This window comes from Curcuma longa, chromosome 20, assembly GCF_044706935.1.
Source record: "Curcuma longa cultivar G26 ecotype Majalengka, Jawa Barat chromosome 20, ITB_CL_G26_1.1, whole genome shotgun sequence".
NCBI classification, from domain to species: domain Eukaryota; kingdom Viridiplantae; phylum Streptophyta; class Magnoliopsida; order Zingiberales; family Zingiberaceae; genus Curcuma; species Curcuma longa.
The window spans coordinates 11,459,936-11,532,024 of record NC_133880.1 but is presented as its reverse complement, the minus strand read 5'-3'; the positions used below and the strand labels follow the sequence as shown (position 1 = coordinate 11,532,024).

Genomic DNA, 72,089 nt, shown 5'->3' with positions numbered 1-72,089 from the left:
TCAGCAAGGAATTGAGCATGGAATAGAGCTGTCCACTCGGGTCAGACTCGAGTCAGATCCCCTATATTTTGTATATTATCTCCATAACACAAGCCTCCCCGCTAGTCTAGTCGAAGGGAACGTGAGTCGAACTAACTAAAACCGCTTAGTTCCGAGTTTAAGCCGGATCGAAATCAGAAGTGTCTGTATCGCACGCTCTTCGATCAAATCAACATTGGACAGATTGTGCACGTGGCGAAAGGGCATTGGCGTGTCAGAGGCGCAGTATGGCAGCGCGCACGCGCAAGGCATGACCGAGGTCTTTTTCGAAGAACTCATTTAATGAAGTGCGACGTTTGATGGGATTCGTGGATCATCATTATGACGACAGAAGATTTGCTTGGGAAAACGTGTGCATTGCCCGGTAGAGATTGAATCCCGCCTTTTCATATCCGTTTAATCGGACGGTTGAAGACCGCTTAGGGTTGAGAATAAAAGGGGGCTGAGGGAGCAGGCGCAGAGCGCCTATACCATTGACTGCGTGACTCCTGCATTTCGTCTTCCTCCTCCCAGCCTTTGTCTTCTTCTCCGGTGAACCAATCTCCGCATCGAGTAAGCCTCAATTCTCTTCTTTCTTCCTTTTTCATCTTACCTCCTGTCCGTAGCAACCAAATGTAGAGTTAGTGGGAATGAAGTCTGAGTCAAAAACTCCTTTGTATGAGTCTAAATTGTTGGAGTTCACTAGCGAGTCTAGGTCGGACATCAGATTGAAATACTAGATCCCTAGTCAATACAAGATTAAAGTTCTGAAGCGGCATCATTGTCCGAGTCGACCTCCGTCCGGTTACCTTATGTTCTTTCAAGGTCAATTAGAGGGCGGGCTTAGATTCCCGATTTCCGAGTTTTTCCAGGACATTTCTTTGTACTTTTCCATTCCCCTTAACCAACTAGTCCCGAATTCCTTCCGACTCCTCTGTGGAGTTAGTTTGGTTTTCTGGATGTACAGTATCCCTTTGAGTCCAACCGTTTTTCACTTCTTCTTTTACCCAAAGAAGAAAGAAGATGAAGTCTTCTTTTTCAATGCCCGATCAGGGTGTAACTTTTTAGATAAATACCCGACTTCTCACAAGGGCTGGAAGGATAAGTTCTTCTTTGTTTGCCCCCAAGTCCTCTCTGCTTCCATTCTGAATGGTAGCGTGAGCTCCCGAGTATGCCACCTTTGAAGGCGTCCGAGCTGCTGCAAGGGCTCAAGTTCGACGTCGGCCAGCTTGTGGGCGAGGAGGGGTTGCTGTATCGGGGGCTACTATATCAGGCATGATAGCGGCAGAGCTATCCCAGCCACTCGGTAAGGAGTTAATCATTTATCGGGTTTTTGTAAGGACTAATTTAATGTTTTTCTATTGCTTTAATTCAGACGACCTCTGGATGGTCGCATCAACAAACAAGCACTTAAAGTGGGACAAGGGGTTGTTCCAGACGATGGTGACTCCCACTGCTTCCCACGAGGAGCATGCAATCGATGTCGTCGAGGGCACTGAAGTGGTGACAACCCTGACCGAGACCCTCGATCGGGAAACACCATCCTCCCGAGAGGAGGGGTCTGGTGAACCATAGCCTCCTACCAAGGAGGCGAGCCAAGTCAAGAAGCCTTCATCTTCCCGCCTCTCCAAGAGGCCTTCTTCTCGCTCAGCAAGCAAGGAGGAGAAGCAACTGAAGAAATCCAAAAAGTCGCTTAAGGCTAACGCTCGCCAACCCAAGCCGAGTGTAACGAGGGAAGAGATCCCGGAGTCTCCTGCCGAGTCATCTCACCCAACGATGTCGGGGAGTGACTTAGTAGTCCGCTTGGACTCGGACGTGGAGATGGCAGGACCAACCATCGAGTCGGGTGAGAGGGCCGCGGAGCCGAGAGAAACAACAGCTGCTCTAAATGAAGCTCCGACAGAGCCAAGAGAGAAAACTCCGGCTCCACAAGAAGGAACCGCAGAGCCGAGAGAGGCGGAGTCAGCTCCCGTTCCGGAGAGGACGAGTGAGGCGTCTGCAGCTGTCCCGTCTCCCTAAGCCCTTCCTTGTTTGGCCCAACGGGGACAGCTGGAGTTCCTCCGCCCTCTCCCTCCACGCGTGGGTTTAGTTCGGAAACCTTGAGGGCCATACCTTATGCCGCCGTAGACGCTCCCCTCCGCAGCGAGGATGCCCTGGGGATCATGGCGCAAATTCAGGCCTTGCGCGGCCCCGACAGCTTCTCCACACTGTCGACGTCAGATCTAGCTAGCCGCAACAATTACAACATATTGAGGGTAAGACTCGGGTTATATAATATTTTCATGACGTAGCAAAGGACCCATTATTGTCGCGTGATGCAGGTCTGGTCACATGAGCTCCATCATCGAGTGCCTGAACTCTACCGACATATTCACTTCTTGGAGCATCAGAAAATAAGTTTGAGAGCTTAGGATTCGACACTAGCCCGAGAGCTCGGCGATGCCCGCGCCGAAGTGGCCCGAAGCATTCGAGAGGCCAACCACTGCCGAGTCCAACTGTTCTCGGCCCAAGATAAGGCCGAGGGAGTGGAGCAGGAGTTGGCAGCAACAAAGGCCCAGGAGGAGGAGCTGCAACAAGCTCGAGTCCAGCTGACTCAGCGAGACGAAGAGCTAGCTCAGGTTCTTGAGGACTCGGCCAAGCTGAAAGATCAAATCAAGGACCTGACCGAAAGGCAGAAGGTCGTCGAGAATCTCTTGGCCAAGGCCCATAACGAGCTGGCGGCTTACAAGGTTGGGGAGTAAGACCGAGTCCAAGAAGCCAAAGAAGCCTGGCTGCAATCGGATGAATACACCGACCAATTTCAAGAGAAGACCACCAAGATGATGCAGTGTGGCTTTGAAGGGGTGGTGAAGCAGGTGTGTCAAGCAGGACTGCTTCCTCCCGGCACCTCTTAAGATTTTTTAGACATAGATAAGGTATGGTCTGAGTTGCCTGAGTCAAAGAGAACAGGAAAATGATGTAGCTGACTCGGCAACTAGTGTAATCTTTTTAATCTTGTACTCCAATGAAAATCCAATGAAAATCAAAGAAGGTTTATGTTTTTTGCTATGTCGTATGTTCCCCACTTTACTCGGTGAGACAGCTCCGGTATGCCTCTTCTATAAGCAGTACTTGGTCCGCGAAGTCGAGGAAATAGTGTAAGTTTGATGAACCCCCGAACTTAGAGCCCTTCACGGTGATGCCAGCAGAGTTGGTAGAGTTTAGGGGCCAATACGGATTAAGGTCGAACCGAAAGAGGTCGGTCTTCGAACTAGGATGCCCATGAAGGGGGTAAGTCCGGGGCCGTGGAACTCGATTCCGATCACATCCGAATCGGGTGGGGCAGATCCCTCAGAAGTGTAGTTGTTCATGGAGCCGGTTCGAGACCTGGAGTAAAGCTTAATCCCGACTATGTCCGAGTCGGGAGAGGTTAAACCCTGAGAAGGGCAATTGCCGATGGAGCAAGTCCGAGACCTGAATTAAAGCTCAATCCCGACTATGTCCGAGTCGGGAGAGGTTGAATCCTGAGAAGGGCAATTACTGATGGAGTAGGTCCAAGAACTAAATTAGAGCTCAATCCCGACTATGTCCGAGTCGGGAGAGGTTAAACCTTGAGAAGGGCAATTACCAATGGAGCAGGTCCGAGACCTAAATTAGAGCTCAATCTCGACTATGTCCGAGTCGGGAGAGGTTGAACCCTGAGAAGGACAATTGCCGATGGAGCAGGCCCGAGACCTGAATTAGAGCTCAATCCCGACTATGTCCGAGTCGGGAGAGGTTGAACCCTGAGAAGGGCAATTACCAATGGAGCAGGTTCGAGACCTGAATTAGAGCTCAATCCCGACTATGTCCGAGTTGGGAGCGGTTGAACCCTGAGAAGGGGAATTATTGATGGAGCAGGTCCGAGACTTGAATTAGAGCTCAATCTCGACTATGTCCGAGTCGGGAGAGGTTCAAATAGGACTTGAGGGATGCATAATTGTGCTGACTCGGATGACAACTGACCTATAAAAGAGTCTTTGCCGTTAGAAAATTTTACAAGGACAAGTACAAGGAGAATACAAAGAGGAGTTGAGTTCCACAAGAACTCTATATCCAGTAGGGCCTCAAATGAGTGGCATTCCAAGGCCGCGCCAAGTCCTTGCCCATGGAGTCGGTCAGATAGTAAGCCCCGGAACTTGTCTTCTTGATGACCCGATAAGGGCCTTCCCAAAGTGGTTCGAGCTTGCCAACATCATCGACTGGCTTGACCTTCTTCCATACCTAGTCGCCAACTTGGAATGTGCGCGGTATGACTCATTTGATGTAAGTATGACACATTCGTTGTCGATAAGTAGCCAGTCGAGCTGTTGCATCTCGAGTTTCCGAGACGAGCTCCAGCTCCATCAGCCTTCGGCCCTCGTTGTCGCTATCATAGAAATGTCGCCGATCCGACTCGACCCCAACCTCCAATGGGACTACTACCTCCCCACCATACACAAAGTGGAATGGTGTCATACCGATGCTCTCCCTCAGTATAGTTCGGTAAAACCATAGCACGCAAGGAAGCTCCTCTACCCAGCTGCCTCCTTCATGATCCAGCTTGGTTCTGAGGCCTCATACTATCTCCCGGTTGACCACTTCGGCTTGTCCGTTAGACTGCGGATATGCCACGGAAGTGAAAATCTGCTGAATGTCGAGCCCTTTGCACCACTCTTGAAGTCTTTTGCCTTGAAATTGTCGCCCGTTGTCTGAGACGAGTCGGTGCGGTATGTCATACCGACACACAATATTTTTCCATAGAAACCTAAGGACCGCATCTTCTATGATTCAAGCAAGGGCTTCTGCTTCAACCCATTTGGAGAAATAATCCATCGTGACCAACAGGAATTTCTTTTGTTGCAGTCCGATCAGGAACAAATCGATTATATCCATTCCCCATTGGTCGAACAGACATGAGATTGTGGCGGCCTTCAGATGCTCAGTCGGATGTCTAGAGAAAGGTTGGTACTTCTGATAGTGAAGACAGGTTGCCACCAGTTTGGCCGAATCCGTTTGGAGGGTGGGCCAGAAGTATCCGACCAGGAGAACTTTCTGAGATGGAGTGCAGCCGCCTAGGTGATTGTCGCAACATCCTTGATGGACTTCTTTCATCACATAATCGACGTCTTCAGGCCCCAGGTACTTGAGCAAAGGCCTAGAAAATGCTCGGCGATATAGCTGGTCGCCGATTAGGATGAATCGGGCGGCTCTCCTTCTGAGAAGTCGGGCTTGTTCTGGGTCCGCAGATGTCTCGCCTTTCTGCAGGAAAGCAAGTATTGGAGTGCGCAAGTCGGCCGGTTCGGTCGGGCAAGCCGACTGGTCTATCTGTGCTATCAAAGCTACTTGAGTAATCGGCTCGGTTTCCGCCCACTCGGTAAGAGAGCTCGCCATTCGAGCGAGTTCGTCAGCTTTGATGTTCTCAACTCGGGGGATCTTCCAGAGGCAAACTTCTTTAAACTCAGCCTTTAGCTTCATGAAAGTTTCGGCATATTTTCGTAGCCTATCATTCCTGACTTCATAATTTTCTTTCACTAGTTGTGAGACGAGTTGGGAGTCAGAATGAAGTTGCACTTGAGTTGCTCCCACTCGCTTGGCTGCCTAAAGTCCAGCGAGTATGGCTTCATACTCTGCCTCATTGTTAGAAGCACGAAAACTTAGTCGAATAGAGAGCTGAATCTCTTCACCTTTGGGGGAGATCAAGAGAATTCTGATTCCACTTCCCTGTCTGGTGGACGATCCATCCACATAGACCTTCCAGTCTTCCTCTGGCTCACCACTGGGCACTTCAACAAGGAAATCAGTGAGAACTTGAGCTTTGATGGCAGTTCAGGGTTGATAACAAATATCATACTCGCCGAGCTCCACTGTCCATTTGATGAGCCGCCCCGAGGTTTTGGGCTGCGTGAGCACTCACCCCAAGTTGCTGTTAGTCAACACGGTAACAAGATGCACCAGAAAATATGGTCGAAGTCGCCGAGCCAACAAGACTAACATCAAGGCTAGTTTCTCTAGGCTGGTGTATCGGATCTCGGCATCTTTGAATAAATGGCTGAAGAAGTAAATAGGATGTTGAATCTAACTTTCTTGCTTGACCAAGACCGAGCTGGCAGCTGAGTCGGCGACCGAGAGGTATATCCAGAGCGGCTCCCCAGGTAGAGGATTCGCCAGACTGGGCAACTGGGATAGATACACTTTAAGATCCTCGAAAGCCTTGTCGCAGTCGGCGTCCCATTCGAACTTCTGAGCCTTCTTTAGCACATTGAAGAAGGGCAAACTACGCTCCTCCAATCTGGAGATAAACCGGGACAGGGCGGTTATGTGACCCACCAACTGTTGTGCTTCTCGGAGGTTTCGAGGCGGAGCCATCTGCGTGAGTGCTTGTATCTTTTCTGGGTTAGCCACGATTCCTTTCTCAGTCACAACATAGCCAAGAAAACGTCCGACTCGAACGCCAAACAAACACTTGGCCGGATTCAGCTTAAGGTCGCTCGACGCATGGTGTTGCAAGTTTAGTCGATATCAGCTATGAAAGATCCGCCCTGAGCCGACTTCACCAGTATGTCTTCGACATATACTTCAATATTTCGCCCTTGCTGCTGCTTGAAGATTCGGTCCATCAGATGCTGATAAGTAGCTCTTGCATTCATGAGTCCAAATGACATAATGGTGTAGCAAAAGGTGCCATCGATTGTTATAAAACTGACCTTATCTTGGTCATCTACAGCAAGAGGGATCTGATGGTATCCCTGATACGCATCTAGCATACAGATATACTCACAACCGACGATCGAGTCTACAAGCTGATCGATCCACGGCAAAGGATAGCAATCCTTAGGGCAGACCTTGTTGAGGTCTCTGAAATCCATGCAGACCCGCTACTTGTTGCCCGACTTCGGCAATAGCACCATGTTGGAGAGCCAAGTCGGGAAGTGTACTTCTCTGATGTGTCCGACCTTCAAAATCTTCTGTATCTCTTCTCGAATAACCTTGTTCTGATCAGGGCCGAAGTGTCTTCTCTTTTGTTTGACTAGCTGGACTTCCGGAAGAACGTTGAGCTGGTGTACTGTGATGGAAGGGGAAACACCGGTGAGATCGGTCGGTGTCCAAGCAAACACGTCTTGGTTCTAGAGGAGACAGGAACCAAGTTCTTGCTTCAGTTCTGGAGGCAAGTCGGTTGCTACCAGAACTACGGTCTCAGCTCGGTCCGGACAGACTTGGAGGAGCTCCTTGTCTTGCAAGGCCCGCGGATTCGACACTTCTTGAACCAAGTGCACGCCCACCTCTCAAGTTCGTTGCGTCTTTCGGGCCTCGGTACGGACCATGTCGATGTAACATCGTTGAGAAGTCAATTGGTTGCCCCGAGCTTCCCTGACTTGATCTCCGACAGGGAACATCATCTTCTAGTGGTAGGTGGAAACTACTGTCAAGAAGGCACTCAATGTTGGCCTTCCCAAGATCACGTTGTAAGCCGAAGGGGCGCTAACGATGGTGAAGAAGGTGTGCCAAGTCCTTCTTAAGGGTTCCTCGCCGAGTGATATGGCGAGGTGAATCTGACCTAGCGGGCATACTTCATTCCCTGTAAATCTGAACAAAGAAGTCATCATGGGTTCAAGATCAGCTTCATCTATCTGTATCTGATTGAACGTCTTCTTGAAAATGATGTTGACGGAACTGCCCGTGTCTTCAAAGACTCGGGCTATGTTGTAGTTGGCGATGGTGGCTTGTATGACCAGAGCATCATCGTGTATGTTGGGTTGCAAGGGTGCAAACATAGTCCCACATCTAAAGCACATGGAAAAGATCATGGGTTTAAAAGGATGGAAGATATCTCCATTGGTATAATGCCTTTTGGGGAGAGCCCAAGAACAAAGTCATGAGGGTTTAGGCCCAAAGTGGACAATATCATACCATTGTGGAGATGCGGACATCCTTGGGGACCCAACGAGTGGTATCAGAGCGAGACCACTTTTCACCAGACTAACCGCCAAAAGAGCCATGATCCAGATCTAACCATGTGGGTTGAACCTTAAACAAAAGAAGTGGGTGCTCCCGTGTCTAAATCAAAAAGACCAAACACCAGGCAGGAAGTCCTAATTGCGACTAGGCAGGAAGTCCTAGTAGGTCGGATAGACCGAGGGGCAGGAAGTCCTAGTTGTGGCTAGGCAAGAAGTCCTAGTAGGTTGGGTGGACCGAGGGGTAGGAAGTCCTAATTGTGGCTAGGCAGGAAGTCCAAGTAGGTCGTGTGGACCGAGGGGTAGGAAGTCCTAGTGGGTTGAGGATTCGGACATCAAACAGAAGCTTTCCGTTTGAGGGGGGCCTGTGGTCCTTTGTTTGAGGGGGGATTGTTGGGTTGTAAGGGTGCAAACATAGTCTCACATCTAAAGCACATGGAAAAGATCATAAGTTTAAAAGGATGGAAGATATCTCCATTGGTATAAGACATTTTGGGGAGAGCCCAAGAACAAAGCCATGAGGGCTTAGGCCCAAAGTGGACAATATCATACCATTGTGAAGATGCGGACATCTTTGGGGACCCAACACTCTACTCCCTCCAAATCTTGCAGTCCGAATCCCATGGTCGGACTGTCTCCCGGCCTACTTTCGCCGACTCCGTAGACTTCAAGCTGTCGGCTACGAGCCTTGCGGGCTCAGTGGGAGTCTCCGTTTGTTGCTCCTCCTGTAATCATATGAATACTACCACAAGGAGCATTGTTGAGATTACCTCCTTGTATATCTTCGGGGTTAGTTGTTCGGCGCCCCCGTGTGTCCTCCGCCTGAGTGGGCGGGATAGATCGCCGTGGAGAACGATACCGCTTGTGAGCGGTACGCGAGGAATGAGGTGGTGAATCTTGGGCTATCCGTCTTCCCGAAGGACATGTTTGGTAAGGGGTAACCAGGCTTGTAATGTAATCAGGATTATATTACAAGATAATTTATTTTATTTGGTAATATTTTAAAGATGTAATGTAATGTAATCATATTACAAAAAAAGAGCTCAGATTTGTAATCTCGATTACAAAAGAAATAGTATTGAATCTAATTACATTACGGATTCTATTTTTATCCTACCAAATCTACCCTTCCGCTCCTCACCACCTCATTCCACACGATTTCTCTCTTCCTCGCATCCCGCACGTCGCGACACAACCTTCTCTTCACTGCTTGCGCGACCTGTCTCAGATTTCGCCAGAACGCCGTGACACAACCCTTCTCTTCACCACTCGCGCGACGACACAACCCTTCTCTTCACCGCTTGCGCAACCTATCTCAGATTTCGTCGACCGTGGCACAACCCTAAAACCCTAAGCGAGGCTGTCAGATTTCACCAGTCTGCCAACATAGGAGACAAGGTTTCGTCGACCTGCCAACGGACAAGACAACCCTAAAACCATTCTCTTCTTTTTCCTTGTCGATAGCAGCCCTAGTTGCTGCTCTTTTTCTATGGCAACTGAAATCCCTTTGCTACAGTTTACAGGGTGAGCTTCTCCTCCTTTCCTCCTTTCCTTGCCGATCATATTAGCAAGGATTCTAGTGATCTTACATGCCTTTAAATTTTCATTGCTGCTAATATTGGAAATCTCATGAAGATGGTTATTTTCTTCTTGTTTGCAGCCATGACTCGGCTTAGTTTAAAGGCAAGTAATATAATGAGAAAAAGAAAACTAGTTGTCGTGCTAATGCATTGATTGGAGATCTTGAATATAGTGAATTGGTTTTTTCAAATGTATTGTATTTTAGTGGAATGGTGGAATGGATCGAATTACTTGAAAAGGTGATATGTGAATGACATTTTTGCTAGGAGAGAGATGATATATAATTTAGCATACGAGAGCGACACTACTTGCATAGCACAACTAAGAATGAATAGAAGTAGTTTTATAAAGTTGTGTTGTATGCTAGAAAATGAAGGGGGTCTAAAAGGAACAAGATATATGGAGGTAGATGAACAAGTAGCAATATCACTACATTTGATAGCTCATCATGTCAAGAATAGAACTATACAATTTCGATTCAAAAGGTCTGGCGAAACAATTAGTAGGCAGTTTTCTCTATTTTTAAATGTTGTTATTCGTCTACAAAATGTGCTTTTCGAAAATCCAAAGACGATTGCAGCAAACTCAATAGATTGGAGATGGAAATGGTTTAAGGTAATTTTTACATTTATTTTTAAAGTTTTGATTTAAGATATCTATTTTTATTTTCTTTTGGTTGTCCTTTTTAGAATTGTTTGGGAGCTTTGGATGGGACACACATTAAAGTTAGAGTACCATCAGAGGATAGACCTAGATATTGGACAAGAAAAGGTGAAATTGCTACTAATGCGCTCGCTGCTTGTTCCCAAGATATGCAATTTACATATGTGTTGGCTGGATGGGAAGGTTCAGTAGCAGATTGTAAAGTACTACGGGATGCAATCACTAGGACTAACGGATTAAAAGTCCCACATGGTGTGTTAATCAAATTTTCAAACTATGCTAATTAAATACCTTACTGTGTTTTGAGTTTGTGATCTATTTTAATTTAATACATTTATTCAATTTATAGGACACTATTACCTTGTCAATGCTGGTTACACAAACTGTGAAGGCTTTTTAGCACCATATAGGGGTCAAAGATATCATTTAAATGAATGGAGAGACGAGCGAGTACCTAGAAGTCCTCGAGAGTTTTTCAATATGAAGCATTCGGCTGCTAGAAATGTGATAGAGAGATGTTTTGGCTTACTTAAAATGCGTTGGGCAATCCTTAGAAGTCTAGCTTATTATCCGATCCATACTCAAAATCGAATTATTTTGGCATGTTGCCTTCTTCAAAATTTTTTAAGGAGAGAAATGTCTGGGGATCTTGCAGAAAGAAGGTTGGAGAGAAGATTGGATAATCAACAAGATGAAGTTGATAAAATATCTGAAAATTTGGTGGAGACCATTGAGACTTCGAGTGAATTTAGCAATTGGCGAGATAATTTGGCCAATAACATGTTTAATGAATGGAATAGATCTACATGAGATCAGTTTTGTAATTCTTATTGACTTATTACTTTTTGATAAATGGACAAAGACCATTATCTTTATTCTGTTTCTTTGTAATTTCCATGTGACATGTCTTGTGATTTTTAATTTTGTGTTTTAGCTTCTTGTAATTATGTTGAATTGCAATGCTTTTTGTATGGATTGAAAAGTTTGTGGAATTTAATCTGCCAACCTTTGATAGATAGCTTGCTTGTTAATAGATATATTAATCTGCCAAACTTTGTGGATTTTTCCTTTCAATTGCATTTCCAAATACAATATGTTAATAGATAGTTTGCTTGTTTTGGCAATTGCGACAATTACTTGTTATTGTCATCTTACAATCACATTCGGTTCAACTATTGAAAACATACCATCTTAAATTTTTGAATTGGGAAAATATGATTTCAAATGAGGGACTGATCACATGCGGCCTATCTATGTAAGTATGAGAAGTTTCACTTTTATTTCTGTAACTTATGCCATCTTTTGGAACTTTTGGCGTTTGTCTATTTCTCTTTTTTTGAGCTGTTAATCATTTGTGTTATAGGTGGACATGGCTTCTAAACCTTCAGAAGAATCTTGCAACTCAAGAAGACCAGGAAAAAACAAACACCAATGGTCTAATAAAGAAGATGTTGCACTTATCGAAGCATTGATGCAATTAAACAATGTCGGAGGGCTTAGGAAAAAGAATGAGAAAGGTTTTAGGCCAAGGCATGGACAAAAACTACAACAAATGCTTGATGTTATCTTGCCTGGACATGGAATTAAGGCAAAACGACACATTGAATCAAGGTTAAGAACTTTCCAAAAGCTCCACAATGTTGTGCATGACATGTTGTATGGAGTTGGTAGTAGTGGTTTTGGTTGGGAGTCAGAAAAAAAATATGTTACAGCTGAAAACGATGTGTGGGTTGAATATCTTAAGGTAATTTAATTTATTATTAAATTTTGTTATTTTTTTCCTTTTGTTTAGTTGTTAATATAATTTTTTTATTATAGACTCATCCAGATGCAGAACAGTTTAGATACAAGTCATTGCCTTACTATGAGGAGCTTTCTATCATCTTGGGTGGAGATCGTGCATCTGAAAAAGATGCTCAAGTTCCTGCTGATATTGTGGAAGAATTAGAGAAAGTTTCAAATGAAAATGATGATGAAAACTGCTCCATATGACCAAGATTTCATGTTTGGATCAAAGGAAGAGAGTTCTAAGCAAAAAAAGAGAAAGAGCGAGAGCATTAAAGATTTGTCTCAAGTTATTAAAGAGACGACAGCTATTTTTGGAGAAGAACTTAACAAGGCAAGTGACCGATTGAGTAAAGCATTGGAATATGATGAAGGCGCTGGAAAAAAAATGAAAGTCAATGAGGTTTTAACAAACTTACATGGCCTTAGCATGTTGGAGCGACATAAAACGACAAGAAAAATTGGTTGTGACCGTGAGACTATAGATATTTTCTTCACTATACCAGATGATGAGAAAGAAGTTTGGGTGAAAGCATTATTGAATGGACAGATTTGAGGGGTACAACTTGTGGATTTTGTGGACATTGCTTTGGACAATATTTCAATGAAAGTTCTAGAACATGTTTTTCACGTGGTGAAAAAGATATCTTAGCAACAAATTTTTCACTTCCACAAGTAAAATCTTGTTGATCCACATGTTGTGTGGGGATTCTCATTGATTTAAAATCATCTGTGGCAATACTTTGTCATCCATAAGAGCTAACAAAATATGTGCACTATAACAAATTTGACTTTCCGCAGCGCGCAATTAAGCTATCCACAACGCACATTACATGCTGCATAACTCCAAACTGTTGAAAGTTATAATTCATCCACAGCGCGCGAGGCGCGCGCTGCGAAAAGTTGCATCCACAGCACGCGAGCGCGCTCTGCAGAAAGTTGCATCCGCAACACGCGAGCGCACGCTGCGGAAAGTTGCATCCGCAGCACGCGGACACACGCTGCGGATGTAATTTTCCACAGCGCACGGGACGTGCGCTGCGAATAATTATATTTTTAAGATATAATATACCTATATATCTATATACACAAATATAATATAAATACAAATAATTATAAAATCAAAACTCTAACATTTATAATCCAACACACAAATACCACATACAAATATCATATAAAATTATAATATCACATTCACAATTATAATGTCACATTCACAAATATCAATCCAAACTTTCCAATAAGAGGAACGTGATGTGCTTTTGCTTAGGAAGGTACAGAATAGAGAATAGTAGCACTTGAGAATAAGCAAAAATCACTCGAGAAGCTTGTTACATGTACTGACACCGATTGCTGCGACAAGATGCCAAGCTGCATAAAGATAGGGGAATTCAGGGAAGCAATCATCAGCAACAAAAAATGCCCCTCCTAATAGAGAAGACATTTTATGTAGGTTGTGTGCCATCTTTAGATCTGGTCTTGATAATGCTTCTTTGGCAATGCTACCTAACAAAAAGCAACGAGATTCAATCAATTCGAGCTGACTATAGCCGCCTATTAGCATCGTGTAGCAAAGAAATAATTAATAGCTCTCTTCAAAATGGAAAAAATTGGAGCTATACCACAATAAACATGCACTCATGGAATAATATAAGAGCATAATCACCATTCACAATATAACCAATCTAAATTAGTGTAAAATATGATTAGTGAATCAACATAAAAAGGGGATTTTGAGTTAAGTGTAAAATATGATTAGGGAGTTCTCCATATAAATTAAGTCAGGATGTTTTTTGTTAATGATTGGTTCATGTTTAGTCAATAAGTCTCTAATTGTTAACAAATTAAAGCATAAATTTTGTGACTAATGTTATTATTATTTTTATCTCTTTTGCTATTAGCCCCAGAGAAAAGGCAACGTCTTCCGTTTGCATACAACAGGTTTATCAAGTGAGAATTAATGTAATGATAGGAATGGTCATTAATTTGTTGTGTAGATTAATTAGTTAATGTGTATTATTTTTATCAATAGAATTTAGTTTTAATCAGTGCTACAATTAAAGATTTATTTGTGATAAAGCCTTCAATTTTACTACTGCTGCAAGTCTTTTACATGGCATCGATTTTTTTTCAATTATAAAATGAGTTTACTATTAATTTCCATATTTTTATCATCCACCTTTAATTGGTTCGATATTATGAGGTTTCTTTTAAGCATATGTATACAACTGATTAATAATATGATCAGTTCATACTACTACTAGATCTAATTTCATACTGTAGTTTGATTATCCATTATGCCTTTTTATTATTGTCGAAAAGAAGATACATATTTATATATGAATGCATGTCATTTCATGATTTTACTGTCTACTGAACATGTTTGATGGATCGAGGGGGGTACTTAGATTTAACATTTCATTTGTGATACTGTTAGTTGTTGTTCTACTCAGCATATGTTTCAATAAGGGACAGGAACTGTTTAGGCAAACAACACTTGTTCCATAATAACAGTAATACATAAAGAGAGGTTGTGCGTAATCCTTTGAACACTCTATTCCATTCAGCAGAATTATGCTCAATTGTTTGCTAGCTATACAGAAACAAGAAATTCCTCCTTTGAAACAATGCTCTGAATAAATTTAGAGCAAGCATGCTCTATGACAAAAACAACAGAAAAGCAGCAACAAAAATTCATTGTTAAAAAAGATCAGGCTGAAAGACTAATTGATCACAAGATTTTCCTATATTTGCTCTCTCAGCACACAAAGTAATAAAAAATGTAAGCTCCCAGTTTAGTCAGAAGAGAAAATAGATGGATAAAAAGATTTCTATCCTGAGTTCCTTCTGACAATGGAAGAATTTATGAAAGCATTTGCACAATTTATTATTCACATTCTATTAGATTATCCATAGTTCCTAAGATAGCTCAAGATCTGAAAAAAAAAATCATGAATATAAATTTTCACTAGCATCATTTTTCATTTATCCAGAATGCAAACATGACATTAGAAACCCCTGAAACATGATAATCAGAACTGATCAAGTATCAAGTAAACCATGGCAAAATTTCAAACAATCCAAGAAACAGAAATTATCAAACACCAGTGGTGTAAAAATTGAGTGCAAAAGGACTTCCAGAAATGAACTGTTGCAACTGTGTCGTTAGCAGTTCCCTAATGTCAAAAAAGAAACAGATCACACACTTGGTCAGGAAAAAAAGCCATGCAATAGAACCTTTTGTGCAAAAATATTAGGCCCTACCTCGCCTTCCATTATTGCAAAAATCTCTTTTTTCAACCCATCCAATGTAAGAGAATGGAACTCATATTCAGATATGTATTTCTTGTGCTCCAGTAAAGTGGCACGCAGAGCAGAAGTATGATAAATGCCAGGTTGCAGCAATCTCCGCAAAAAAATTGATGAAACAAAATTAGCATCTTGATCCTGAAAATGAAAGTACGCTCAATGACACCTCTTATACAACAATCTGCATAGTCACCTGTGTGACTCTAGTATGTCTGTGACGAGAGAATGGTTATATCTAACATGTGAGCATGATGGCTACAAGCTGTCTATGAAGAATAATTCTTTACTCAACGTACTCGCAGATAGGAAAATCTAGATGACGCAGCTAACAAAAAAGGTTATGGAACGTCCAACCTTCTAGTTATCACCTGAAAATTTGATGTTAGCAAGATATTATTTTTCTTTTTGCTAGGCACTGAGTACACTTAAACCAAAACAAGCAATTCTTGATGATACCCAAAATACCTACACAAGTTTAAATAGTAAAGCAAAAGCAAATGACAACTGGTTTTATATTTGCAAATCTAAACTAACATCCTCTAGCGAGTCCCTTGACGGAGTGGCAAGTAAAAGTAAAGGGTATAACTAGTAGGAACGAAATAGGAGATACATCAATTAGGGAGAAAAAATTATATTAAATCATAAAAGAGAACAGGGTGGAGACAGTTGAGTGACGGGAAGGAAATGAAGTAACCAGATAAGATAGGTCTTGGTTTCGCCCTCTTCTACGTACCGCGTGGCATCCTGCGGCGTCCCTAGGAGCAAAGGCGGTGCCACTGACCGATTGAGATGGAACCTAAGGAGCCGACCGCCCGTGACACGGTTAGGCACACACCCAAAGCTGGGCGGCGTGAGGAGCATGGACTGAAGAGCTCGCGACGGACAGAGGAGCACGGACTGAGGAGGAACGGCGCGAGCACGGACTGAGGGGAATGACGCGAGCACGGACGGAGGAGGAGCTCACGATGGTGGAGAGGAACGGAGAGGCCGAGCTCGCGACGGTGGAGAGGAACGGAGCGGCGAATAGGCTGAGCGAGCGAAAACAGGGGGAAACCTAGCCGAGCGGGAGGAAACATGGGGAAAATAGAACTTTTTAAATACCTTTTATGAGCTTTTTTTACGGCATACATCTATATGCGCTATTAATAATATTTTTTTAATATCTTTTAACAACGTATAATTATGTACACTATAAATATCTATAAATATTATTTAATATTTATAACGTATAATTTTTACATGTTGTAAAAAATAATATTCATAACACATTGTTATTTATGTACTGTTAATAATTAAATATGAAATATTATTCGCAGTGCACTTTATTAGGCGCGCCGTAAAAACTATTATTAACAATATACTATAATTATGCGCTGTTGATAATATACTGCAGAAAGTTAAATTTATTGTAGTGATTCTAGCTCGGCAAATGCATGACCCAGCCCTTTTGCTTTTTCTTGTGCAAGAGTGATAATCTTAACTGCCTGCTCCGTTAAAAGCTCAAACACATTGACTTCCTGAGTAGCTTTTCCATGTGGGATAAAGCAGTATTCTGAAGCAGAAGAATGAAAACCCTGCACAGGTCTTGACAAAAAACTCAAGCCAGCTTCTTTTTGTAAGCTCCCAAATGAAAACCCTGCACAGGTCTTAATCATCAATAAATGTATGATTTGACGATTGAAAAATATAAATCAAAACAATTTATTGATTTGAATTGATCAAAGTGATAATATATGCCACAATATGGCTGGAAATTAAATAAAAAATGTTGAATCTCAAAGTAAGATAGTAGATTAATTAATTAATTTTAATTAAAATTTAATTTCAATAAAATTAATTAGTTTTTTTTAACAATGGGCGAGAAAAATATATATATATATATATATATATATATATATATATATATATATATATATTTGATATACTGTGCGACGAAAAAAACACGACCCTGTGCGCGATCGATCCATGCCGTCCACGCCCGATCGTGATCAACCGCAGCCGTTCAAAAATCGCGATTGCACAGTGTTTCTCCTCGGACGTTCGCCGCTTCCCGACGTCCGTTCATCGCCGTCCGACCACCGATTGGCACCGGACCGGACCCGTTGGAACCGCAACTCACCGGCGGTCCGGCGGGTGCCGGAGTCCGGCCCCGATTCGGCCGGAATCCGGCGGATTCCAGCGAAATCGGCCACCAGCGCGTCTGTTGTGTTTCGGCCGGATTCCGGCCCAATCCGGCCGGAATCCAGTGCCGATGTGTGCGCCGTCGAGTTACGCTTCCAACGAGTCCGGGATGGTGGCCGGCGGTGATCGGACGGCGAAGAACGGCGGCGATGAACCGCGGGGAGGTCGGGCGGTCGCGTACGGGAGTCGGGTTTTTTCGTCGCACGGGATATCAGACCTATATATATATATATATATATATATATATATATATATATATATATATATATATATATATATATATATATATATATATATATATATATATATATATAGGTCGGCGGGTATTTAGAAATATATATATATATATATTACCTATCATATCGATATATATCGAATATATATATCTATATCGGTATTGATATATTTGAATATATCTATAACAGTATGAGATTTGAACAATTAAATAAATATAATTTTTTAAATAATTTTTGAATATCAAACTATCTAAATATTGAATAATTTTAATAATAAAATTATTGGTATTATTTATATTTTATAATAATAAAAATTATGTTCCTTACTGAAAATAATGAAAGAGTATTGTTGGTATTTTATAATAATAAACATTATGTTCCTTACTGAAAATAATGGATACCAAACATTTTAACGTAATCATCATTGCAATTAAAGATTACATGCATTTCTTCAACCAAACATAGTAATGTAATCTTGATAATATTACATTACATTACAAACTTGATTATATTACAAGCATGATTACATTATGTACTACCAAACGTAGCCGAAGTGTCTTGAGATCTCGGCATCAGAGATGGCTTCGGCGTGTGCTGGTCAGCGGCTTGTCAGAGTGCTCGGGCATACTACTGGCAGTCTTGCGTGTCATGGCTCCGAGACCGATGGTAAGCACAAAACCGAGGCAACCACCGCGGAGCCCCAATGGCTTGGGCAGCTCGGGCATCCACCGCTTGTATGGCACGATGGCTTGTCTTAGGGGTTGCAGAGCCTTCGAGCTCGAGCCTCCGTAGATGTTGCGACAGAGGCCTCCGTTTGCTTCGGGGGGTCGGCAGAGGATTGCAACTGGGACCACTATGTTGATGGGATTCAGCGTCCTTGCGCTAAGCCGACTGTGCTTCTTCAACATGGATATACTTGACCACTCGGCTCAACAAGGTGTCGAAGTTTTCTGGAGGTTTTTTGATCAATGATCTGAAGAAATCCCCCTCTAGTAGTCCTTGGGTAAAGGCGCTCACCAGGACCTCAGAAGTAACCGCTAGCACTTCTTGCACTACTTGATTGAATCGGTGGACGAACTCCTTCAGAGATTCCTAGGGCTTCTATTTTATGGAAAAAAGATCCATAGAAGTCTTCCGATAGGTCTTTTTAGTGGCGAAGTGCTTCAAGAAGGAACTCTTGAAGTCGGCAAAGGAACGGATCGAAGAAAGGGGGAGTCGGTTGAACCACCACAGAGTCGAGCCGGCCAAAGTTGTTAAGAAGAATCGACACTTAATACCATCGGTATATTGATGCAGCAGGGCAGCATTCTCGAATCGCTCAAGGTGGTTTTCGGGATCGGTCGCTCCAGTGTAATCGGGAAATTGCGGGGGCGCGGAAGTGCCAAGGTAGCTCTTCCTTTAGGATTCGGCAGGTGAAAGGGGAGCTATCTAATCCGCTGCCTTCTCCCGGCCATGGACCCTTTCCTCTAGCGGGGTCCCTGAGAGGAGTTTGTTCTGCCGCCGACTCCATGGATATCCCATAGTAGTCAATGTCTTGGTAAGGTCTTGAGGGAGCTGGTTGGGGTTCAGCGGGCACTTGTAGTCGTCGAGCCGGGATCGGAGGGACTTCGACGGATTGAGTGAGGATCCGAGAGGGGGGAACAGCAGCCCCAAGCAGGTTCCAGGAGACTACTAGGACAGCAGCAGCCACAGCTTGATCGAAATCCTCTTGTGTCATGGTGAGGAGGGGAGGGCGATGAGGATCATCCATCGGCATGTCTCAAATCCGAACTTTGCAGCTTTCCCACAGACGGCGCCAAAATATATTCCAGTTGAAATCAGCTTTTAGACGTGTCACCGATCAGGTCCTCTCACCAGGATGGAGCGAAATCAAAAGGAAGGAGCGCGGAGATGTCTCTCAGACCTGAGAAAAGAGAAGTAGTGAGATGGAAGTCCAGAGGGTGTCCTAACGCGACTACTCCGATGCTTAAGTCAGCGAGGAAGAAGAAGGAAAATGAGAGTGTAGAGGAAACAATATTAGTGTGCGTGAATGCTTACCCCAAACAGAAGAGAGTGATCACTTATATAATTGAGAGGAATGTACCGTCGTGCCGTAATTAAGGAATATCTCATCATAGTTAATGATGTGTCAGGGATAATTAGGGTATCAGTCCCATCATGGTATGCGAGGGTCTTATCATTTCGCACGTGGGTGTCAGAACAGCGGGCGACGCTAATAAATGAAGGATATGGGACTGTTAGAAGGAATGATGGAAACATAATGAGGCAGGACATCGTGAGGACGGGCGATTCGGATCCCGAACCAATTGACCTCGAATGGAGGTGGTACCGCCGAGTCAGCTATAAGCCTTTGGGGTTACAAGAGATGTCAATAGAGAGAGGATTCGAATAGGGGGTTGGCTTGGGTGGCTATCTGATCCGAATGGGGATTCAGCTCGAGGTGATTGTCCGATTCGCCTGAGGATTCAGCTTGAGGTGATCGTTGATTCGCCTGAGGATTCGGCTCAAGGGAGTCGACTTGGATGAGTATCCGCTTCGAGTGAGGATTCAGCTCGAAGGAGTCGACTCGGATGAGTATCCGCTTCGAGTGAGGATTCGGCTCGAAGGAGTAGGTTGCGAGCCACGAGTGGGGAATAGAGTCGGGTGGATCCATTAGGGGAGCGGCTTCTGACCAGCCTTTAAACTCAGCAAGGAATTGAGCACGGAACAGAGCTATCCATTCGGGTCGGACTCGAGTCAGATCCCCTATCTTCTGTATATTATCCCCATAACAATCTAATCTCCTTGAAGAGCAAGAAATAAACAATTATAGTTAGACCAAGCACATAAGAAGAGTACCAATTCATTTCAGTCAAGATAAGGTACGCACCTACCTAACCAACAAAGATTTACTACCATAATTAAGTTGTTATACACCGTTTCAAACCCAATATTTTCTTGAGGATAAAATATATAAATTTTTTTTATCACTTCATTAACAGAAGTTGCAATCTTAGAAAATACTATATCCGTTAGCTATAGTGATCAACTTGCACATTTTCAAAGATTCCGAAGTTGCAAGCATTTACAACTATACATTAGGTCTATGAATCAATTTGTCATATAAAAGAAACTGATAGCCTATGCACCCCTCGATACACGACTACGTGCGCGACTGAAAGGCAAGGCCAGTGGCAGCAGGGGGTCAACCCCTGCCACATGGGCATGCACCCCTCAATTTCATATTTGGACACGCACTAGAAGGCGTGCAGACGAAACGATTTATATACAGAGAGGAGAATAATACGTTGCTCATATTGCACACTCCGTGAATACCTTCTATAATTTTTTTTAATTTCAAAATTTACTTTATTTGACTTCAATATTATATCCTAACCTTGAACCCTAAAAACATTAAAAAAAAGTTATATTAAATGGTCGATGTGTAACATAAAATGCATAACATATTAAATAAATAAATAAATAAATAAATATATATATATATATATATATATATATATATATATATATATATATATATATATATATATATATACCCTATACCCTATTGATTAGTAACAGATGTATAGCTACAGAAAGGTAAGTGACACGTTACTCTCGCAAATATCATTTATGGTGGTGAAACCCAAACAAAATCAAGCTTGAACTATTTCTACTAACCCAAGCTTTCTTCTTATAACAATTTAATATTTTCAATAATACTAAATGCAAATGTCATGCAACAAAGTAGACTTCTATACATCTTCAAGAGATACCATCAAGCACAGTGTATACTAATGACTATCATGATGCAGACTTCGATACATCTTAAAGAGATACCATCAAGCACAGTCTGAAATAACTACTACTATTAATAAAAAAAAGCAATATGATACACGAAACTTTCACCAATAGAATCTTGATGAAGAATTTATTATACATGATCTTATCATATTTTATAAAAAAATATTTTCAATACTCAATCCATGACTTTTAGATTACTGTAATAACTTTATCATTGCATTAAACCCCTTCAACTACTACATGAATAATAATAATAATAATAATAATAATAATAATAATAATAATAATAATAATAACTATTATATATATATATATTATTTATTTATTTATTTATATTTATAATTCAGTTGTCTGACCCAACGGCCTTCCCTGATTCTCATACATGATAAATTCAAAACGTAACTTTTCCCCACTTCTCCCCTCACGCGCCTGCACTGCTCGCTGCTCACCGCCGCCAACCTCTGCTCGCCGCCAACCTCTGCTCGTCGCCACTACTAGGGTATAATTTAGGGTTTAAATTCCATTTATTTTGGATTTATTTCACTGCATTTTTTTTAAACTGGTATGGTTTAGAATGAAGTCCAGTTAATAACTTCAATTTCCATAGATGATGATGCTGAATTGTTACTAATAATTGTAGTATGGATTTGTTGACATTTCCACGATCTCTTTTGCATTCTAACAGTGAGCATTATATTTGTTAATAACTTCATTTTCCAGTTTAGGATTGGATTTATTTTGCATTCTAACAGTGAACATTATATTTGTTTTTATTCTGGTAGGGTTCCCGGCTACTGAATGATTATTTTTTCGTCAAGTAGTTCCTGTCAAACTATTTAGTTCATAACATTTAACAAGCTGTTTTTATCCTATAATATCAACAACCATTGTTATGGTTAGTTTAATATAGTTCTTGTCCGTGGTACGGGCATCCTCCTCCTTATATAAGGCGAGCCCCTTCATAGGGGCCAGGTATGTTCTCACTGTTGTTCGTCATCTTCTTTCCATTATCTTCATCTCCAGACGCCTGACTTAAGCATCGGAGTGGTCGCGCCGGTCACACCGGCCTTCCTTCTCACGGTGTTTGTGCTTGCAGACTGCCGGTGCTCCCCGTCGTCCCCTTTTCGCCTCATCCGGGAGTGGTGCTGAGGACCAGCTGCGCATCCCTAAGCTGTTCTTGACGGGAACATATTTTGGCGCCGTCTGTGGGAAGATAACAAGTCCTGAATCGAGACGTGCTCATGGGTGAACCGCAACAGCCTCAGCTCATCACTTTGACGCAGGAAGAGTTAGATCGGAGGATAGCAACGGCGGTTCTCGCCGTCACTCGAAGCCAACACGAGGCCGCTGCGCAGCCTTCGCGAGTGCCCACTCGGGTCGAGGAGGCCCACCCAGCCGCCACTCGGCAACAGCGAGCTCCACCTGAAGCTCCGCGAGCTCCCTCCCTGAGACCCCTGGAGGAAGCCGATTACTATTATGCTTCCATGGAATCGGCCGCAGAACAGACGCCGATTAGAGAGCCCGCCCGCGGGAGAAGGCCCGAGATAGGAGAGGCAAGAGGGCTAGAAAGCTCTCCCTTCATACGCCGAATCCTAAATGAGGAAGTGCCTCGGCATTTCCGAATGCCTCAGTTCCCGGAGTACACTGGGAACACCGATCCGGAAGACCATTTGGGTCGGTTTGAAAACGCCGCCCTGCTGCACCAGTACACGGACGCCATCAAGTGTCGAGTCTTCTTGACCACCTTATCCGGATCGGCGCTCAGATGGTTCAATCGGTTGCAGCCCTCCTCCATCTGGTCCTTCGCCGAATTCAAAGGAGCTTTCCTGCGGCACTTCGCCACTAGCAAGACCTACCGCAAGACTATAATGGATCTTTTTGCCACCAAGCAGAAAACCAGAGAGTCTTTAAAGGACTTCGTGCGCCGATTCAACCAAGTAGCACAAGAGGTGTCCGCCGCCTCTTCGGATGTCCTTGTAAACGCTTTCTCCCAAGGCTTGACTGAAGGGGACTTCTTCCGGTCTATAATCAAGAGACCTCCCGAAAACTTCGATGTTCTGCTCAGCCGCGCCGACAAGTACATCCACGTGGAAGAAGCTCCCAATCCGCGCGGCGTCGGGATACTGAACCCGGCCATAGCAGTTCTACTCACCGGAATGCTCCACCCGCCCCCCGAGCCGACCGAAAACCGGCCCCACAACTACTGCCTAGGTCCGACTCGGACGCACCTCAACGCCGGTTAAGCAGAGCCAACGAACCATCCATGAGGTGAACAACCAGCCTGGCCCCCCTGCCGGGGCCTCCCGATGGGTTCCTCGATTTTGCGCATACCACCAGTCGAGGAGCCACGCCACTAATGAATGCAATCAGTATGCCCGAGAACTGCGCTTGGCCGCCGACCAGCGGGCGCAGAGGTCTCCCAACCCAAGGCAAAGAAGGCCCGCCGCCGAGCGGGCTGGTTCCAGATCACGGCCCCATTCTCCTCGGGACGCTCAGCGCAGAGATCGTTCGCCCAGACGAGGAGAACCTGCTCCCCGAGAGGAAGCTCCCCGAGAACTGAGGTCTCACCACCACGAAGACTCCCCCGGCCATAACCCGAACAACACCACCCGAGGTAACATTCTCATGATCACCGGGGGAGCAACTGATGGCGATTCTCACCGAGCCCGAAAGGCCCACAGCCGACAGCTGGAGGTCTGCGGTGTCGGTAAAGGGCCGCGAGAAGAAGGACCGATCCTCGGATTCGGCCCCCAGGACTTGGAAGGCGTGGAAGCCCCGCACGACGACGCTCTGGTCGTGCACGCCACCATCGCCAACTACAACATCGCCCGAGTCTTCGTCGATACGGGCAGTTCGGTAAATATAATCTTTCTGAAGGCTTTTGCGCAGATGCAGATTGACAAAGCCGATTTGTCGCCCATGACTACCTCCCTGTTCGGGTTCACGGGGAATGAAGTGCGGCCACTCGGACAGATTACCCTAGCCATCACGCTGGGAGAAGAACCGCTGAAAAGGACTCGGCGCGTCCCCTTCACCATTGTGGACACGCCATCCGCCTACAATGTTATCTTGGGAAGGCCGACTCTCAGCGCCTTCTCGGCGGTGGTCTCCCCCTATCACCAGAAAATGAAATTCCCGGTTGGTGATCAAGTCGGAGAAGCCCGAGGAGATCAGCTGGCCTCCCGGAAATGTTATGTGGACATGGTCCGAACTGAGGCCAGGAAGAACCGAAAGATGCAAGGCGACGGAATCCACTCGGTGCAGGAAGCCCCTTCCGGGACGCGCCTTGAAGATAAAGAGACCTTGCAGGTTTGCCCCGATCGTGCCGAGACCGTGGTCCATATCGCAGCTGACCTGCCGCCCGAACTGAAGGAGAGTCTCGGAGCCTGCCTTCTCCGGAACCAAGACGTTTTTGCCTGGAGTACTGAAGATCTCACGGGCGTCCCTCCCTCCGTCGCGGTTCATCGACTCAACGTCCTGCCCGACAGCCGGCCCGTGAAACAGAAGAGGAGACACTTTGGACCTGAGCAGAACAAGGTCATCCGAGAGGAAGTGCAGAAGCTCCTGAAGGCGGGACACATCAAGGAGGTGCACTTCCCGACATGGCTGTCCAATGTAGTGCTCGTTCCGAAGCCGAACAACAAATGGCGGGTGTGCGTGGACTTCCGAGACTTAAACAAGGCGTGCCCCAAGGACTGCTACCCTCTGCCCCGCATAGATCAGTTAGTGGATTCTACGGCCGGGTTTGAATACATATGTATGTTAGATGCCTATCAAGGCTATCATCAAATCCCACTCGATGTAACCGATCAGGACAAGGTTAGTTTTATAACAGCCGACGGCACTTTCTGTTACACTGTCATGTCATTCGGGTTAAAGAATGCGGGGGCCACTTACCAACGCCTGATGGATCGGGTGTTTCAACAACAGCAAGGAAGGAATATTGAAGTCTACGTCGATGACATCTTGATCAAGACGGCTCGGGCAGATTCTCTTATAGCCGATATTGACGAGACCTGCAGTACCTTGAGGCAATACGGGCTCAAGTTGAATCCGGCCAAGTGCCTCTTCGGTGTTCGAGCCGGGCGTTTTCTCAGGTACATAGTCACCGAAAGAGGAATCGAGGCCAACCCGGAAAAAATACAAGCCTTAGCTCAAATGGCCCCTCCCCGAAACTTAAGAGAAGCTCAGAAGCTGGTCGGTCGTATAATGGCTCTATCCCGATTCATTTCTCACTTGGCGGGACGAAGCCTTCCTTTCTTCAAAATCCTTAGAAAGGCTCAGAAGTTTCAGTGGAACGCCGACTGCGACCGAGCCCTGGAAGAGTTGAAGGCGTATCTGACTCAACTCCCCCGATTGGCGAAGGCGCTCTCGGGAGAGCCACTCTTAATGTATCTTTCCACCACCGAGTCGGCAGTCAGCTCGGTGTTAGTCAAGAGTGATGGACAGTGCCAGCAACCAGTCTACTTCTTCAGCCGCCTATTGAAGGATGCGGAAACCCGATACACCAGTTTGGAGAAACTGGCCTGGACGATAGTCTTGTCAACTCGACGACTTCGGCCATACTTCCTTTCTCATCCGGTAATGGTCTTGACGAACAGCAACTTGGGAAGAGTGCTCACTCAACCTGAGTTCTCGGGACGCATAGCGAAATGGACAATGGAGCTCAGTCAGTACGACATCCAGTACCAACCTCGCGTGGCCATCAAAGCTCAGGCGTTGGCGGATTTCCTCGCAGAGGCACACCAGGGCGAATCCGAGGAAGAATGGAAAGCATATGTCGACGGGGCCTCCAACAAACAAGGGAGCGGAGTCGGAGTGCTTTTGGTCTCTCCCCAGGGAGAAGAAATTCGGCTTGCGGTACGATTGGGTTTCAAGGCCTCAAACAACGAGGCCGAGTATGAGGCAGTTCTCATGGGCTTGCAGGCGGCTAGAAGGGTCGGAGCCACCCGGGTGCAGCTCCTTTCGGACTCCCAGCTGGTGTCCCAGCAAGTCGAAGGGAACTACGAGATCAAGAATGATCGGCTCCGTCGGTACGCTGAGGCCTTCTCAAAACTAAAGATGGAGTTCAAGGAGGTCACTCTCAACAAGATCCCTCGAGCCGAGAACAGCAAGGCCGATGAGCTGGCCAAGTTGGCGAGTTCGGTTACTGAGTGGACGGACGAGGGGCCGATCACACAAGTGGCTTGGATAGCACAGATAGATCAACCACCCGAGACCGCCGATCCGGGTGATTGGAGGAAGCCGATACTCACCTTCCTCCAAACCGGTGAAGTACCTGCAAATCCCGAGCAAGCCCGCCTCCTCAAAAGACGAGCTATCCGATTCACCTTGATCGGGGAACAATTGTACCGCCGAGCTTTCTCTCGGCCACTGCTCAAGTGTCTCGGCCCCGAAGACGCCGAATACGTGTTGAAGGAGGCCCACCAAGGATGTTGCGGTAATCACGCTGGAGGACGAGCCTTGGCCCGGAAGGTCCTCCTAGCCGGCTACTTTTGGCCGACTCTTCAAGCAGACGCGGCGAAACTGGTGTCTACCTGCCTCCACTGTCAAAAATATCAGCCGTTCCGAAGACACCCGACAGAGCAGCTGAAGACGGCTACCACTTCGTGCCCATTCGACCAATGGGGGATGGATATAGTCGGGCCCTTCCCGATGGGGCCTCAGCAGAAGAAGTTTCTACTGGTTGCAGTAGATTACTTCTCCAAGTGGGTGGAAGCCGAGGCCTTGGCCCGAATCACTGAAGACGTGGTGCTCAAGTTCCTGTGGAAGAACATCGTGTGTCGATACGGCATCCCATGTAGACTCGTCTCGGATAATGGGCGGCAGTTTCAAGGCAGAAAGATCCAAGAATGGTGTAAAGGACTCGGCATCCAGCAAGCCTTCACCTCGGTGGCTTACCCGCAGAGCAATGGGCAGACCGAAGTCATCAATCGGGAAATAGTGCGAGGACTGAAGACCAAGCTGGATCACGAAGGAGGAAGTTGGGTGGAAGAACTGCCCTGCGTCCTTTGGGCATACCGCACCACTCCAAAAGAAAGCACAGGCCTGACACCTTTTCACTTAGTGTATGGAGGGGAAGCTGTGGTTCCCATGGAGGTGGGCGTCGAGTCGGACCGAAGGCAACACTACGACGCCGACAACGACGGTCGGAGACTCATGGAGTTGGATCTCATATCCGAAACCCGAGACCGAGCAGCCGCTCGGTTGACCGCCTACCGGCAACGCATGTGCAGCACATATAATCGGCGAGTCATCCCCCGAACTTTTCAAGTGGGAGACTTAGTTTGGAAGAAGGTCAAACCGGTGGGAGACGTCGGCAAACTCGAGCCGCCCTGGGAAGGCCCATATCGGGTGGTCAAGAAGACGAGCTCGGGCGCATACTATCTAGCGGACGCGGCCGGAAAGGAATTGGTGCGACCTTGGAGTGCAACTCACCTTCAACCCTACCGGACTTAGCAACTGCTCGGAAGGCTTCTTCCCTATCGCCTGTATCTTTAGTTGTAAGCAAACCTGCTAATGAAACGGCTCTTTCAGACGTCACTCAACTCCTGTCGGCTCAGCTGCTAGTCCCTCTGTCAGGTCCCGGACCTGCTCCTTCGGCAATCGCCCTTCTCAGGGTCCAAACTCTCCCGACTCGGACATAGTCGGGATCGAGCAATCAGGTCTCGGACCTGCTCCTCCGGCAATCGCCCTTCTCAGGGTCCAAACTCTCCCGACTCGGACATAGTCGGGATCGAGCAATCAGGTCTCGGACCTGCTCCTTCGGCAATCGCCCTTCTCAGGGTCCAAACTCTCCCGACTCGGACATAGTCGGGATCGAGCAATCAGGTCTCGGACCTGCTCCTTCGGCAATCGCCCTTCTTAGGGTCCAAACTCTCCCGACTCGGACATAGTCGGGATCGAGCAATCAGGTCTCGGACCTGCTCCTTCGGCAACGTCGATTTCGAAGTCCGACACGGGTGACCGAGAGATTGGAAGGCAAAAGATTTTTCATTCAACTTCAAAAAGTAGCGGAGTACAAAAATGGAAGTTACATCGATCTACCGGCCCCTCCTCTCCTCTTCGGGCAGCGTCGACCAAATCTTGTCTATGTCCAAAAACTCCAAAGGGGTGCCGGGAGGAAATAAGCCCGCCTCATACACTTGCTTCAGCGCCCCGTCAAAGCCGTGCTCCAGCATCCGGGCAGTCTTCTCCTGGTACTGGTCGAAGTATTCTTGCGACGACAGCCAAGCTTCCTGGGCCGCCTTTACTCGCTCAGGTTCTTCCTCCTTATAGGCAGCAAATTCGCCTTCTAAGGCTTTCTTCTCTTCGGCCAAGTCCTCCGCCCGCTTCCTCCAAGTGGCTGATTCCTCAAGCACCTGAGACAGCTCCTTCCCTCTTTGATTCAGCTGGTCTCGGACTTGCTTTAGCTCCTCTTGGTCCTTGGCCCGAGCCGAAGCCGTTTGTTGCTCGAGGGTCTCCACCTTCTCTTGGGCTTTCATTAGTTCAGCCCGGTATTGAGCAGCCTCTTCGCCGCTCTTAGCCGTAGCCGCTTTGGCCTCCGCCAGCTCGCGCGCGCGCTCGACGTCCTGAGCCCTTAGCGCCTGCATCTGTTGGTCCATCGCCTTGACTTGGCGGTTCAAGTAAAGGAAACGGGTGTGCATCTCCATGTGCTCGACCCAAATCTGCTTAAAAAGAAAAAAAAGGGCCGGTTATTGACGAAGGTGCGCAAGAAAACACCGGATTGAGAGAAGTCGGAAGAACTCACCCGCAAAATGTGGAAGTTACCCCGATAACTCAGCTCGGAGGTATTCAACCCCCGGAAGGAGTCACTGTTCCGAATCGCCCGGACCCGGTTCATCACCTCCCTCACCTCTTCCGGGGTGAAGGGCTCATCGGCCGCCACTCTGGTAGTCTGCAGCGAGAAGAAGTCGGCGCCGGCTGTAGACGGGCGAACGATCCCCGAGCCGGCCGAGTCGGAGCTGGTGGTCGGCACTGCAACTCTCGAGGAGGAACCTCCAGTCGGGGGTATTACTCCCTCGGGTGGCCCCTCAGATGTGGGCGCCGTGGCCGCCCCGGCCGCTGCAACTATCACAGCCGGTTCGGACAGCGTTGGCTCCGCTCCAACAGGAGGAGTCGTCGCCCCCACGGTGCCCGTATCCACGTCCACCACTTCAGTTGGCGCCGGCGGTGCAGGAGATACGGGTTCAGGGCCTTGACCGGGCACGCTCGCGCCTGCAGCACTCGAGGCAGGAAGATGCCCCTTGGACGCCTTGGACTTCTTGAGTCGCTTCTCCTCGCGGCGAATCGGGCTGGACTTCTTCGACCGTTTCCCTTCGCGGTCGGGCGAGCGGGAACGGTGGTGCTTCTTCTTGGAGTGGGAGGAGGAGGACTTTTTCGGTCGAGTCTCCCCTTCCGCCGGCTCCTTCCCCTTTCTTGCCGAAAGAGGCGCGTCACCCGGCACAGCGGCCACGGGCTCTTCTTCCCGAATGGAGGTCTCGGGTTCTATCGGCACGGGGAGATGTCCCTCCCCCTCGGGTACCACTGTCGCTAGCGGCTCCACCGACTCGGTCTCGGGAGCAGCAGCCGTCTCGGCCCCGTCCGCGGAGGTCGGCTTGGTGGGCGTCACTAGGGCTTCCAATGCCGCCCGAGTCCACTTCAAGCACTTGTTCTTCGAAGCGTCCATCCAGATGTCGTCTGCCAAAAAAGAAGAAGAAAGCTAAGTTAGTAATTACAGAAGTCCGAGTCGAGATGCAACTTACCGAGTGCCGCCGGAAGCTCGGCAACAATGGGACTCAAGCCGGCTCGGAAGAGAAGCCCTTCTTCCCCTACCAGCTTGGTAACATCGAATTGGAGGCCCTTCAGCACTTCGGAAGCCTCCATGTAGACCTTGTTCTTTTTATAGGGCTTCAGAACGGGCAAAGCCGAGAGCTCCGTTTGCCACTCAGTCGGGAATTCGAAAGGACTCGGGGGAGAAAGGTAGAAGAATTGCGGATGCCAACCCTTGTTGGAGCTCGGATACTCGACTAAGAAAGGAAGACCCGGTTTCGAGTTGAAGAAAAACACACCCTCTTTTGTCATCTTCTTCGGGTAAAAGAAAAAATGGAAGACTGCGGGATCTAGCGGAATTTGGTACATTCGGAACACTAGGACGACTCCACAGAGGAGTCGGAAAGAGTTCGGGGCTAGTTGGTTCAATGGGAGCTGGAAATACTCGGCCACCTCTTGAAAGAAGGCGGGAATCGGGAATCGGAGTCCCCCCTCTAGCTGACCCTGAAAAAAGGTTACGAAACCGGGTGGAGGAGTATGGGGACGCTGGTGTCTCTCGGGGACCTCTATCCTATACTGACTCGGGATCTCATATTTCAAGCGAAGCTTCGAGCGGGATCTCTCGGTGAAAGTGCTGACTATAGACTCGTACCAGGGACCCGCAGATGGTGCAGATTCCTCGGAAGTCATCTAGGACGACTCTGCTAAAGAAGGAAGAAGGGACTAAGCGAGAGGCGAGAGCTTACTTGATGCAAGAGAAGACGGAGGGAAGCGATGGAAGCGAAAGAAGCAGAAACCAGAGGAGAACGAAGACGAGGACGGCGAAGGCAGGCGCTGTGCGCCTGTCCCCCCCTTCAACATACTTATACCAAACCCTACCACTCCTCAGCCGTCCGATCGAATCAGGGGAAAAGGGCGGGAACCATCCACAGCCGTCCGATGCTTTGCGTTTCCGAGGCAAGATTGATGTCATTATGACGACGATTCGTCCGTCCCATCGGACAGCCCGCCGCAATAAACCCTACCTCGGAAAAGACCCGCACCATGCCGAACACGTGCCCGCCGTCCGAACCAGCCACTATCTTCCCGACACGTGGCAGCCTCGCATAGGCAACACGCTTCAGGAATATCAACCGGCATAACTCGATCCGGACTCGGGCCTCACCCGGTCTAGTCAGTCGAACGCACGTCTCCTTCGACTAGACTAGTGGGAAGGCTGGTGTTACGGTCGTAATAATACGGAGGCAGACCGGATCGAGAAGGACGCCCGAGCCGAGTCAACCATCCTGGAGCAGCCGACCAAGGCATTACGGCCCGAATCCGAACCCCTGGGTAACCACCCGAATGGCCCCTATTCAAATCCGATAGGCTGACTGGTCAGCAGAGGATATGGATAACTCCGCCGAGCCGAGCCCGACAACTTGATCGAGCAGCATACCCGACTCGTCCTGGGGAGTCGGGGCTTGTCAGCAGATGATACGGTTAACGCCGCCGAGCCGACTCCAGGCCTACCCGATCGAGGAGTCGATTCGGGGGAGTTAGGGCCGAGTCGTACTCCCTGTCACTGACCACTCCCTTTCTTGTCCTATGGCCGGCCCCAACTGACACACCCCTCACTCGGGTATGGCAACGCGCCGCCTAACGTACGCCCCTGCCAACAGTGTACCACCTCATTAAAGACGTCACTCCTCACAGGTACGGAAGAGTACTCTCAAGGTAAGGTTCACCTTGCCTTGTCCGTGGTACGGGCATCCTCCTCCTTATATAAGGCGAGCCCCTTCACAGGGGCCAGGTATGTTCTCACTGTTGTTCGTCATCTTCTTTCTCATTATCTTCATCTCCAGACGCCTGACTTAAGCATCGGAGTGGTCGCGCCGGTCACACCGGCCTTCCTTCTCACGGTGTTTGTGCTTGCAGACTGCCGGTGATCCCCGTCGTCCCCTTTCGCCTCATCCGGGAGTGGTGCTGAGGACCAGTGCGCATCCCTAAGCTGTTCTTGACGGGAACACAAAGTTGATTGTATAGTCCTTTACTAATCAACTAGCACTTTGATTCTAGCCTTACCTAAGGTGAATTTGTGTCATACTATAGACACCATATTTCTCATTTGACTGGTACACGTATACCTTAACTCATTAGGATTTTAGCTTCCTAGAAAATTTTCATCTCTGGGACTTCACTCATACTTGAATCCAGCCTCCCTTGCCCTTCCCCTTCCCGTTACCTAGCCTTGTCACGAGGACTTCCACTATTTAGCATTCAACTTATCTAGAGTTCATAATCCTTAGCATTCTATCAACCTTGACCTGTCTAGAATTTATCGTTTGTCTAACATATAATACTCTTTAACATGTTAGGATTTTCACTCATTTATCTAGCGTCTAGTCCTTGTCAACCCACTAGGACTTCCACTATCAAATATTCATGTTGGTGCGTTAGCACCAGATGATTAAACCTATATTTTGATGTATGATTAAGGGGTTTAAAGTTAAGTTGCAAATGTTCTAACTAGTATGTCAAGTGTGTGAATATAGACAAATTGATAGAAGTCTTAGTGGGTCAGGATAACTAGACATCAAGTAGAAGGAGAAATCTTGATAGATCAGGAGGACTATATACCAAGCAGAAAGAGTCTTAGTGGGTCAAGAGGACCAAACACCAAGTAAAAGAAGTCTTGACAAGTTAGGAGATCAGACACCAAGCAAAGAAGCTCTGATGGGTCGGAAGAACAAGACACCAAGCAGAATAAGTCCAAATGGATTGACGAACCAAACATTTAAAAAGGGGGTCAAGTGACCAAACACTAAGTAGAAGAAGCTCTAGTACTATTCGTTCATTCATGAAGTTTATGAACAGTGGTAAATACACTTATTTATTAACTTGTAAAATTTAATTATAAATTTATCCCTAATTATTAATATGTTAAAAATATAAATTTTATGTATTAGATAAATGTTAAAGTTAAATTACAAGAACAATAACGTTGTTTCAATAAACTGGAGAAAAAAAATAAATAAACTTAAATAAATCCTTTTACACCCCTAACTAGAGGATGGTGGTAATTTCTCATTGCTACAAATCTGCTGATATAAGGAATGTGGACCAGATTTTCCTCCTCATTGGTTGATTAACTTTATTAATTCAGATTATCATGCAGGAATCTTTGAAAATCCTAATGTCTAATCGATTTATTTTTATCAACAGACGGCCTTCATTAGGGCCCTCCTTTTGATCTATATAAAAGTCATTAATGGAATAGCAATAAGTATTCAATCTGGAATTAAAGTCATCAGCTCAATTTATTCTTTCCACTGTTTTAATTTTTTTTAATATCTTTTAAAATTTTCACTTGCTTTCATTTCGCCGGCCGATACTTAAGATTTTAGAAATAAATTTCTAATACAAAGGACAGTCATACATATAAGTTAATTGACAAACGAGTATTAGTCACCAACAACCAACAATCAAGCTTTTATCTTTTCAGCGGTTTAGTTAAACCAATAAAACTAGAATGAAGTACGCAGGTTTCATCACATTAATATTATCCTGCCACTATAACTACAATTTTACAGCATATTGTTCTCGGGGATGATGTTCGCAGAATCAAGTCTAAACAGACGGGCTTTCAGCCCTTATCAGATGGAAGAACCATGGATGCTAGAACTGCTTGTACATTATCAATCTTTCATTATCCTTCTCCATCTTGCACATCGCTTTCAGCAAAAAGATGATCAAGAGAAACCTTAGCCTTCTTGGTTTTCAAAGAGCCAGCGTCATCAACTTCTTTGCCATTCCTCTTTTCGTTGACGCATGTGCACTCATCTACTAGAACCAATTCTTTTGGCATGGAGGCTCGATTCTTCTCTTCAGCAGAATCCACTGTCATTGAATCAGCATCCAAATTGGTTCTGGTAGATTTTTCTCCTCCGGCTGGTGACTGCTTGCAATCTTCAAGAAAAACACGGATTTCCTCTGTGCTTGCAAGGTCAGCAGGTGTTTGCCCACCCTTTGTCTTGGCAGTAAGGCTTGCGCCTTTCCTGATTAGATATTTGGTGAGTTCTGCATGAGATCCTTGGACTGCATAGTGCAAAGGCGTGAATCCTTTTCTGTTAGCAGCCTTGACAGAGACTCCAGAAGATAATAGGACCTGGATCGTGTCCAGGTGACCTTTCTGAGCAGCAAAATGGATTGCAGCCGTATCATCCATAGCAGCAGCACCAATATCAGCTTTGTTATTGCAGAGAAATTTTACGATCTCTGTCTGCCCAGCCCATGCAGCTAGATGCAATCTTCATTCAAATTAATCATGTCAAGGCAAATGCGAAAATCGCAAGATATCCTAAGGTTTTGCACGTTTAAGTGTTAGCAATGGAATGGAGAAAAACTTTTGAAACCTCAGACAATTGCTATTTTAGTAAAGAAACTGTATACTTGTTTGCTTTCCCTAGATGCATAGGCTTCCAAAATAATCTTTTATATGATGGAATGGTATTCTTCTACATCACTCAGAATAGTTATCTAACATATAATAGAAGAAAAATTATCTTAATCCTTTTATTATTACTATTCCACCGAATGTTCAAATTAACCTTTACTTCCAACTTAGTTTGTACGACCTTTATTGTCTTAATAGGGAATTGTGCTGAGCAAATGAAGTTGCAGACTAAATGAGAACTACTAATACCTTACTAATAACTAGAGTTCAAGAAGTTTGAGCTAGTGATTGGGCTTAGAAATTTACTGAATTGATTCTCTCAATTGACAACATTTGTGATAGTTAATGATCATACCAAACCTAATTAAAGGACGACAAACACCTGCTTGTTTGATGTCGAAAAACTATTGGACAAACAACTAGTAGATGTGATTCTGATAAATTGGATTTTGAATCAAGACAGTGATTTCAAACTTCAACTTGTGGAATCTGTAACACTTTAATTTAGTCTCACGTCATCATGAACTATAATACAAAGGAGTCCATAACTTACATGACTAAACTACTATTAATGTCGACTAAATTTTTATAAGTTCTGTAACATTTTAGTATTATGGTGAACCTAATCTTAGGCATTGTTGGTGGGGTATTTGAAAAAGATTTCTTGGGTAATGATGAAACTACTATTAGGTCTCACATCCTATGAATCTGGGGTGATTTTAAGCTACCGGACCGGTCACCCCCAGAGATAGTCAATGAGGCTAACTGGGATTTATCATTTTTTGGGGTGATTTTGAGCTGAGACGAATTTGAACCTTGATGTGTATATTAAATTTAGACTAAAGATATTAACAGTTCAGTTTCAAGTGGAGGATTAAGTCTCAATTTGATGGGTAAGAATTAAACCTCATTAAGTAATTTAATAAATGGTGATGTGGATTATATGTGTAGAAGAATCCAATATTCCAGTTCGTTAATATTGATGGACTATTAACGAGTTATGAGCTCAATATAGGAATGATCCCTGCAAGATGGGATTGTATAAGAAGACGAAATCAACATCCACTGTGTTGCAGGAGACTTGGTATAAGAAGAATTTTCTTCTCCTATCCCCATTGAGACGAGACTCTGGTTGTCGCCTAGCTCCTACAGAAGACCTTCCACTACGTTGCAGGAACTTCATTCAGCAACAAGTAAGGAACAATGGTATTGGCTTTGAATTCAGCCCTTTGTTTGCCGTTGTTTCGATATGCAATTTAACTGTAAACATGATGATAACTAGATCCTATTAGATGTATCATTCGGTTTAATTAGATGCATTGTATTGTTTTCAATTGGTATCAGAGCTTAGGATTAATTTATCAGTTGTCGATGCAACAATTCCACTTTGGAATAGCAAATCAATGCATATTCGTCGAATCTAGGACTGGAAAACCTAGGATTTAACCTAGATTTCGAGTTTTTCGCATTATCTCGCAAAGAACACGAAGAACAACACCGAATTTAGAGTTTTCCACAACCATTTTTGCGTGAAACTGTCACTAGAATTCGAGTCATGTGAGCAACAGTTGATTGTTATAGAAAACCAATTGACTACTAGGCACAAATTTAAGCACAGAATATTTTCAGCTCAAATGGAGCATTTAACTAATTTATTATCATCAGTTGCTATTAGGGCCCAGTCGATTAATATTCAAGAAATTGTCCACAAAAGGTCTTCAACTCGGCCGAGGCATTCAACTAATGTACATTAGTCGATTGTCATAAAGGACCAATTGACTGGTGTGAATGAAATTGTGTATAAAAACTTTCTGACTCGATTGAGGAACTCAACTGTTGTGGGTCAATCGATTGATAATAGTTAACAATCAGCTGATAGGATTAGAGTTGAAGGGTTAGCAGTCGATTACTTCAATCGACTACTGTGTCCGAGGTCTAACATATGAGGAATATCAGTCGATTGATGTTCAAGGGCAGTCGATTGATACCAGTATCAATCGATTGATAACTGATAATAATTGACTATTATTTATCTAACGGAGTTTTCTTAAATTTTTCCTAAATTTATCTTCACACTGGCTACTTGGATAAACCAATACTATTGTCCAAGCGAAAACTATTGGGTAAGCTTAGGACAATTGCATAGATAGATGTATATCTATGCAAAAATGATTGGCCTAGAGGAAAATCATTTTTTGTCGGATATATGTTTAAAGAAGCTTGTAAATCGAGTCTAACTTCTTAATCACATGCATGATGTATTGGCTTAAAGGAAGGCATATTGTATAATCAATTAAAAATATTTTGAGGAATGGTTGAAAACATCAACAAACTAAGGAGGCTCATATATAAAGTTAATTATGCACATAATGTGTTGGCTCAAAGGAAGACATGTTGTATAGCAAATCAAGGTAATTATGAGCTATTTGGAAAGTACTACTAGTAAATTGCATTTTAATTCAAAATTTTAATATAATGTTATACTTGGTATCTCAATAAATACTCATAATGTTGCATATTTTAATTGTTGCATTTATTTTATTGCACATCTATAAATATGCATGCTTTGTTTGTAAATTGAGTTGTGTTCTTTATTTTTATTTATGTGGCACTCTCAATATCTGTACATTTGAATAGCATTCTCATGTTTATGGGCACAAACTTTGATCAATGGAAAGAGCATTTCATAGTACTTTTTGGTTGCATGGACCTGAACTTTACATTTAGACATAATTGCCCTACACCTTTATCCAGTGATAGCATTGCGGATCAAAAGGTGATATTTAAAAAGTGGGAGCGATCAAATGATAGGAGTCTTATAATCATGTAGATATCAATTCCAAAATCTATAAGGGGCTCGATTACTAAGAATGAGAATGCTAAGACTTTTAAAGAATTAACAGATCGATTTGCCTGAATAAAAAAGTCAAACTACCACACTTCTCATGAAGTTGGTGTCAATACGGTAAAATAGGAAAGGCAGCAATAAAGAGTACATTATGGAAATGTCAAATTTGATTACAAGACTCAGAACACTAAAGCTAGAAATATCCAAAAGCGTTTTTGTGAACATCTATCTTCCTAGACAGTTCACTCCCTTCAAAATTAGCTAGGACACTCAGAAGGAGAAATGAATACTAAATGAGCTCATAGCTCAGTGTGTATAGGAAGAAAAGAGATAGAGATATGACACATCTCATAATGCTCACTTTGCATCCTCAACTCAAAACTCAAGAAAGAAAAGAAAAAAGGAAAATGTTAAGAATAAGACTAACCATCCTGTAATGACTGGACTTCAGGGTATAAGATACAAAAACAACAAGATCAAGACCTAACTTATTTTGTAAAAAGAAAGACCACCTGAAGAAGAATTGTCCCCAATATGCCAACTAGTGTGTTAAGAAAGGTATATTTTTCAACTTTATTAATTTAAATACGGGTGGATAGAAACTGTACTTAATAGCACTTAGTGGATAGATACGAATGCAACTACTCACATAAGTATAACTATGTAGAGTCATTGGAGCCGACTGTCAATTGATATTGAAAGATACATCTATACTTGAACTAGCAAGAAGTCAAAGTAAAGACTATGGTGTCTTTAGAGTTTATATTGGGAATGATGTAATGTTGAATTTAGAAAATACTTTTATAGTACCAGCTTTTAGATGGAACTTATTTTTTGTTTTATATTTGGACAAATCCGGATATATTTGTTCATTTGAAAATGAAAATTTAGTATTTTTCAAATTTCATCTTTCGTTGATACTAGTTCCTTGATTGATAAACTATATAGGTTGCACATCGAGACTAATGTTGTAATGCATAATATAGGTGCAAATAGTGGTTTGACAAATGAGAATTTATCCATGTTGTAGCATAGAAGTTTAAGGCATATCTCAAAATAACGCCTTGAAAGATTAATGTCACTAGAAATTTTCCATTCTTTTGATATGTCAAATTTTGATATTAAAAAGAAAACAACTAATAAACATAATAAGGATTCAAGACGGTATAATAGAGGCTTAGAGCTGATACATACAGATATATGTGGGTCGTTCCTTAAAATTTTTTGAAATAGTCAAGCATACTTTATCAACTTCATAGATGACTACTGATATGAATACTTGTACTAAATTCATGAAAAGTTGTAATCCCTGGACATATTCAAACTCTTCAAAGCCGAATTGAAAATCAACTAGGCAAAAAGAGTAAGGTAGTAAGATTTGACCGTAGTGGTGAATACAATGATCAATACTATGGTAGATCTAACAAATCAAGTGAACAATATCCTGAGCCATTTGTAGAATACCTTGTTGAGTGTGGAATCGTGGTTCAATATATCATGCTTGATACCCCTCACCAAAATAGAATAGTTGAGCGACGAAATCGTACTCTAAAAGACACAATGAGAATTATGATGGCATTTTCTTAACTACCAGAATCTTTATGCGATAACACTCAAAACTGAGGTGTACATACTCAGCAGAGTACCTAGTAAGGCAATAACAAAAATCTCATACAAGATGTGGATGGTAGTCTTGGTTATCCAACTAAGGCTAAGCCCTATAGACCTAACGAAAGGAAACTGAACTCAAGGATCGTTAACTGTCATTTGTGGGATACTTTAAAAAGTCAAGGGGCTTTAGTTTTTTAACCCCTTAAGTAAACTTTTTTCGCAACAAGTAATGTCAAATTCATTGAGGATGGTGAGAGCACTAAATTTAGGAAAATATGATTTGAGAAGAGTATTGGCAATCCTATTGAGACTGCACAACCGACAAGAATAGTAGACGACGATATTCTCATGTCACCTCCAATACAAATGGAGAGTATATCAGCTCAAATAGAGGTGTTCCCTCCTTCGGTTCAACATGTTTCACAACCACCTCAAGTACAAGTACCACTAAGGAGATCCACTAAGGAAAGGAGATCTATAATGTCTTTTGATTTTATATATCTTCAGGAATATGAGTTTGACATAAGATGTTAGTACCCCAATGTGTAGTTTTGATGTGTGGTCAAATAAACCTGAAATTAGGTCCTAGTTGTATTTGAGATGTGTGTCTAAGTGTACAGAGACTTAGGAGATTACACGTAATATCCAAATGGCGAACCTTGACAGAAGACGCAAGCAAACGAGAAGAATAGCACGAGAAAGGAGCCGACAAGCTCGATGTATCCGAAGTACAAGGAGCTGCAGAAGAGTACTCCGACGAAGCGAAAAGGGCTCGATGCATCTGCAAGGAGGAGAAGTTGCAAGAAAGATTGCACAAGGCAACCAAGGCAGAATGGAGAACGGAGGAGGAAAATGGTCAACACAAAGTTAACCATTCTAAGCACCCGGATCCATTTCGAGCACCTCGAAATCCAAGCGTTGGCATCCATTTAGAGTGCCCGAACACCCATTCCAAGTCATCGCAAGATGTTGCCGAAGCAGATAAGGATGGAGTCCACGTTAATGGAGTCCAGACGCCCGAAGAGGTTCCAAGCGCCCGGATCGCAAAGAGTCATCCAAATCCATTAGCAGATTATTGCCAAAGTGGATTGGGTTCGACGAATCCAGGTGCCCGGAAGGCTTCCAAACGCCCGAAAGACTTCCAAGCGCTCGAAAGTGTCACGTCAGCACAACGATCAAATCAAAGAAAAAATTATAAATATATTGAAGCTTGAAGAATAATGTACACACTCGGTTTTAATTGTTTCGTTCAATCTGCCTTAATCGTTTTGTTCTCAACCGTTGTACGAGGTTTCTCAATCTCCAGATTATTTCTGACGATGAGATTTTGATGAGTACTTTCATAGTCTTGGACTAACAACTTGAGGATTGTAACCAAGTAAATTCATTGCCTCATGTTTTAATTCATGTTATATTTATATTTTAATTAGTGTGTCCTTACTAAAAACATTAACAAGAGAAAGAGGTCACTTTTATTGCATATCACTATTCACCCCTCCGCACTAGCGATCCACGAACCGTCTTCGCGCACCAATAGTTGGTATCAGAGCCAGACCACTCAGAAGGACTAACCGCTAACTAAACAACTAGATCAGGAGGAATGGCCGGATCAAACATCCACCCACCAAAATTCGAGGGCAAATTCACTATCTAGAAGAGAAAAATGGAAAAATATTTCAAAACAGATTTTGAAATAATATTGTGTATTAAAAATGATTTCCAAATGCCCAGGAACAAGGATGGAGACGAACTCGATGAACTACGATGGACCAAAAAGCAACGAGACAAGTTCACAACCAATAGTAAGATAGAGTTATTGGGACTCAATGTGTTACCTGTACAAGAACTCAACCGGATAGGCGATTACAACTCGGCGAAATACCTCTGGGAAAAGTTCTTAGAACTTCATGAAAGGACCTAAGAAATAAAGCTAGCCAGAAGGGACTTGCTGAGAAATCAACTAACTCATCTCCGATTAGAAAAGGAAGAAAAGGTAACGCAACTACATGAATCACCGGCCTCAACAACCACGGAGAAATGGTAACAAATCGAGACACTCTTCGATATGTATTGAATGCATTTCCAAGAACCCAAGAATGGACTTCAATAGTGGACTCATATTACATCTCAAAAAACTTAAAGGTAAGTACGCTAGAAGAATTATTTTCAACCTTAGAATTACATGAATCTCGATGTGCAGGATTTAAAGACATAGAACTACCAAACAATAGCATCGCTCTATAAGCTAAGGACGACTCGACACATCCGTAGATAAAGAAGCATACCTGGTAAGCAAAATGAAAAAGTTTTTACATCCGACATGTTTAATAAGAAACAGGCCTCAAGATTACTAAGAAGAAAGGAGAAAAAAAGAGTAAGGTGCTTCAATTGATAAAGAAGGTTACATCAAGGACAACTACCCCAAGCTCAAGAAGATAACCAAAGAAAAGGAGAAAGCAAAGATGAAGCCACAACACAAGAATCTGAGAGCAACTTGGTATAATTCTTCAAAAACTCAGAGTCAGAGCAATAGTGCAAGGGAGCCTCAACCAACTAATCCAAAACGATAAGGTATGTAACCTGCCTTTCAAGTAACTTTACGATGCAATTAAAATATTATCTAGGTCATTATGTAAAGTTAGAAAAAATACATGAATTTAAAACAAACTCATATTGAGCTAGAAAATAAATTAGCTAGTTCATGTCTTAAAGAACATGAAAAACTAAAAATTGACAACCTAAGACTAAAGGATCAGGTAAATTCTTTAACATTATCTTTAAAAAAATTCTCTACTAGTTCAGATAAGTTGTACGAAGAACTAAAATATCATTATCGAAATTTCAAGGATCAAATCAGAAAAGTACCAAAATAGTGCATTTCAAAAAAATATTTGATTAATCTAGTATGTTTAAATTTATTTTGGATTCCAAAAATAAATTTTGACTACTTAAAAAAAATCATCAACCAACAAATTGTTTTTCTTATTTTATTTTATGGTTAACGCAAAAATAATTTTTTAATGAAATTTTTTATGGAAATTATTTTTTGTGAAAATATGCTATATTTTCTATCATCATATAAAATTTTAGAATTTTTGAACAATTAAATATTTTTAAAAATTATCAAAAGAAAATCTTTTTTTTTTGAAATTCAAAAATTAATTAAAATATTTTTTCGATGAAAATTAATTTTTCATGATTAAGGAAATTCTGATCTAAATCTAGTTAAAATTTTAAAAAATTTTATAGTCCGAATATTTTCGTGTCATTTTTTAACCTCAATGTTTTTTCTGTTGTCAAAAGGGAGAGAAAAATAAAAATTAAGCATCATAGAAATTAGGCATCAATGCAGGGGGAGTAAAATATTATTATTGCATTATGCTTATTCATGTCTTTCATTATGTTTATTATTTACCCTAATTTCTAACTTAGTTTGACCAACATCAAAAAGGGGTGATTGTTGATACCCAATGTGAAGTTTTGATATGTGGTCAAATAAGCCTGAAATTATATCCTGATTGTATTTGACACGTGTGTTTAAATGTACAAGGACTTAAGAGACCACACGTAATATCCAAATGGCTAACCTTGACAGAAGACGCAAGCGAGTGAGAAGGATGGCACAGGAAAAGAGCCGACAGGCTCAGTGCATCCGAAGTACGAGGAACTGCAGAAGAATACTCCGGCGGAGCGAGAAAGATACACGGGAGCGAGCCGGAAGGGCTTGGTGCATCTGAAGGACGAGAAGCTGGAAGGAAGACTGCGCAAGGCAGAATGGAGAAAAATGATCGACATGAAGTTGACCATTCTAGACACCTGAATCCATTCCAAGCACCCGGATCAATTTTGGGCGCCTGGATACTCATTCAAGTCAGCGCGAGACGTTGTTGAAGCGGATCAGGATAGAGTCCATGCCAATGGAGTCTAGGCGCCCGGAGAGGTTCCAAGCGCCCAAATCGCAAGTAGTCATCCAGACCCATTAGCCCATTGTCAAAGTGGATTGTTTCCGATAATGAGATCTTAACGAATACTTTCATAGTCTTGAACTAACAACTCGAGAGTTGTAACCAAGTAAATTCATTGCCTCGTGTTTTTATTCGTTATATTTATATTTTAATTAGTGTGTCCTTGCTAAAACCGTTAGCAAGAGAAAGATATCACTTTTATTGTAGGTCACTATTCACCCCTCCCCTCTAGCGATCCACGAACAACCTCCGTTGCACCAACATAAGAGTAGTGGACCATGATATTCCCACGTCACCTCTAATGTAAATGGAGGGTATATCATCTCAAATAGAGATATTCCCTCTTTCGATTGAGCATGTCTTACAATCACCTCAGTACAAGTGTCACTAAGGAGATCGACCAGGGAAAGGAGATTTTCTTATGAGTATATATATCTCCAAGAGCATGAATTTAATAGAGGATTGGAAGATAATCACATGTCTTTCCATAAAGTTAAACAATGGCCTCATCTTAAAAAGAGGATTGAAGCAATAAGGGAAGAGATGAAGTTCATGATGGACAACGACATTTGAAAACTTATCAAATTACCTAAAAAGGTGAAACCTGTTGATTGTAAATAGATATTTAAAACTAAACAGGATTTGAAGGGAAATATTAAAAAGTATAAGACTCGCCTTGTCATTAAGGGATTCACTCAAAAGAAGGATATTGATTATAAGGAGACCTTCAAAGGACTCCCTTAAGGTAATCATGGTACTTGTAACTCATTATAACTTAGAGCTACACTAAATGGAAGTTAAGACAATATTTCTCAATGGAAACATTGAGGAAACTATATACATGGTGCAGTCAGAGAATTTTGAATTGAGCGACTTAAAGCACTTAGGATGTAGATTAAAAAAGTCTATTTATGGTTTAAAGAAGGCATCTCATCAATGATATCAAAAATTTTAATCAGATTTCTTCAAATGGTTTTAAGGAGAATCCTGTTGATCAATATTTGCATATCAAATTCAGTGGGAGCAAATTTGTTATACTTGTTCTGTATATAGACGATATTATAACTGACAACTAATGATAAAAGTTTGCTGCAAGAAATCAAGTTATTTCTATCAGATAAAATTCGAAATGAAATATCTAGGTGAAGCAACTTTTGTTTTAGGCATATAAATTTATCGTGATCGTTCAAGAAGCACACTAATAAAAGAAATGCAGCAATTCGCTTATGCATCGACAATAAAGAGTTTGATGTATGCTTAAGTATATACGCATCCGGATCTTGCATACATAATAGAGATGTTAGGCAGATATTTGAGTAACCCTGAACCAAAGCATTAGAAAGTTGTAAAAAGAGTTATGCAGTATTTGTAAAGAACTAAAGACTGTATGCTCATTCGGTATGACATACAGACTTATGCTCCTAGCGATACACCTACATTAAAAGGTGATAGATTTACTTTGCAGCAATGCCCACGCCATGAACTAAAAATAAAAGAAATGCTGCAATTCTCTTATACATTGGCAGTAGGAGTTTGATGTATGCTCAAGTATGTACGCATCCAAATCTTATGTACATAGTAGGGATGTTAGATAGATATTTGAGTAAGCTTATGTAGTATTTGCAAAGAACTAAAGACTATATGCTCACTTATCGGAGATTAGGTCATTTGGAAGTCATTGAATATTCTGACTCCGATTTTGCTGAATGCTTGGACAGCAAGAGATTCACCTCAGATTATGTCTTCATACCGACAAGACTCACTTATCGGAGATTAGGTCATTTGGAAGTCATTGAATATTCTGACTCCGATTTTGTTGAATGCTTGGATAGCAAGAGATTCACCTCAGATTATGTCTTCATACTGACAAGAGGAGCTATATCATGGAAAAACATCAAATAGACACTAATAATCACTTCCACAATGGAGGTAGAATTTATAGCCTACTATAATGGGATATGGATGAAGAACCTTATCATAGGATTACAAATCATTAGGGGCATTGACAGACTATTGAGGATCAACTGCGATAATAAAAGTGCAGAATTGTATTCAAAGAATAACTCCAGTTTGTCAAAGTCTAAACACATCGATATAAAATTTTTAGCGATTAAAAAGAGTTAAAAGCGATCAAGTGATGATAGAGCATATAAAGACAGATTTCATATTGGCAGATCTGTTCACTAAGGGCTTGTCGTCCAAAGCGTTTCATCAGTATGTGATGAATATGAGATTCTTCTTTTAATAAAATACCCATTTAGTAGAAATCTAAATTTGTCGTAATGCTATATTTATTAATGAACACGTCTATTTCTGACTTATTGTAGTACTAAAGTTTATTGATACATATGTATAAAGTTTTGACTCTCTGAAATTAAAGACATCATCATTTACTATTGCGGTTTGTATATGGTGCTTGTAAATATGACGTAGGACTATTTTTGAATCATAAGGTTGAATCTAGGGATGACAATTTCCTCCGAACCCAATGGAGAATCCGATACCCGACCCGAATGGAGAGTATGGAGGATTTTTTTTTACCCGATTAAATAATCGGATATGAACATTTTCAGATTCGAGTATGGAGGTGGGTTTGATAGAATCATATCCCTATTCATCCCAAATACTCAATTAAATTACAATACATTGATTTATTTATTTATATATTAAAGAAAGATTTTTTTATCAAATCTCAAACAAAATCCAAAACCCATTTACACCTCTTAAATTTGAATTTTACTTATTATTTCACCAATGGCCCACCTCTTTATTATTTCTTCTATGTTGTTTAGTTTGCTAATTTTTATCTTTAATCTTTTTTCTTATTATTTTCTTAAGAATTTGGTAAATATCCATAACTTCATCAAAATAATTCAAATTTAAAAAAAAATGCAATTGTAGGTGGTAATAGAATATTTGAGTAGGGTATGGATATCCAATCCTCCAACGGATATGAGGATGAAAGTTGAATACCCGATGAGGATAAGAATGATGATGGATATAATAAATGAGAATAGGGACAAAGGATATCGAATCTAGCCCATTATCAACTCTAGTTGAATAATGGTTTACTACTGCGATTACTTATTATTTCACCAACGGTCCACCTCTTTATTATTTATTCTATGCTGTTTAGTTTGCTAATTTTTATCTTTAATCTTTTTTCTTATTATTTTCTTAAGAATTTGATAAATATCCATAGCTTCATCGAAATAATTCAAATTAAAAAAAAAAAATGCAATTGTAGGTGGTAATAGGATATTTGAGTAGAGTATGGATATCCGATCCTCCGACGAATATAAGGATGAAAGTTGAATACTTGATAGGGATGAGAATGATGATGGATATAATCAATGAGGATAGGGACAAAGGATATGGAATCTGGCCCATTATCAACCTTAGTTGAATCATGGTTTACTACTGCGATTAGCATAAAGTATCAGTACATATGATTTGAATCCTGTTTGGGTCATGAGGAACAGTTGAGAATGGACATGTATAAATCACATTTCGTGTCATACTACACATCCACATTAAATTTATGTCATTAATGAAGTTGATACTGTAATTACTGTTAGATCTTGTTACAATTTAGTTAACTTTGACTTCTTTAGTTCCATACTGATGAAATTAATGGACCAGATTATTTAAAAGGGTATTTAACTATAAAGTTTTGGCATTGTAGAGCTCAACTAAGGTATTATGTGTTATATACGGTGGCATATGTAGTTCAAGTAAGAGATTAAAGGATTAAGTCTCCATTTGGAGGGCTTCATATGAATTAATAACACATAATTACCATTAAGAATTAAATTCCATTAAGTGATCTAATACATGGTGTATTAAGGGAGTTTTAAGTTATCAGATGTGGATTACATGTATAGAATCCAATAAAATCCAATTCGTTAACATTGATGGGTTGTTAACGAATTATGAGCTCAATATGGGAAGGTCCCTGCAAGATGGGCTTGTATAAGAAGAGGAAGTCAAGATCCATTGTAATATGACGTTGATTTATTGATTGTTGATCTTCTTCCTCTTCTTCTTCTCCTCTCCCCATTGAGTTGAGACTCCAATTGTCACCTAGCTCCTGCAGAAGACCTTCCGCTACATTGCAGGAACTTTTTTTTATGACAAGGAACAGTGCCATTAGCTTTAGATTCAGGTCAGCCATTTTTTGTCGTTGTTTCGGTATGCAATTTAGCCATAAACATGATGATGACTAGATCCTATTAAATGCATCATTCGGTTTAATTAGATGCATTGTATTGCTTTCATAGGCTAATTAAGGAAGTTTATCGGCTTAGCCTGGTGATACTATTAACTTAGGCTTAAGTATTTTGAGCTAGTGATTGAATGTAATAAGCTAACAGGCGGTTCTTTTGCTTGTATGGGTAGTGAGTTATACATTGTCACATAAATGTATAATCCAAATCCTTCCATATACAAACTAAAAATTATTCTCCTTGAGGTAAGAAAACATATTTGACTTTACAAACATAGAGAAAGTAGGCTTTTTCTAGGATGACAGATGTAATACAGTTTCTACTATCACATTTTGTCTGCGATCAAATTAAGCATAAATTGCAGCATATCTGATGTTAACTACACGAATACATTTTGTCTGCATAATAATTTTAAGCACAAACAAAATTTTTATTCTTTTTATACGAGAAAAACAAGAAACTTAACCTGTCAGTGACTTGGGCATCAGTCTGATAAATCATCTTTCCACTCCTTTCATTGAAGAAGATTGATATCCAAGCAAAAAAAAAAAAATCTTAACGGAGGACAAAATTTAAATTCTGAATAGGAAAAAAATATAAGAGGCCAATTAGAAAGAATCGTCTGAAAAAATGAAAACAAAATGAAACAAAAAAACTCGACAACTAAATCAATGTCCACAAAGTTGGCAACTAAACCCTAGAAAATCTAATATGTATAGCTAAATCATAGTAAGCCACTTGACTTGCACTGGAGTTTAACCAAAGATAATTCAGAAGAGTAAAAATCCATAAAATAAAATAAAAAATCTGTAGAAAGGATACGGGGTCCGGGAAAGGCGATCCCTAGAGTTAACGGCGAGTGGATTGGTGTTACAGATGGACTCGACGGTGAGGCGATCCCCAGTCCTGGCGGCGGTGTGGAGATCAGGTAATGGTAAGCCATCGTCTTTTCGGAATCCCCTCTTCTTCGAGTTCGAGGTCGCTCCGGGGTTTCCCATCCTCCTCTTTGTGGTTCGCACTTGAATTTCCCAACGAAGGACAAGATGCCATAGCCGGTCGTGTCATTTACTTTCAGGAGCATCAGCTTTAAAAGGCCCAAAATAGCAATGCTTCAGCCCAAGAGCCCACAGAAGCGACAGCGGTTGAGTCAGGTGACGTTGTCAAAATTTTATTTATGTATTTAATATATATAAGATTAATTAATTTATTAAATTAAATCAATACTCTTATATACGCTCAATTCATCAATAAAGATTATAAATTATTTATAAATAATATTTATGAATAAAATTTATAAATAATATTCATTAATAAAAATTTTATTAATATAATAAATAAATAAAATTTTAAAATAAATAAATAATATTATAATAACATTATAAATACAAAATTTTAAATAAATTTGAGTTGAGAGTTAATAACTATTCATGTTGAACTTAAACTAAAATCAAATTTATAAAAAATAAATGATAATTTACTGAACCACGTTGTTAAAGTTTATTTGTTGGCTGAGGTGCTGTTGAGGTAGTATACTCTTATCAATATATGGTACCGTGCCTCCAAAAAATCCCTTAGGGAGTTTTCTGATATGGGACTGTTTCGGCGATGGAGCCGGTCGCTATAAAAAGTTTATCCATTACAATTTTTGTTGAAGTGCTTTATCTCAAGTGGTAAGCATGGAGACATGTGTTGCTTGAGGTTTTGAGTTCGAATCCTCTTAGCAACATGTATTTGTTGGCTGAGGTGCTGTTGAGGTTGTATGCTCTTATCAACATAGTGGTATCATACCTCAAAAAATCTCTTAGTGGGTTTTCTGATATGGGGTCGTTTCGGCAGTGGGGTCGGTCACTATAAAAAGTTTACCCACTATAATTTTTAGTTGAAGTGCCTTATCCCAAGTGATAAGCATGGAGACATGTGTTGCTTGAGGTTTCGAGTTCGAATCATCTTAGCAACATGTATTTGTTGACTGAGGTGTTGTGCGATTCAAATCGTAGAACATATATTTATTGGCTGAGGTGTTGCTGATATGGGGTCGTTTCGACGATGGAGCCGATCACTATAAAAAGTTTACCCACTCTAATTTTTGTTGAAGTGCCTTATCCCAAGTGGTAAGCACGAAGATATGTGTTGCTTGAGATTTCGGGTTCGAATCCTTTTAGCAACATGTATTTGTTACCTGAGGTGTTGTGCGATTCAAGTCTTAACAACATGTATTTGTTGGCTGAGGTGTTGTTTCGACAGGGGGTTTTCTGATATGGGATCGTTTCGATGGTGGGGTCGATCACTATAAAAAGTTTACTCACTACAATTTAGTCCAAGGGGCAATGGTGCGGCGGTAGGACATTTAGGTTGTCACCCAGGCACCTACGATTCGATCCCCCGCTATGGCGTATTTGCAGAAATTTTCCTTCAAATGGGGAGCGCAATCAAAGGATGCTGGTCGTCTGGGCTGGCCGCTGCGTGCACTTCCCGATTTACTCTGGTGGCCGGTGGGAAACTTCTGTGGGGCCGGGCCGGTCATCCCCAAAGATAGTCAATGAGACTAACTAGGATTTATCATTTTTTAAAATACTCAAATCATATAGATAAGTTTCAAAATTACCAAATCATATGCCCAATATACACTTTGCCCCTTCGTATTCATCCACATTCGCTCGCCAATTACCACGTGCGTATGAACTAAAAGACAAATCTAGTCCCCGGAGCATAGTTGAGTTCGTTACGATGTAGCAGAGTTGCAGAAGAGGACAAGAGTTCGAATCCTGGTGAAGTCAGGTAACACCCTCCTGCGTCGTGACCAACTGCAGTTTCTCGATTTACCTCCTCACAAATGGTCGTGGGGTCGACTGTGTGCGGCCGCTAAGGTGGCGGATTCCACCTTTTATTACAGAAAAGATAAATCTAAACTACATGTGTGTGATGTGTGTCATACTTTGTGACATGCATCCCAACCAAAATCGACAACCAACACAACATGATGGTGTGCCTTCTTCATCAAAAGGCGAATAGAGAAAACCAAAACTTAAACACCACGCCATCTCTTAATGATTGACGGAGTGTCTATTATCGACGGTGCACCATGCCGCGACAACTCCCGAACACAAATGTCTCTCTCTTCTTGACCACCAAAGTCCTATTAATGAAACAAAACGTCCATCCTGACCAGTTCCGACTACAACGTTGTTGCTGTTTTTGTTTTTTATCAGTACTCAAAACTTTTGATCGGGCAAAGCTCCCTTAAACTCGAGATGTCACACTAAGGTAGGGTGTAACTATTGTTCTAGCAGCTCCAAAATTCCAAGCAATCCAGAAAAATCCTAAAGCATCGACGTCACGGTAACATCTAAACTCTTGTGGCTTGTGGTCCTTACCGTTTATATTAGACAATCCATTATAAAACTCTTTCTCTTTTGAGAAAGAGTCTCACATTTACACAAAAAAGAAGGATCGATAAACCTTTACCATCTTAGTAATTTAAGTACAAAAGATAAATTAAAAATATTAATTTTTACCGATAATATAAATAGAATGTTTGTGTGGTTATCAGTGCAGCTTTTCAACATTATGACGGCGTTCGGGTGCTCCTGTTGCGATAGAATGGACGTCGAGGTAGTGTGAATGGATTATTCAGGATTTTCCCTTCCATCTTCTTTTATAGGGTAATCGGGGGCACCTCCACGTTGTCACATTAATCCACTCTCAACGCTGACTTAGGATGTCTATATCCCTTCTGGGTACTTAGAATGTTAACATGGAGGTTGTCGGATCAGCTTTGACTCTGTCGCACCTTATCTATCTCCAAATGCCTAGAAGCTAAGGTGTCCCCCACCAATGGAGACTCGCCACCTCCTTCGCCTAGCTGGACCGATCAGTTGGCATCCAAGCCCCTAGATCCCTTCTAGCGTTTGAACTGTCCGATCGCCTAGATTTAATAGGGATGTCCAGATCCCGAAGTTTCGATCCCTCAATTTTTTGTATCACAGAGTTAGTGCAAAACATATATAACAAGAAATTAACAGTTTACCAACTGTCTGGTCTTGACTTTTAGATTTTCAATGAAGTCCTAGGTCAGACTGACGCCTATTGTTCCCTTCTAGGTAACACATCCTTACCTACTTCTCTCAAGAGAGATTACCTTTGCCAACCATTCGGTCCTCCAAACATGGTTGGACTTTTGCTGAGAATTCGATCCTTGGCCCCCTAAGACTTTCCTCTAATGGTGGGTCCTTGTTGACCCATCGCTCTGCTAGACGTCCGATCCACTAACCCGCCTAGACTTCCTGCCTAGTGCTTTGATATGTCAAGTCTTCTTACCCAGTCCTCATGACTAGGACTTCCTTACCTAATCCTCCAGACTAGAACTTTCTTACTTAGTCATCTAGACTAGGACTTCCCTATGCTACCTACACACTCATTTCAGCTAGCTAGTACACACCACAAACTTAACTTAAGCCTTTTACCATGATCAAAATATCAGTTTGATTATCTGGTGCTCTCTACACCAACACTTAGATACTAGCACATGGGCTAGCATCCTCTTCTATCTTTTGGTTATACTTATATTTGATCTCTTATACTAATAAGTTTGACTTTGACATGATAATTGAATGACTATGACTTGATAATTGACTTTAATTATGCATGCTTTATTTTATGCAAATATTTATCTTAATTTTCTTCCTTCCTATTAGTATGCTTCATGTGATGCTTAATTCTACCTTCTTAGTTTATGCATCATATTTTATTTGAAATTTTAATCTCTAAACTAAAGAAGTTCTTAAAGATTCTTCTTAAAAAGGGGGAGCTATTAAATTTTTTAGAAAGGGGAGTCTTTAAATTTTTCTATAGGAGTTGGCTTTATTTTTTTTTTATTTTAAGCAAATATTTAATTTTATTTTCTTGTTTCCTTTATTATGCCTCCTTTGATTGCTTAATTCTGCTTTCTTAATTTATGCATCATATATCTGTCTTATTAATGAATTTTAATTAAAAATTTTAATTTCTAAAGTAAAGAAGTTCTTAAAGTTTCTTCTTAAAATGGAGGAGCTATTAAATTGTTTAAAAAGGGGGGGGGGGGGGGGGGGGGGGGGGGGGGGGGGGGGGGGGGGGGGGGGGGGGAGCCTTTATATTTTTTTAAAGGGGAGATTTAAAATATTTTTAAGAAAAACCTTTCAAATACTTTTAAGAGGAGCTTTTAAAATATCTTTAACAGGAGCTTTCAATATAGTTTTAAAAAATATATATGATTTGAAATATATTTTTCAAATTCTTATTAAAAATATTTTGAAAATTATTTTTGAAATAGTTTTCAAATTCTTTGATTTTTTTAAAATAGTTAAAAAAATATTTTTCAAATTTGAAAAATACATTTTAAATTCCTTGAAAAATATTTTATAATTATTTGAAAAATATTTTGAAATTCCTTTTCAAAATATTTTAAAAATATTTTTGAAATTTCTTTAAAAAATGGTTTGAAATAATTTTTCCAAATTCTTTGAAAAATATTCTTGAATTTCTTTGAACAATTTTTTAAAAAAAATTTGAAAATATTTTAAAATTTTCCTGAAAAATTTCTTTGAAAATTTTTGATAATGCAATTCCTTGAAAATTTCTTTGAAAATATTTTCAAAATTCCTATGAAATTTTTCATAAAAATTTCTTTGATCATATTTTGAATTTTTTTAAATATTGCTTTAAAAATATTTTTGAAAAATATTTTAAAAATGCATTCGAATTATTTTTTAAATATTGGATAATAATTATTTTTAAAATGGCTTTAAATTTTTTTTTCATAATATTGATTTCAAAAAGGACTTTACAAAATTTTTAAAAATGAGTTTGAAAATAACCTTGTAAAATTTTTTAAAATGATTTTTGAACTTAATTTTGCAAAAAAAAAACTTAAAATGATTTTTGCAACTTAGCTTTGCAAAACTTTCAAAATGATTCTTGCATTTAGCCTTACAAAATTTTGAAATTTGTTCAGAAGTTAATGTGTATCAAAAAAATGTTTTGAAAATAAGTAGTTTGAAAATGAGTCATTACTTTTTTCTATTTCCCCTATTTTAATATATTTTAATCTATATATATATAAAAACAGAGTTGTCTGTCCAAAAATTTCCCGCCTAAACATTAATTATAGACATATTTAACTATATGGAAACAAACTTACACCCATCGAGGACCGCAAAAATCTTTTATACAATTAATATTTATCTATACGGAAACAATTTAAGGAACCTAATTTTTGGGGACCTAATATAGCTACACACAACTCTTTAGTTTCAATCAAATCTTTTATTATGAAAATAATAAATTATATATGCAGTGAACCTAATTTAAGAAAATGTCATGAATCTGTGTATTTTACATACAATTAATATTTATCTATATGAAAATAATTAATCATATATGCAGTGAACCTAATTTAAAGAAGATGTCTTGAATCTCTGTATTTTGCATATTAATGATTTTTTACAACTCGAACGGACATACATTTTATTTTTAATTAAGTTATGAAAAGTTTTTGTATATGAGTAAATGAACGTATGAATGAAAAGTAGTAGAACTGTAGCGTCCGTCAAGGGCCCACGTAAGGGCGGGCGTTACATAGCGGTCATCCATTGTTGGGGAGAGGTCCGTAAAAAGATATCCTGTGACAGAGGATAGGGTTCTTTTAGTATTCCGGGGCGCCTGAGTGACACAGGAAAGCCTTGAACCAGGCTTCTAGAACCATCTCAAACCGACAATGATGATGTAAGAACACCAATGTTTTATTCCGAGGATACCTGACGAGGTCGAATTGGATATATTGGTTAGTATCCCTACAATTGAACAATTATTGAGGAAAGGTAGAGGATCCAAGTCAATCAATCAATACTCTGAGGAGTCCGAAGTCCTAGGATCGTTTCACAACCCATTGTCACAGTCGATTCCTTTCTCCGGCTCTAGGATAAAGTACTCTAGAATACTCTCTTCTCCCTCACAACTACTCATGCTCAGTTTTCTCTCCACCTTTTTGTGCTAAATCTAGTAAGTAATTCCATGGTCCCTGTGGATCGATATTTTTATTACTTGACGATAACTCGTATACTTGCGGGGAGCCCATCAAGTTTTTGGCGCCGTTGCCGGGGACCGTGCATCGGGTGTGTGCGTGCGTGTGGATCCTTGGATTAGTCACCTCTGCGGAGGTGGATACCAAGTAAAATAAACCGGGTTAGCGTTGATCTCTTTCTTTCTCTTTTATATTTTTGCTTCCGCTAATCTCTGTGCAGAGAAAGATCAAGAAAAATCGAGAAACGCTATTCACCCCCCCTCTAGCTATTGTATGTTGATGTGTGATTTGCTATTTTGACTGTTGACCTGCTATTCTGACTGTTTTGATTTGCTACTTTGTATGTTTCAGTTATGACTGTCATTTACTTTACCTTGTGTTTATGTCATATCTTCTGCTTATCGCTTATCTTATGTCATATCTGTCTCTCATGTTTATCACTATTCATTTTATGTTAATGCGTTTCGGGAGGAGACACGCTTGAATTTAGGGGGAGTTAGTGAGATTTGTTGGCCGGTCTACACCCTTTTCGGTGTTTGACAAAGGGGGAGAGGATGGACTTAAGTTTAAGAATTAAAGAGAGGATTTGATGTAGGGGGAGGATTTGATCTCCTTACATATATGAACTTAACTCTTATTCCCAAAGTGAACTTAACTGTTGTAGGGGGAGGATCTTGATCTCCTTACTTACATGAAAAGGGAGAATGAATTCTGATCTAAACTTAAATCGTGTTGTCAAACAACAAAAAGGGGGAGATTGTTGATGCAGTTTATCCCGATTGTTGTTTTGATGTTGACACAGATTTAAGTTCATTTTAGTTGTATAAGAATTAAGTTCAATATATTCAGATTGACCAATGACGGATGGAGTCGGAGAGGGCTCGGTAGCTCGTTCTCCGGACTAGGTCAAAAAGGGCTCGGTAGCTCGTTCTCTGGACCGGATGGAGTCGAAGAGGGCTCGGTAGCTCGCTCTCCGGACTAGGTCAGAGAGGGCTCGGTAGCTCGTTCTCTGGACCGGATGGAGTCGGAGAGGGCTCGGTAGCTCGTTCTCCGGACTAGGTCAGAGAGGGCTCGGTAGCTCGTTCTCTGGACCGGATGGAGTCGGAGAGGGCTCGGTAGCTCGTTCTCCGGACTAGGTCAGAGAGGGCTCGGTAGCTCGTTCTCTGGACCGGATGGAGTCGGAGAGGGCTCGGTAGCTCGTTCTCCGGACTAGGTCAGAGAGGGCTCGGTAGCTCGTTCTCTGGACCGGATGAAGTGGGAGAGGGCTCGGTAGCTCGTTCTCCAGATTAGGTCAGAGAGGGCTCGGTAGCTCGTTCTCTGTACCGGACTATGGTCGGAGAAGGTATGGTAGCCTGTCTTCGGACCGGATCATTGTCAGAGGAGGCTTGGGAGTCTGTTCTCTGAATACATGATCCAATACGGTTGGCTCGGGTGAGACCCAAGTTAACCAAGTGATCAGATTGCATGAGTTTTGATTTCACTTTAGTTTAATCGATGAGTGAATCGATTAACCAAGGGTTAGTTGGTTAGTCGATCTAGTGATCGATTACAGAGCATTCTGTAAGACCAAGGGTTAGTGGTTAATCGATCTGATGATCGATTACAGAGCATTCTGTGAGAATTCGCAAAACCCACAGAACACACCATAATCGATTGGGCAATCGATTATGGTGAACTGTAATCGATCAGGTGATCGATTACAAGCTTACTGAGAAATCCTATTCGCGATCGGTAATCGATCACCTGATCGATTACCATACCTTGATCGAATCGATCAGGTGATCGATTACAGGTATGTGGTAATCGATTGATGCTTAGGCTTGATCGATCACACGGTTTATAGAGGAAAGAATTACGACGTTTAATCGATTGTCTGATCGATTAAGACATTTCTGATCGTGTTCAGGTTTCTGCTCTGATTTCTGATTATTTCTGTTGCTTCTGATATTGCTGTGCTAATCCATCTCTGAGGTTTGCAGATGGAGTTTGAATTCAAATGAAGAACAGGAAGAGTCAAGGGTTAGCTTTCCATCATACCAGTTTGTCGAGCTTTGGTTTTCAGGTAAAAGACACGGCGGGACTCTGAGCTGCACAGGAAGATGATCAGTGAGTGAGCTGAGAGGAGCATGGTGCTGGTAAGCTCAGATGGCTCAGTAAGGCTCAGTGTGCAGTGGACTCAGAGACCGTTTGAACAAGCAGAAGGAGGCTAAAAGGAAGAGATGAAGGGGTAGAGAAAATATAACAACAATTGAGGCTGTGCTTGTGCTTGTGTTGGCTGTGGTGTGTTCTCTGCTTGCTGTTCATTGCTCTTCCGGGAAGCTCTTTGCCTGAGGTGGTGCAAGGGTTTTGTGCCTTGCTCTCGGGAAGCTCTGCTTGGTCTTGTTTTGTTCTGATTGAGGCTGTGCTGTAAGCTCTCTACTTGTTTGCCTCAATCTTTAGTTTCCTTCTATAATCTCTGTACTTAACAAACATCCTTGAGATTGGTTGTGGTGAGGTCACTCCACCGAGAAGGAGATTCATCTAGCCGGATTCATCCGGGGTTTGATCTACCGAAGATCAAGGGATCGTCCACCTTACGGACACGCCGAGGAGTAGGGGCAAGTTATCCCCGAACCTCGTATATCTTGTGTCTGCTTTAATTTCATTTTGTTAGCTATTTTCCGCTGCGCACTAACATTTTTGTAGGAGAAAATCGATTTTCAAGGGAGGCTATTCACTCCCCCCCTCTCTAGCCATCTCCGATCTTCAACAGTATTTATGAATTTGGTAATAATTGGTAACAGTTATAAATTAAGTTATAAATTTGGTAAGAATTGGTAAGATAAATTTAAAATTAAATAAGGTAAAATTTATTAGTAATTAATTTAAATTTATTAAATATTAATTAATTAATATAAAATTAATTAAGATAAAATTAATTAGCAATTAATTAATATAAAATTAACTAATGATTAATTAAAGATTAATTAAAGATTAATTAAGATAAAATTAATTAACATTTAAACAAAATTAATAAAAATAAAATTAACTAACATTTAATTAAAATTAATTAAGGATTAATTAAGATAAAATTAATAATCTATTAATTAAGATTAATTAGGATAAATTTAATTAATGTTTAATAAGGTTAATTAGGATAAAATTAATTAAGGATTAATAAAGATTAATTAGGATAAATTTAATTAACATTTAATTAAGAATAATTAGGATAAAATTAATTAAGAATTAATTAAGATTAATTAGGATAAAATTAATTAAGGATTAATTAAGATTAATTAGGATAAAATTAATTATTATTTAATTAAGATTTATGAGGATAAAATTAATTAGGATAAAATTAATTAATGTTTAATTAAGATCAATTAGGATAAAATTGATTAATTAAGATACAATTAATTAAGGATTAATTAAGATTAATTATGATAAATTTAATTAATGTTTAATTAAGATTAATTAGGATAAATTTAAGTAATATTTAATTATGATTAATTAGGATAAAATTAATTAAGGATTAATTAGGATAAAATTAATTAACATTAATTAATATTAATTAGATAAAATTAATTAAGGATTAATTAGGATAAAATTAATTAACATTTAATTAAGATTAATTTGGATAAAATTTATTAAGATTTAATTAGGATTAAATTAATTAACATTTAATTAAGATTAATTAGGATAAAATTAATTAATGTTTAATTAAGATAAATTAACATTTTATTTAAACTACATTTTAATAATTAATTGATTTAAAGGTTTAATTAATTAAACTATGTTTGATTGATTAATTAATTTTCATTAAATTCATCAGATTAATTTTAATTGAGTCTTAATTCATCTCACACATTTCTAGATGATCACACTATTAATCCTATGGATTGTGTGAGTTGATATTTTAGTTTTATCTTAATTAATTAATTCACCATTATCTATTATTTGATTAACCTTGGATTAGATTCAAGTTTAACCATTAGATTTGCTAAGCATACATTTCAAGAGTTAGCTTCCAAGCGGTGGCGAGGCACAGGGGCCTTCTTGGTTATCAGAACAATGACCACTTTCTAAGATAAAGCTGATTCAGGAAATCATATGCTTAGCTAATCTATTAAATTTGAGGGGTTTTCTAAGGCAATCGCCTTACAGTTATACTATTTATTGGATAAATAATAATTCACTATTTGAGTGCACATTCCATATATGTTTGATTGGATCTAAACTCAAATATTGAATGTCCGCAATATGATTCATAACATCATAGAATTTGTGATTAGATCACAACTAGTGAGCATCTCTATATGTACAATTATGAATGTATTGAAACTATCCCTAGTCGAGGAATTGATAAGTACAGACTTTAACGATTCTGTCGAGACTAGCATTTTTTAAACTTCTTGGTTAGCTAAGCGCTAATCTCGCTAGCTAGAGACATTAGATATTGAGAGTTAAACGTGGATGCTGGTTAAAGGTAACTAGTTCATTGGAGTGACCTGCCTTGTGACTTCATATGGTTCTATACATATGTCAATGAAGATCTCAGCACAGCTTAAGTGCGACTTTCCTTTGACTTGCGGTATTCAAGTCACCTTGGTCACGGAGGCTTATACTTTGACATCTTAAGCAAGCATCTCCGAGGTGTTGACCCGAGATGATTGGGTATAAGACGAAGTGCCCGAAGGTGTTTGAATAGTCCATAGACGATTCACTGGTCCTTATAAAAAGAGACATATACCTTGCGGCTGCTTGTCAGGATTGTTACTAAAAGTCTTTGGCCAAAGTATTACATGTTAAAAGTACGATACACTTGGATACATGCACAAGTAACTTGAATCCACAGGACAAGAAAATAGCTTGGGCTAGGTGTGATGTAGTCAGCCTAGTGGGGGTCGACACATAGACCATGTCCTGAACCAAGCGGGTATAAGACGGTGAAAGGAACGAGACACATTTAATTGGAGTTGCTGAAGGATTTAGAAGATGTTCTGGAATCAATCATTGATTTTTTGATTAATTGGGGATCATGATGTACTACTAGATACCACTCATGATCGTTCTGAAATTAATGGTTAATTACGGACAGCCAACATAACCGAGAACTATTAGGTGACACGCACTACAAGTTCTTCGAAGGAATTAAAACGAGTTTAAGAATTACATTCTCAGAATGAGAGAGACAAAGAGGATATGTAGAGTACCAACAGATGCTAACATCGCAAATCCTTTGACCAAGGCTTTGGCATAAAGAAAATATGATGGTCACACTAGGTCATTGGGTATTAAATATTACAGTGATTGACACTAGTGTAAGTGGGAGATTGTTAGTAGAAATCCTAGAGTCAATTATGTGATGATTGACTAAGGACTGTTGTATCATATTCTATTATTAATAAAAGCATCAGTTTTGATTATTATACTTACTTTGTATTAGTGTCAAATAACTAAGTATAATAATGCCCTTGGGTAGCTAGTTCTAATCTATATCATATCGATTGTTTGAATCGATAGTAAGATGATATAGAGAATACTACCCTTAATCATTTCTAGTTAAGCATTAATATTCAGGGACGATATTAATGCGTTGAGACTAGCATGTGGTCAGCTGGATGACTTGATCTCACAAGTCATGGATATGGGATATCGAGTTGACACATGGGTATACATTAGAGAATGTATACTTAATTAACCAGCCATGAGAAAGTTTTATGGATCATTATATGAGTATCATAAACTTTCTCATGTGACTATTGATATGAATAGTCCTTAGACCTGAAGTCACTACGGTTTCCTACATAAGGAGTTATATTTTTTGGTATCGTCAAACGTCATTCGTAACAAGGTGGACTATAAAAGCGATCATTGGGTATGTAACAAATTATGCGGAGGGATGTGAGTGATAAAGATAGGATCTATCCCTCCTATATAACGGGAGTGATATCTTACGACCTCTTGATAGAGTAGGACCAAGAAATGCATGGTCATGCTCAAATGAGTCAATATGAGATATTGAGCTCATTTGCTTGAGTGAGTCTACTTGGGGATCAAGAAACATAAAGATTGATAAGAGGATGATACGGTCTATGCCTCATTGATCAATCTAGATATCGAGGATAGAAGAACATAGTCATACATTATTATAGTCACGGAGGTTATGTCGGATCTTGACATTCTTGTCACTTGGGTAGCAATGATGCATTGCTAGATGCCGCTCATTGTTTATGTTTCTAAAATGAGTTTTAGAAACATTGTCAACATTACAAGAGCCTATTGGGTCAAACACAAATAACACTATATTTAGAGATGGGTTCATTTTAGTTTGATTAAAAAAACAATTAAGCTCATTGGATGACCTAGACTTTAGTTAGACTCAAGTTGGTTAAATTTGAGTTAGACTCAAATTAAATCAAGATGAATTTTGATTCATTATACATGATTAATGTGGATTAATCATGCAATTAAGAAGAGAAAGTTACATGCATGGAAGTTATCATGCATGAGTTGAATTTGAGTTAGACTCAAATTAAGCCAAATTAGATTTTGATTTATCATGCATGATTAATGTGGATTAAACCCTTGGTATTCATGGCATGAATATAAAAGAGTTTTCTCTTGCAAAACTCTTGGGTTGTTCATTTTTCTTCCTTCTTCCCTCACTTGGCCGAAATCCCTCTTCCCTCTCTTGGTCGAAATCCATAAAGGTTGCTAGCACAACCACCTTTCTCCAAAAGTGAGTGTTCGTGTGGATACGCATAGAGGCACGGACACTTGAACGTGCTAGAGATCCGACGACTTTTGGACGAGCGGGATAAGCGAAGGGCACGCATCAAAGGTGAATTCTATTAGATAGAATTTTTGTAGTTTTAATTTGTATGAGTTTTTCGCATGGATCACTCGAGGGATCCTATTTCCGCTGCGATTTTTTATTTTTTATCGCATAGGATTCCCAACATATATATATTGTGCACTTCTATTCTAGTATCCACTGAGTATTTTATACTCACCACTTAGACCTTGAAATTTCCTTTCTTTCTCCTCAGGTAGTAGATATGGATGTTGTCACGAAGCTTGGAGTTATGCCAGACTACCCCTATCTCACAATAGGAGTTTGATTTTCTTTGTGTGGTTTCGGTTTGTATTTGGATGTGTGGCTTTTGGACTTATGCTTGTATACGTGAATTTTATCGTTGAATTAATTTCGCTCGCAGTTTCCATTTTCGTAGTCTAGTGGAGTTTGTTGTCAGTTGTTGCTGTGGTTGTACCTCGTTGGTTTATTGTTGTGGTATTTTTACATACATGTGTTGTACTAGAAAGTGGTCGTGTGGGCCTTTATTCTTATAGTTTGGTAGTTTATATACTTGTAGTATGTGGTTGAGACCTTGTGGGCCCTATATTGAAATGTATCAGGGAAAGTTGAATTGTTACAGGGGAGATGCTGCCGAAATTTTTCTGGACAGACATCTCTCGGGACGTGACATCATTAGTCAATTTGCATTTTGTACCTATGCTATGCATAATTACGTTGTCAACCATAAGAGTTATGATGTTTAATTTAAAAAGCTTATTAACTAAGAAATCATTGTCAACTAACACTGAATTATAGAAATTATTAAAATTTTTATTTTCAAATGAATAAGAATAACCTGATTTATATAAATAAAAAATTAAAATTAAATTCCATCAAAAAGATAGTATAATAAATATATTTTTTAAATCTAAAAAGATATTAATTCTAAAATAAAGCCTAAAAACACCCATCGACTCGAGCTTAGGTTTTCTTTCATTTCTCGTATAGATGTATTTTTCACCATCAAGCGGAAGATAGCTCCTGAGACAATCTTATATAGTGACATTTATGTGAGTAGTAGCACCGGTATTTATCCATCAAGTGTCAGAGGGTACAATAACTAAATTAACTTCTGAACTAACAAAGTTGAGAAGTTTATCTTTCTTTATATGACAATTAGCATATTTGGGGCAGTCTTTCTTCATATGACTTTTTTTCTTACAAGTAACAAGTAGACTCCTTATCTTATTTTTTATGCTCCTTATGGCCAAAACTCTCAAAATCTGTAATTTACTTTCCCTTTCCTTTGTTATTGATCATTTTTCATTTCTTACTTGAACCTTGGAAACCAAATGTTAAGTGAGCACTTTCAGGTGTCTCACACTTCAATCTCTTCTCTTCTTATACATATTGAGCCATAACTCATTTAATATCCACTTATCCTTTTGAGTATTATATGAAATCTTAAAAGTAGTGAATTGTGCAGGCAAAGACATCAAAACAAAATGCACTAATATAGACTCAAACATTTCAAGTTTGAGTGCTTTCAAACTTGTGACGATATTGGACACCTCCATAATGTACTCCCTATATCATATAGTTACCAACTTCAAAAGAAGTATAGTAATCTCGACCTTTTCATTTAATTTATAACAAAATAGTCTGCTAATTGGCTAAGAAAATTTCAAGTATTTTTTCCTTTAATAATAAAACTTTTAATTAGTATCGGTATGGAAAGCTTCATGATACTTAGACACATATAGTTTGATCATTCCCACTTTTCAAATTCAGTCCTCTGCTCTATTGTGTTAGCACTAGTCAAGGGTGCAGAACAATCATATCTCAATGCATAGTTCAAGTCTATGCAGCTTAAGACTATGATAATGTACTCTTTCCATTCAGCAAAATTAGAACCAGTTAAAGTGAGAACCCTATCCTTTGTTTAAAAGGGACCCTCAAAAAAACTAACAATTGATATCAGAGTCATGGTCAATATAAAATCATATGGGGATCTTCAAGAAAAATGAAAGAAGTAGGGGAAGCCTAGACTCGGACCATAGAGATAATGATAAAGGGGATTCCGGTGATCCTTTGTTTGAGATAAGGATTGTTGGGATACAATCAAATTTCCACATTGAAAATAAATGAAAAAGATTATGAATTTATAAGATGGAAGATATCTTTATTGATATAAGGCCTTTTGAGTTGAGCTTAAAAATAAAACTATAAGAGCTTAAGTTCAAAGTGGATAATATCATACAATTATGGAACTATATGACTTTTATCGCACTAATATAACACTCATATCAATTCTCAAGAGTTTAACTTTAAATTAAAAATAGCTTGAGTACTCATCGAGGCTACATAGATGAAACCTAGAATTTCTTTTTCATGATAGGGATGGGAAGAATATTGGGATATTATTGAGGTCTTCTATGGCATTTGTGGTGCATGATACTGTGCAAAGCAGTGGATGTGCGATAGGTTTAAGCAATGAGTTCGACAACTTAGTCCAATGTTTCTACATGGTCCAAGCGATGATGGGTTTAGCGAATAGTTTGGGAGATAGATGCAAGCTGAAAAACATTTTAGTCATTGCACTTTGAAGCAATATGCCCTTTGCTAAATACCAAATTGTGGTATGCATTTTGGTTTATATGCAACTTTATGTGTGTGTTCATAAATTACCATTTGCTGTTTTTTATTCTTTTGACAACACAGTAATGTGTCATTTTAATGTCCCTTGGAGTGATTTTATTTCCCTATAGTAACTGTTTAAAACTTTTTCAGGCCGATAATGTGTGATTATATTCGTAATTGTTACGTTAGAAAATGATTGAGTTAACTTATTCTTCAAACATTCTCATGAAAATGAATATTGCTTTTGAATACATTCAACATATTGGTGAAACAAACTAAGAATTGTTTGTATTAGTTGCAGGGTATGTCACAAGATTCAGCAGTGACAGTGCATCCGTAGAAGAAAAGCATTGCTCTTACTTTGGTTATGCGCAAAGCAACTTTAATCTGGACGCCTTTCTTTTAATGTTTCCAGGGCTTAAAACTCGGCCTCTGAACATGAGGTCAGAGGAAAGGATCTGTTCATTGCATGCACACCACTGTGTACTTGCAAGTTTGAAGTTGCTTGCATTTATGGACCATAGCCATGGCACTGGATACTGCAGAACCCAACCCTCTGTCCTATGCATGTGCTTGGCCATATTCAAATTCTTTATAATTTTGAACAGAGGCCATCATCACTGTTGACACTAGCCAGAGTTTTCTGGGTATTTCCTGATACCTTGCTCTGTATCTCTACCCAGATCTGGCAACATAAAAGAGCATCATATTGGGTAATTTAATGTCTTCCATGAACAGAAAAATATTGAGAAAATCTGCCCCTCACTTGAAGCCTAACCTGCAATGGCTTACATGTCCATGTTCCTCAGTTCCTATGCTGTTCTAGTTTCTTTCTTATAAATATCTGTATCAAATGACAGTGAATAATTAACCCTGTGTGTAAATAATATCTGCGTATCCTACGATTTGAGAGCATTGCAGAACAGCATGTCTCCATGTCTTGTTAGGTTATTCAGTTTTACTTTGCAGGTGTTTCCTTCTGAAGAAATGAGCAACCATCTCTGCTTTCTGGAAAGCTTGCATGAAGAATCATTAAGTTTCAGAAACAGGGCGTAGTAGTCCTAGGCACCTATCACTTGTAATACTGTCTCTATCTAATGAAACATTTGCAAAAGATTCGGAGCAAAGTAAAATATCTTCGAAGCTTATCAGAGTAATTTCCATGGAGTTGGAGCTGAGGCATTAAAAAGGCAAGATGAACAAAGTAGGAAGAAGGAAATGGAGAAAATTAAACAGGCATTCAGTGTACAAGAAGAAAGTAGCTGCAGGAAGCAAAGGCTTCTCTATGAGTTATCATAAATGATAATAATAATAAAAGAAAAGCAGCAGCAGAAAGTGAGGAAAGCATCAGCAACAACAGTACACTGCACTCAAAGCCCTTTTTTTCCTCCAGCCCACTGAGTGGCTGTGCAGGCAATCACATGCTCTCTAGTTATAATTTACCACTACCTGACTACCATCGGGGTTTTCCTTTATTTTTTTAGGCTTCAAGCAGCTCTTTTGCTTATGGGTTTCTGCAAAGTTGGCAGGAGTCAGAAGCAGCAGCAACAACAAAAGGCAGCAGACGAACAGCAGCGGCAGGAGGCAGGCATCAGTAGGGCCATCCAGAGTCGGTGAAGAGAGCGCAGTGCATCCCTGCGCCTGCGTCTGCGCCTGCGCCTGCATCTGCCATGCCTGTTCCTCTATCTGCTGTCAGTCGCAATAAGAACAGAGCACTGGCACCAGGTGGCAGCGACAGCCAACAGCTGCTGCACCATCTGACACTCTTAATTTTAAACCAAGTGCTTTGTGAACAGATACAGTTAAAGCTACCCTAAACAATAGTTCTCTGTCTGTGATCTATTAGCTCTAGTCCCAACTCTATGCCTCAGCAGTCTTATGATTCCCCTCTGCCCCTTGACTGAATGACACTTCCTAAGCAAATAAATTGAGCCACACCACTTGTTTATTCATTTCAGTCCCATAACAAGACAAAAGTCGATTTATTATTGCAGGAAGTTAACTGGTGATGCTGCTGCTCCTCTTCCCCCTCCTGCTGCTTGTCTCTCACACTCACTCTCTCTCTCCTGCTCACTCTTCCACTGTCTGCTTCCTATCAAAAAACCTGCATTACTTCCTCCCCTTGTTGCTTTTTGCTGCCCTCTGCTCAATCTCTTGGCCTTCTTCAACTTGTAGTTTGTTGGTCCACTGCACAAACCAACGACTGAGAGGATGATGACGGGAGGAGGCGGCAGTAGGTATCCCTTCACACCATCCCAATGGCAAGAGTTGGAGCTCCAAGCGCTCATCTTCAAGTACATGGCGTCGGCTATACCCGTACCTCCTGATCTCATCCACTGCATTAGGAGAAGCCTCTTCATGGATCCACAAACCCCCCGCTTCCTCCCTAATGCTCCTGCAAGTAGGTTTCTCTAGTTAAAGCTTTCCGTCTTTGATTTAGAAGATGTTTGGTTTTGAACACGCCGCCTAAATCGTATCGTGTCGTTGCTGCATCAGTTGGGTGGGGAGGTTACGGGATGGGCGAGGCAAGGAACGCAGTGGATCCAGAACCAGGGAGGTGCAGGAGAACAGATGGGAAGAAGTGGAGGTGCTCCAAGGAGGCGTATCCTGACTCCAAGTATTGTGAAAGGCACATGCATAGGGGGAAAGGCCGTCCAAGAAAGCCTGTGGAATTGTCTTTAGCCACTAGCCCAGCCTTCTCCCACAACTCGCCAAACTTCCACCCTCCTCTCTCCCTCCCCTCGCCACACACCAATCATCTCTTCTTCCCCTGTTCCTCCTCCGTAAGGCCTTCCGCCAGGGCTTTGGGCTACTCGCACTGTGAAGACTCCACCAACCTGTGCTTGGAGTCTCTCCCTCTCTCGCTAGATAATCACAGGTAATAAGCATACTGCATGGTGGTATTAAGCTACTGTTATGATTTTTTTATATATATATATATATATACGAATCTTTCTCAGGCTCTGACCGTGGATCTTGATTACTTGATTATACAATATCTGGTGAGCAGGAACGTTGTTGGGTTCAAGGAGGTCGTACCTGAGTTCCCTTTCCTCCCAGACGGCTGTAGAAACGGCATGCAGATCCCACCCAGCTTCGGGCCTATGGGAATGAACTCAAAACATGTTTACAGCAACATGCAGAGCGTTGATTCCCGTTTCAGGATGTGTACGTCTGAGGAAGAGAAGGGTGCTGATCTCAAGATTGAGATGGCTGCTAATGGTAGGTCGGAGAAGAAGGAGGATGAGGAGCAGCAACCGAGGCCATTCCACTGTTTTCTCGATGAGAAGCCTCCCAAAATGGATGGTTCTTGGATGAGCATGGATGTGGGGTTGAAGACGCAGCTATCTATGTCTATTTCGATCGCGAATCATGACGTGCCAGTCATTGCTTCTCAGTGTTACAATGGTATGTTCATATATATTTAGATAGGCCACTAACTATGCAAGATCTCTGTTCCTTAATCCTTTCTCTCTCTCTCTCTCTCGCATTGCAGATGGTTGATCTCTGAAGGCGAGAAGAGACATGAGTTTCATGGCCCGAGTGATCCTTATCTGATGCTTGTTCTAGATTTTGCTATGTTAATCTTCTTCCTCCTTCTCAGTCTCTTGCTAATATTTTGTAATGTAGAGATGTTGCTATGTTTTCGACTCGGTTTGCGCAATGTCGTTGATTAAACTACAATCTCTGAAATTTTGTCATTCTAGTAAAGAGATCTTATTGGTTATCTTATCTTGGGTTTTGTTCGACTTATTTTGAGTTCTGAAAATAGGGCAAGGGTTGTTAAAGAACTGGTTATAATGAAGATAGTATTAGAACATTGAATCCAATTGTCCATGTTTCTGAAATATCAAGTTATTATTAGTTTAAGATCCAAGTTTACTTGTACCCTTTAGAAATAAGCAAAGGGAAGAAATTGTTTAGAAAACATACAAGGAGATGATACACAGACAGAAACATTAACAAGCTAACCCCTCCCTTACTGGCTTCCCAAACACCTAATCCGACAGGATACCTCAATCTTGCCGATCGAGAACCATGTGAACTCTCTCTTCGTGGGGATAATGCAAGCCCTTGTCTATGTCTGCGAGCACTACCGAGTCGCATTTTGCCCTCCATTGTTAAGTAGTTTTTGCATCCTAGCATAGGTAATTGCTACTATCACTCTACATGCATTGAAAGTCAAATAGGAAGTTGACAAAGGTAAAATTCAAATGGATCGCGATTGATCGGTACACTTAGTAGTTGGAAGTCTAATAGAGAATTGATAAGGAAGCAAAGTCTAAGTAGGTCACATTTGATGAAACATTTGATAGTTGAAAGTACAATAGAAAGTTGGTAAAGGAGCAAAGTTCAAGTGAATCATGATTGACTAGACACTTGGTAGTTGAAAGTCTAACAAAGAGTTGATAAGAGAGCAAAGTCCAAATGGATCACGATTGACCAGACACTTGACAGTGAATAAAATAAAGTCCTAACATGTTAGAGAAGACCGTATGTTAGGCATGTGGGTGAAATCCTAATAGATCATAAAGGACTAAATATTAGACATGAGACATGAAGTCCTAACATATCATAGAGTACCTGATGTTAAGTGTGAGAAGGGAAGTCCAAATAGATTAAAGAAAATCAGATGTTTAGCGATGGTAAAGTTCTGACAAATGAAGATTAACTGGATGTTAGACATGAGAAGAGAAAGTCCAAATAGGTCGAGGAGGACCATATGTTTGGCAATAGTGAATTCCTACCAGATTAAGATTGATCGGATGCTAGGTAAAGAAAGTCCTAATAAGTTAAGGTTAATCAAATACAAGCAAAGTAAAAGTTCAGCCTTAGTAACTATGGGGGGTATCAGTCGATTGATACATAAGTCAAGTGAGGAACTCGACTAATGACACTATAAAGCACACAGAAAGTTTTGCAGTCAATTCAAGGACTCGATTGATGAGCATCAATCAACTGATAATTGAAGAGCAGTCGACTATTGCTAAGATGGATGGAGTCATTGGATTGATAGAGTAGAGCAATGTTTAAATTATAGTGGATTAATCATGTGTGATAAGTCGACTAATCGATGGATTTCAATTACGACAATAACTATATAAAAGAGGGGTTTTGTGAAGATTTCATGCTATGATTGTGAAAATGTAGAAAGCTGATTCTTGGAAGGTTTGGAGAAGAGGGTTGCTACATTCCATAAGCTATCCAAAACAACTACAAAATGAGTAAAGTATAGATTCATTCTTATAAAGTTCTTTCATTTACATTATATCTTTGGATTCTTGCTTGTTTGCTTGTAAGAATAGATTTTGTAGATTTCTCCATTTTCGGAAAATATCCAACAAGGAGGAAGAATAGTAGTGTTACAATTAGGACTTAGGTCATGGAATAGAAATCAAAAGTTCCAACCCATGTAAAATCAAGGTGTTCTTGTACTTGTATTTTATTTTATGTTGTTATTTTCACCAAGTACTAATATTTTATAGATGAGCACACGATCATCGAACGAGAAATGTGAATCTCTATTCAGCTCCCTCTATCAATGTCACAGATCCTAACAAAAAAGGGGGTGGTCTATAGTTGCCAAGCAAAAGTATGCTCAATGCTTATATAAAAAAGATTTTAGAAACTATTTTTTGAATATTTTTTATTGATTCAAATCTTTTTTAGTTGACTAAAATTCAAAAACTATCTATTACACAACCAACCGTCAATAGCTAGACAAATCAAGTTTCTAGCCAAGTATCCTAACATTTAGTTGTCAAAATTAGACCCGACCCTAGGACGGATTTGAATCGAACCTGGCCTATAACTAGGTCAATAGATCGGGTACTCGTTGACTTGGTTGTCGGGCGAGAACTGTAACTAGGCCACCCAACTCAGACAAGGTGTCAGGTCCGTTATAGTTCCATCCCAATAAAACTGTCAAACCGACAGTTAACCTTCGATTTGACCCATCAATTTGATTTTTTTTTTAAACATAGGAACTTCCAATTAACTGGCAATTCTGACCGTTAAAATTGTCGATTAATTGGCGATTCTAGTGGTTGGGATAGAGAGGGGTTTTGTATGTTTTTTTTTAATGGTTAAGATCATTTAATATTTTGTTAATCAATTGCTACGATTTAGTATCCATTACTCTCCAAACTCTATAAATAGAGAGTTTATTTCATTGTTTTCACACCCATCTTCTCTACTCTCATTCTCAATTTCACAATCTCTACACACTTTCGACTCTAATTCTATATGCTTTCGACTTCCATTTTTGACTAAATGGAAGGAGGCAGAGGTGGTTCATCATTTTGATCTCGAAGAGACAAGGAAATAGTGAATCCTAATGAGGAGCTCAATATTCAATCCACCGATAATGAGACAGAGCAACTTTCAACACCCGAAACACAAGGAAGTATTGATGCAATTACTTCTAAGTTTTGAGAAATTCCTCCTTTAAAATCTTCTATTTTTACTAAATATTTTTAAAACATCACTCTTCTATCAAGAGAATTACATGCAAAATCTAAGCACTACACGTAGAATTTTGACAGTATCTCCCCTGTAACAATTCAATTTCCCTGAATACAATTCAACATAAGGCCCACACGGCCGCTCAATAATACAAAATAGGTATTAAAACTACTAAACTATATGAATGAAGGCTCACACGACCACAAACCATATATCCACCACATGCATCGAATATAGCAACCACAACAACAACCACTCCACACACAACAACGAAAATCCAAAAGCACACTGGTAATGCTCACAACAAAATTAAGCGACAAACTCCATGAGTCTACAATACAAAAATTTCACAGCAGAATTCTAACAAGATTCATATCCACACGAATACGAACATAAGTCTAAATCACAGCCACGCATAAGAACTCCACAAACCACGTATCGAAAATAAACCAAAATCACACAACCACATAAAATCTGAAAAACCATACGAAGTCACCCAAACTGATAGCTTCTCCTGTCGTGAGATGGAGGCAGTCTGGCAGAACTTCAAGCTTCAAAGTAAATCTCTCTATCGGCTACCTGGGGAGAAAATAAAGAAATCCCAAGGTCTGGGTAGTGAGTATAAAATACTCAATGGGATACAAGATAGAAGTGCATAATATATATATATATATATATATATATATATATATAAACAAGGATATTAAAGGATATACAGTCTCTCCAAATGATACATAATGAAAAAGGTCAATACTACATATACATAACAGGTAAGAGGAATCATATAAATACAATCAATGCATATAATGTCATACAATGCAACAATGGGGAGCGAAAAAATATCACAGGAGAGGTATCTAGCTGCTTGGTCATCTGTTTTGCACTAACATCCCCAAACACCCACACAATGAACTGGGGCGCATGATAGGAATCAACCTGTAACGCCCGAAAACTTGAAAGTGTCTCAGAAAGGATCCCACTATTTTTCTAGAATTTTAGAATATTTTTCTGGAATTTTTAGAGTAGCGGAATTAGCAAAAAGTAAATCGGAATAAAAAGGGCGTAGGCAAGATTCGAACCCATGACCTATTGAAATCTGCACCCCTTAAAACAGTTCCAATAACCAAGGGGCCCAAGAAGAGTTTGTTAAAAGAAGTAGAACGGAATTATATTTATAAACGGGTCGGGTTTAGAGACCACTTAATATAAATAGGGATTTAAGCGAGGGTTTTGATTATTTTTCGGAAACTCCTCCTCCCCCACCTCGAAAACGGCGCCGCCCTCCTCCTTTTGGGCGGAAATCCTTCTTTTGGGTGGTAGCTGACCAAGGAGAGAGAAGATCCAAGGGGTTCTTGTAGATCCGGACTCACCCAAGCGAGAAGAACGCATAGACGTAGGAAGATCGCCGAGCAGGTCTTCGTTTTCAGAATTCTAACGAAAGAATTGTAAGAAACTTAGCGCAGAAAGTAAGTACATCTCTCACCTGCAGTATGAGTTGCTCTGTTGTTTTCTTTATTCTGTCCATAGTATGTAGAGCATGCATAAAGTATTATTTCCATGATATCATTTTATGTTAAAGCATGTGTAAATTGTTTCTTTCCAAATTGCATGATATAAGAAGTATAAGAAAAGTATTTTACTTTAGACAGGCGGGTATCGGGCGCAAGGCCCACGGGCACAAGGCCCATAAAAAAGGAATTCTGGGCACAAGGCTCACAAAGAATTCTGGGCACAAGGCCCAATAAGAAAAGGAATTCTTGGGCACAAGGCCCACAAAGAATTCTGGCACAAGGCCCACAAGAAAT

General features: G+C 40.8%; 3 protein-coding genes and 1 long non-coding RNA gene across 4 annotated transcripts; 2 read left to right on the top strand and 2 right to left on the bottom strand.

The window, feature by feature from the left end:
• The first annotated feature begins 9,720 nt into the window (after positions 1-9,720).
• Positions 9,721-12,206, top strand: LOC141813054 (protein ANTAGONIST OF LIKE HETEROCHROMATIN PROTEIN 1-like). Its single transcript, XM_074700959.1, has 5 exons — positions 9,721-10,166; positions 10,241-10,466; positions 10,564-10,934; positions 11,578-11,958; positions 12,033-12,206. The coding sequence occupies exons 1-5, from the start codon at positions 9,825-9,827 to the stop codon at positions 12,204-12,206; spliced, it is 1,494 nt and encodes a 497-aa protein (XP_074557060.1). The 5' UTR covers positions 9,721-9,824.
• Positions 12,207-13,220: 1,014 nt separating this feature from the next.
• Positions 13,221-16,356, bottom strand: LOC141812856 (uncharacterized). The gene is made up of 3 exons (XR_012600358.1): positions 16,042-16,356; positions 15,264-15,446; positions 13,221-13,505 (listed from the first exon to the last, which is right to left on the bottom strand). It is a non-coding gene; the product is annotated as an uncharacterized LOC141812856 (long non-coding RNA).
• A 17,346-nt stretch (positions 16,357-33,702) lies between these two features.
• On the bottom strand, positions 33,703-48,387 carry LOC141813920 (uncharacterized). The gene is made up of 2 exons (XM_074701929.1): positions 48,167-48,387; positions 33,703-34,548 (listed from the first exon to the last, which is right to left on the bottom strand). The coding sequence occupies exons 1-2, from the start codon at positions 48,340-48,342 to the stop codon at positions 33,948-33,950; spliced, it is 777 nt and encodes a 258-aa protein (XP_074558030.1). The 5' UTR covers positions 48,343-48,387; the 3' UTR covers positions 33,703-33,947.
• A 17,643-nt stretch (positions 48,388-66,030) lies between these two features.
• Positions 66,031-67,323, top strand: LOC141813053 (growth-regulating factor 1-like). The gene is made up of 4 exons (XM_074700958.1): positions 66,031-66,220; positions 66,316-66,697; positions 66,830-67,227; positions 67,316-67,323. Exons 1-4 carry the CDS (start codon positions 66,031-66,033, stop codon positions 67,321-67,323), a joined length of 978 nt encoding a protein of 325 aa, XP_074557059.1.
• Positions 67,324-72,089: the final 4,766 nt, after the last annotated feature.

Excerpts from the sequence above, each read along its gene's own strand:
- LOC141813054 (XM_074700959.1), top strand. The coding sequence starts at position 9,825 with ATGATATATAATTTAGCATACGAGAGCGACACTACTTGCATAGCACAA. Across the intron at positions 10,167-10,240 it reads GGAGATGGAAATGGTTTAAG|AATTGTTTGGGAGCTTTGGA; the intron begins GTAATTTTTACA and ends TGTCCTTTTTAG. Across the intron at positions 11,959-12,032 it reads TGTGGGTTGAATATCTTAAG|ACTCATCCAGATGCAGAACA; the intron begins GTAATTTAATTT and ends TTTTTATTATAG.
- LOC141813920 (XM_074701929.1), bottom strand. The coding sequence starts at position 48,342 with ATGGGAAACCCCGGAGCGACCTCGAACTCGAAGAAGAGGGGATTCCGA. Across the intron at positions 34,549-48,166 it reads GATCGCCTTTCCCGGACCCC|ATTGCATCTAGCTGCATGGG; the intron begins GTATCCTTTCTA and ends ATTTGAATGAAG.
- LOC141813053 (XM_074700958.1), top strand. The coding sequence starts at position 66,031 with ATGATGACGGGAGGAGGCGGCAGTAGGTATCCCTTCACACCATCCCAA. Across the intron at positions 66,221-66,315 it reads CCTCCCTAATGCTCCTGCAA|TTGGGTGGGGAGGTTACGGG; the intron begins GTAGGTTTCTCT and ends TTGCTGCATCAG. Across the intron at positions 66,698-66,829 it reads CTCTCGCTAGATAATCACAG|GAACGTTGTTGGGTTCAAGG; the intron begins GTAATAAGCATA and ends TCTGGTGAGCAG.